Below are 72,089 nucleotides of genomic sequence, written 5' to 3' on the forward strand. Positions count from 1 at the left end.
CCCATCACTTCATGGGAAATAGATGGGGAAACAGTGGAAACAGTGTCAGACTTTATTTTTCTGGGCTCCAAAATCACTACAGATGGTGACTGCAGCCATGAAATTAAAAGACGCCTACTCCTTGGAAGGAAAGTTATGACCAACCTAGATAGCATATTCAAAAGCAGAGACATTACTTTGCCAACACAGGTCCGTCTAGTCAAGGCTATGGTTTTTCCAGTGGTCATGTATGGATGTGAGAGTTGGACTGTGAGGAAAGCTGAGTGCCGAAGAATTGATGCTTTTGAACTGTGGTGTTGGAGAAGACTCTTGAGAGTCCCTTGGACTGCAAGGAGATCCAACCAGTCCATTCTGAAGGAGATCAGCCCTGGGATTTCTTTGGAAGGAATCATGCTGAAGCTGAAACTCCAATACTTTGGCCACCTCATGCGAAGAGTTGACTCATTGGAAAAGACTCTGATGCTGGGAGGGATTGGGGGCAGGAGGAGAAGGGGACGACAGAAGATGAGATGGCTGGATGGCATCACTGACTCGACGGACGTGAGTCTGAGTGAACTCCGGCTGGATGGCATCACTGACTCGATGGACGTGAGTCTGAGTGAACTCCGGGAGTTGGTGATGGACAGGGAAGCCTGGTGTGCTGCGATTCATGGGGTTGCAAAGAGTCAGACTCGACTGAGCGACTGAACTGAACTGAACTGAACTGAATCTAGCCCCTCCATTGGAATTTCAACTAGTGTGAGTCCCCAAATTCGGCTCTTGCCTTCCTGATATCCGTCTGACAGCCTTTCTCTGACCGTGGCACCCCTCAGCTGCTGTGCTGAGCTGAGGCACTGGCAGGAAGGCTGGCTGCCCTAACTCCTGCCATCCTCCTCCCTGGTACATCCAGAGCTTCAGCGTCCCCGGGCTGCTTCCCACAGCTCTCTGCCTGCTCCAAAGCAGCAGCTCCTCCACCAGGAAGGGTAGAGGAGGAGGGAACTAGATCACCTGTTGACTGACTGTCTTGTCTCATTCTGACCAACTCCCCACCATCTACCAGGACCAGAGAGGGGGGTGCTCTCCCCCAGTTCTACTCCTGGGGCTCTGTCTCCTCACACCCTCTCCTGGACTCTGCCAGGTTCCTGTCACCTGATATCAAAGTCCTTATAAAGTGTGTGTGCATGCATGCTAATTCTCTTCAGTCATGTCCGACTCCATGAGACCCTATTTATTGTAGTCCAACAAGCTCCTCTGTTCATGGGATTCTCCAGGTAAGAGTACTGGAGTGGATTGCCATGCCTTCCTCTAGGGGGTTTTCTCAGATCAAATCTGAGTCTCTTACATCTCCTGCATTGACAGGCAGGTTCTTTACCACCAGCAGCTGGGATGCCCCGTTATAAAGTGTACTGATGCTGCAATTGCCTGAAATTCTGCCCTTTTAAAAAATGTGAAATCGTTATTCTTTTTTCCTTTCAATTACTAAGTAGGAAATCTAAAAGCCACCTTTGTATTTAAATCCAAAAATGGCTTACTTGGAGAAGGAAATGGCAACACAGTCCAGGATTCTTGCCTGGAGAATCCCATGAACAAAGGAGGAAGAGCCCTGCAGGCTGCAGTCTATGGGGACACAAGGAGTCGCACACAACTGAGTGACTAACACACACACACACACATGGCTTACTATTAGAATCACACAGGGAAGTTTTTAAATTACTGATTCCTACCCTCCCAGCAGGAATGGCCGAGTCAGAACACCTGAGGCTTGGTTGGGGTCTTGTTCCCCACCCTCTATGCTTGGCAACCACTTTTCTCACCATTAAAATGAAAAAGCCTCTACAGAGACCATAAACTACTCTACAGACAAATTCAGTTCAGTCAGTCAGTTCAGTTGCTCAGTCGTGTCCGACTCTTTGTGACCCCATGAATCGCAGCATGCCAGGCCTCCCTGTCCATCACCAACTCCCAGAGTTCACTCAGACTCAAGTCCATCGAGTCAGTGATGCCATCCAGCCATCTCATCCTCTGTCGTCCCCTTCTCCTCCTGCCCCCAATCCCTCCCAGCATCAGAGTCTTTTCCAATGAGTCAACTCTTCACATGAGGTGGCCAAAGTATTGGAGTTTCAGCTTCAGCATGATTCCTTCCAAAGAAATCCCAGGGCTGATCTCCTTCAGAATGGACTGGTTGGATCTCCTTGCAGTCCAAGGGACACTCAAGAGTCTTCTCCAACACCACAGTTCAAAAGCATCAGTTCTTCAGCACTCAGCCTAGACAATACCTAGGTATAGACAATCTACTTTATTGTTTTAAGTAAAGACAATAAGAATCCTCTGTAAGACTTTTAATCTTCATTTTGTCCATATTCCAAGCAATTTCCAGAATATGAAGATTCATGGACATTTCTAAAGTTTTGCTACTGATCAATAATCAATATAAGCCTATTAATTAAGCTTTTGTTTCTGGAAAGTCAAACATATGCTCCTACTGTAAAGCAGATCACTCAAGTAGTTCATGGCAATAATTTGAATTGATTTGCGGGGGGACTTTCTGTTGCTTTTCTGTTGCTTCATCTGTGAGAAGGTCATAGAAAGCACAAATACATTTTGATACAAAATTTTGAAAATGCTCAAGGAACAAAAGCTGAATAAGGCTTTGGGGGAAAAAAAACAGATATGATTCTCACACAATAAGAGAATTCAAAATCTTCTTTATGTCCACAGGATATACAATATTGAGTGGAACACAGCCAACATTTTAATGCCTTATCCTTACAACATAAGTCAGGAAGAAGAGAACTCTATTATCAAAAAGCTTTTGAGGATGAGAAAGTGTTTTCATTGTATCTATTCCCAAATGTACTTGCCGATTTTACACAATGACACAAAAAGACTTAGGGTAAAAATTTAACAGACTTCTAGCTTAAGAAGTTACATCTCCTGCTAGCCTCTTTTGTGCAAATAAACTTGAATAGTTTAGATACATCTCAAAAATTCTGAATCATAATCTGCAGGTAATTTTAACATCCATTGTCCATGCAAAAAGCACCAGGGAAAGGGAGGATAACGTTGGTGTTCCTATAACATACAGCTACTGCTTCTGCTATGGCTTATGGCTCAAAAATTAGAAGGCAGGAACAAAATATCTAGAGAAAAAAAATAGAGAAAATAGACTCTTATATCTATCCCTAGATTCAGTTCAGTTCAGTCGCTCAGTCATGTCCGACTCTTTGCGACCCCATGAACTGCAGCTCGCCAGGCCTCCCTGTCCATCACCAACTCCCGGAGTTCACCCAAACCCACGTTCATCGAGTCTGTGATACCATCCAGCCATCTCATCCTCTGTCGTCCCCTTCTCCTCCTGCCCCCAATCCCTCCCAGCATCAGAGTCTTTTCCAATGAGTCAACTCTTCGCATGAGGTGGCCAAAGTACTGGAGTTTCAGCTTCAGCATCATTCCTTCCAAAGAACACCCAGTACTGATCTTTAGAATAGACTGGTTGGATCTCCTTGCAGTCCAACGGACTCTCAAGAGTCTTCTCCAACACCACAGTTTAAAAGCATCAATTCTTCGGCTCTCAGCTTTCTTCACAGTCCAACTCTCACATCCATACATGACCACTGGCAAAACCATAGCCTTGACTAGACAGACCTCTGTTGGCAAAGTAATGTCTCTGCTTTTGAATATGCTATCTAGGTTGGTCATAACTTTCCTTCCAAGGAGTAAGCATCTTTTAATTTCATGGCTGCAATCACCATCTGCAGTGATTTTGGACCCCAAAAAAATAAAGTCGACACTGTTTCCACTGTTTTCCCATCTATTTCCCATGAAGTGATGGGACCAGATGCCATGATTAGGGGAAGCTATTTCTATCTTTCCTAGAGTTAAATATGTAACACCCTAAGATTTTAAGAAAGTGTTTACAAAGAAATGAATTCTATCTGTATAGCTACATAGAACAGTGATATCCAAATTTATATAAAAAATCAGTATTTTGAGCAGTCTAAAAGCAAGAAGTAATCAGCAGTTTTGCTTCAGATGTTCCCTCTCCAAAATAACATCCTTTCTCTCTTTTATGCTCATTTTTCTGGAAGCTGTCTTCTAAGATCAGTTATGTTAATGAACATTTCTGCTCTCCAACAGTCTCAGAGCACTTGTAGCTGTATCTTCATTAGAACCATCTAACTGCTCACAAGCTCAGTTCTGGGATATTTATTTCACTTGGACACATTACATCCACAAGGGATTCATTTCTCATAGATGTTACTATGTGTTAACAGGTTTACATTCTATCTCAGCAAATGCATATTTGAACTGACTTGTGCTTTGAACAGCTTAATTATTAATAGAACTTAATTGCTGGACTTATCTTCCCTAGAAAGTTGTCCTTAATGGAATTCATAGCATAGCAGAGTTAAATGAGGTGATTCTGAGCAGTCATCAGGAGTCGTAGCTAACTTAGTGAGGACCTCCTGGGATTTGACAATGACATTCATCTTTGCTCAATGTTCATTATCATAAAATAAAATCTGACTCATCTTAAAAGACAGGTTTTTAGATTATCAACACATGTTATCACAAGTAGCCATCTCCAAGATGGGAGGCCCTCACCCCCTCAGAAAGTACATAAGGCAATCCATAGAAGTTGAGAAAAAGTACTAAAATTTCTATTTATTTTTTCATAAAAAAGAAAATCTGGCTCTATCAATTGTCTAACACCTAGTATTCAGATGAACCCTCACTCTCATCCACCTATGTATCAGACTGTCATTATCACATATAGAATACAGGGTCCTTGAGGGCAGAGAGCTGTTCCCCAGTGTAGATGGGTTGTAAGTGGTGCCTCACCTTTTTGCCCGCTTGTAATGCAGTGGACGAAGTGAATCTGAAGTGTGACTGTGTAGCTCTATGGATTTTTTTTCTAGTTTTAGCTAAATGACTCTTGTAGCCTAGACAAGTAGTTTAAAAACACTCCTGCAGAGATGACAGATCAAACATAGTGCTAACGATGTAAACATGGGTGAAGAGTAAAGGGCAGAGCTAACAATTCTCCTCCTCTTTACATGAGATTTTCCCTATAAAGTGAAAACAATGATAATCTGGCTACCAAAAATAAATTGAGTGTATAAAAAAGATCATTTGAAATGTGGATATACTTTTACTAAGATTACTAAGATTTACTAACTTTAACTAAGATTAATTAACTATAATTAACTAAGATTGTCTTAACTCTCTGTAGTGTCACAAGCTATTAACAAGACACTATATTGATTGGCAAGATATTTGAAATAATTTATTTTTAGCTTTAATTGAAATTTATTTTTCTGTGTATTTTTAATGTACATGAGATATTAGTATAATGACAAATGTATTCAATATGTAAGCAAATAAATCTATATAAAGATACTTGAGAAATGCTCACTAAAATTATTTTACCAATGGATTCATTATTAAAATATTGTATAGATCTTTAACCTACAAAAATGTTAGAAAATAGAGATATATTAGAAATATCAAGTAACCACATAGAGTACACATACTGTTTGGGATGTATTTTCTTATTTTCATGCTTATCCTGAATACAAGTGTGCTTGATGTTTGTGGAACCTAAAGAAAGCAAAAAATAATAATAAAACCCACATTGAAGATAGGACTTAGAGATTAACATATGTATGTGCAGTCTAGAAAAGTGGTACAGATAAGCCTGTTTGCAGTGCAGAAATAGAGGTGCAGACATAGAGAACAGACGTTTGGACACAGTGGTGTAAGTGGAGGGTGAGGTGAAACGGGAGGTTAGATTTGACTAGTACGCTACGAAGTCTGAAACAGACAGCTAGCAGGAAGCTGCTGCATAGCACAGGGAGCTCAGTTCGGTGCTCTGTGGTGACCTAGGGGGTGGGATGGGGGTTGATGGAAGGAGGTTGAAGAGGGAGGGGATACATGTATACTTATGGCTGATTCGCTTCGTTGTAAAGCAGAAACTAACACAACATTGTGTACAGCAACTATACCCCAATTTAGGGGAAAAAGAGAGAGCTTAAAAATTCTAAATATCCCTTTTTCCTTCCCATCTCTAACACATTTCTTCACTGCCCAATTCAGATTGAGTAAAGAATTGCTCTGGAGATCGAAGAAAAACAGCAACGTGAGTTGCAGTACAATCAGTTTCTTCTGTCTGTTTCTGCTTTAAAGGAAGCCAGGGTTATTTATTACCAGATTAAAACATGCCCTTAAGAACTAAGGAAGTATTAGTGGGAAAATTCTTCTGCACTAGTTTTACTGGCCATGCTTGAAATTATGGCCCTGCCCACAGTGTAGGCAGGGTGGGTGAAGAAGTTTTCACTAATATTAGCGCCTCCAAGGAAGACTGAGGTAATGTGCACCATCACCTGCAAGCAGAAGAAAGGAGAGACTTGTTTAACAAAAAGACCAAACACTGACTCTAGAAACAGCAGAAAAAAGCTCCTTGTGACTATAATGAAGTCCAAAAGCAAGCCACCTATGAGCCGCTTACCTGTCTCCTCCTTTTATAGAGGTTTAAATATTCTCAGTGAGTTGACCTTTTCACTTTACTATGAGTTTCCCTAAGGGTAAATCTTTAGTGGAAATAATTTTATTGAGAGTTTCTACTCAAAAACCTAGGAGAAGTTCCCTTGCTATCTTTTCTTGTCTCTTCCAATTTTAAAAAGTATTTTTAAAATGTTCCTGAGATAGGACTTTATGTGCAATGTGTCACGAGAGAGTGAATATTTATGATCAAACTGCTCTTCTAAAATGTATCATAAAATCAAGTTTATAGTAATGTTCTTCAGACCATTAGCTACCATAATTCTCTAGTTCTTTTCTTGGCTGTTTTATTAATAGTGTACAATCCTCATTACTGCTAACTGTTACTTGTTAAATACAGGCTCATCCACCATAAGCCAGATTCTCCTTCTGCTGCCTGCTTTACAAGATATGTATAAATGGCCTCAAAACCCATCTGTTTGGGAGTCATGAGGTTCCTCCCTCCTAGAAATAGAGGGAAGGGGCTGAATGGCCTCTTCTGGACTTTTCCTTCATTAGAATTATTAAGCTTCAAAATTCAGCTTGGAATTATCACCCATCTGGTGATTTTTTTTTTAATTAACTAATTTCCTGATGACATGCTGTGCTTAGAAGGAAGAAAGGAAAGTGGCATTCAGAAGGAGCATAGGAAGAGAGGAAGAGGGAAATTCCAAGAGCAAGAAGTCCTTTTCTTATTCAATTATCACTCTGATGTCAGTGTCACCTCACCTTATAAAATTCACTTAGTAAAACTGGCAGCAGGGAGAATGTTTTGCCTTCAGACCATGTCAAGTGCTCCCCAGAGTGATGGAGACGCCTTCCAGAGGTCTCTGACCATCCCTGAGGAAATCTTCCCACTTCCTCACTGAAGTCCAGCAGGGAAGGTGGGTGGCAACCACTGGACCGACTGCTTCTGTGATGAGGGCCGACAGTGGGAGGGGGTGAAGCTGTTCTGCAGTGTAGATGGCAAGTCATTAAAGAGAAGACGGCAGGAGTTTCAAGGACCCAGGGGACAGCATTGGAAGCAAAGTGACATTGGTATCAAAATCTCAGAAACAGTAGAGGCAGATAAATTGCAAGAATAGAGTTATGGGTTGGCCTAGTTTAGGAAAAAGCAATTTGCTAATCACAAAGCAAAGAAAGAACCCCGTGAGCTCTCTCTCCTCACATACCACAGGTAGGGCCATTACCAGGGGAGAGCGGTGGGAGGAAAGGAGACCCCCGTGTGCAGACCGCAGAACAAGAGCTCGCCCCAAAGGGAAACCGGCAGCCAGTGCCACCTGCAGAGGAGAAATGTATCTCCTGTGGGCACAGCTCTCCACAGCTGACAGGCTGATATATTCTGCTGAATAAATGGAAAAACTTTCAAGTGGTCTAAAAAAGGTAGTCTGAAGTAGACTGCACTGCAGGGATCCAATCAGGCGAAGAATGTCAGGAGCATCCACATCAAGAGTAAAAGCTCCCAAACTCTGAGTTAAGTGCAAATGAGAAAATATCATGGTGGGTTTTGCTTCTTGCTTCATGTTGGGAATATTTTCCAGTGCTTGGATGTTATTTTTCGAAAGACACAAAACTGCAAACTGCTATTTTCATGTATGGAGAAAGGCAAGAGTAGAGCATGCCTCTTTCTGGAACACATAGCAAGTGCCTAAGTTTCTTCTTGAATTTTTCCCTTCAGGTTTTGATGCCACCTGGGGCTGACTTTCCCTCCCCCAGACCCTGGCTCCTCTGTGAATCTCTCCCAAATGAATCCAGCTCTCACCAAACCCTTCTCTTTCAACTGGTAGTTTTCTTATTGCTTGAATTCAATGTGGAGCTTAATTAAATGCCGTCTTACCTTCTAATTGCATCCTATGGGTCAATTTCAGCTCACAAGACTACAAGACCCCTGAGAGTAGGGATTATGTCCAACATATCCTCTATTCCCCTCAGCCAGGCTAAGTATAGAGTACTCATTCTTATCACCTGATTTGTTGAATGTGAGTGAGGCCTCCTTACCCCAAAAAGCCTCCCTTCCCCTGTGTTTATTCTCTTTAAAGCATTAATTCATTCATCTCAGTTAAGAAATGGACCCAGTTGCAGTACTATCTTTTCCTAGGATGATTTATACATGAAGACATTCTGCAGTGACATGCCAAGGTCATCCTCGGGACTCCAAAGACCTGGTTTGACTCTGGACTCCTGATGATGTGATCTTGGCATTTTATCTATGTCAATGAAGATAATCAATAAACAATCTATACTAGGAATAGAAAGAGCTTTATCTGAGCCAAACTGACTATAGTCTGGAATACTGCCTCTCAGATTACTCAGGAGAAACAGGGCTTTCAGAAATTTTATGTCTTGTCAGAGCAAAAAGCATCAGACAAGTCAGGGATACATTTTTCTAAGGTTTCAAAAAAACCAGATCAGCACATTCACAGCAAGTCAGCATAGCCTTGACACCTGGGAAGGGAGTCTTAACATCAGAGGAGGACCAGCAATGGGGTCCCGGGAATGGAAGGATTTAGTCTTTGTTTTTAACATGGACATTCTTTACTTCCAGTTAATGTGCACATTTCTTTAATACTTAAAAAGCAGATATACAGTGAAGGTTTGATAGGCCACAGATGGTTCTAGTTAGCAAAAATTTCAAGTTAACTCATGTATAAGCCAGAATGATATCCTCACACTTCAGCATGTGAACATTTCTTTCACCATTTCGATCTCCATGTGATTTGCTTATCTACAAAATGGGGAAATAGCGTTCTACTAATGATTGTGTGACAACTGAAAGAAAAATACATGTAATATTTAGACCATAGTAAAGTAAAGGGGCTCAGCAGTAAAGAATCTGCCCAAAATCTGCCTGCCAATGCAGGAGACATGAGTTCAATCCCTGGGTTGGGAAGATACCCGGAGAAGGAAATGGCAACCCACTCCAGTAGTCAGGCCTGGAAAATCCCATGGACAGAGAACCATAGCAGTTTGCAGTCCATGGGTTGCAAAGAGTCAGACATGACTTAGTGACTAAACAACAGCAACAACAAATTTTAGTAAGTATTAATGGCACCCCACTCCAGTACTCTTGCCTGGAAAATCCCATGGACGGAGGAGCCTGGTCGGCTGCAGTCCATGGGGTCGCTAAGAGTCAGATACGACTGAGCGTCTTCACTTTCACTTTTCACTTTCATGCATTGGATAAGGAAATGGCAACCCACTCCAGTGTTCTTGCCTGGAGAAACCCAGGGACGGGGGATCTTCATGGGCTGCCATCTATGGGGTGGCACAGAGTTGGACACTACTGAAGCGACTTAGCAGCAGCAGCTTTATTAACAATAACAGTGTCAGTAAGAACTAACAGAAAAACTGTGACAGATCTGAGATATGATCCTACTTGCAAGCTGACAGCTGATTTTGCCATGGTTTCATGCATGCTGGCAGAGACCAGGAGGCCAGAGTTGGAGATGCTGGACCTTGTTGCTCACAGGACAGCAGGCAGCCCAAGCTTTCTACTTTCATCAGTTCCAGTCACTCCCCAACTTCCATTAGACTTGGGTCACAACCAAGAAACTCTGAGCCTCAGAAACCCAAACCTCTTATAATGAGCTGCAAACAAGCCTGCCTGACTTGCAGTGAGGGGAACATTGTTCTCATCATTTGCAGCAGTGATCAGGCCTGCCCTCTGCTCCAGAATGAGCCACTCTACCTTCCAATGCTGTTTGCTGTGCAAGCATCCTTTAAAGAGACATTTCGGGATGAAGGTTGTCAGCATTGCTGCTCTCAATGTGTGCAAAAAACAGAAATCCACAAGAAATTGGAAGAAACTCCCAATAAAGATTAACCACTACCAGCAAGGACCCATGGAGAAGGCAATGGCACCCCACTCCAGTACTCTTGCCTGGAAAATCCCATGGACGGAGGAGACTGGAAGGCTGCAGTCCATGGGGTCGCTGAGGGTCGGACACAACTGAGTGACTTCACTTTCACTTTTCACTTTCATGCATTAGAGAAGGCAATGGCAACCCATTCAGTGTTCTTGCTTGGAGAATCCCAGGGACAGGGGAGCCTGTTGGGTTGCCGTCTATGGGGTTGCACAGAGTCGGACACGACTGAAGTGGCTTAGCAGCAAGTATCCAACAACTTGTAGGAAAAGATGGAGAAGTAAATTTCAATATTGAAAGACAGGGAAATAAGTAGCATTCAAGAAACCATTGAATATAACAAACGCTCACAATATGCAAAATACCACGTAGCTGTATAGAAGAGTGAAGCCAAAAAATTCGTTTGGGTTCTTGTATTTTTGCTAGGGAAAAACCTCAAATGAACCTTTGGCCAACCAATATTTACTGATATGGATGATGCTTATGATATATTGTTTTTAAAGAAAATAGGTCTAAAAAATAAGTATAATATACTTCCACTAATATCTACAGGTAAATCATTTACATGGGCTGCACGATACTGGATGCTTGGGGCTGGTACACTGGGACAACCCAGAGGGATGGTCTGGGGAGGGAGGAGGAAGGAGGGTGCAGGATGGGGAACACATGTATACCTGTGGTGGATTCATTTCGATGTTTGGCAAAACCAATACAATATTGTAAAGTTTAAAAATAAAATAAAATTTTAAAAAATTTGATTTACATAAAGTATCAAATTTATAGCATGTAATATTTAGAAATACTGTCCTGGAATGATACAGTCAGCCTTGCCCTCCACTCAAGAACTGTGCATAAAAACTTATCTAAAAAAAAAATGTAGAATCCAAGCAGGCTTCTGAGAGGGGGTGGTGATTGAGTATAATTTCAATTAGATGTAAAAAGTAAGAAGAGAGTTCAGAAAAGACATGTGTGAACACACTAAACTTAGAATAGCACGATGTTTTCATGAAATGTTATAAACTACCCATAAACTACACATTGTTTGATGTAACTGGCATAAAAGATGAATGTCAAAACATAGTAGAAGATGAGGGTAAAAAGGTAGACATGGGTCAGATAAAAACAGGAGCTGATTATGTGCAGTAAAGATCAGCTGATGAACATACCTTTCCTATTACAGTTCTGCCAGAAGCAGTTGCCAGGTTCAGTGCCACATGTGTGAGCTGTTTGCCAAAAAGCTGTTTGGACTGAGTCTGTCCAGCCCTGAACCACATTCCTCATCCTGCTGGACAGGACCTGCACCTGGACCAGCCTTGGCCCATCAGACCCCTCGCTGAGGTCTGAAATGATACCAGCGTCGCTTCTTCTGCCACATACCTACTCCTTTTTGTACGTTACTGCCTCAGGATGGTCACTGCCATGCTCCACACCCCAAACCAGAACCCAGGGGCCCCTGAAGAGTTCTTCCTCCAGTATCTTCACACCTCCCCCCAGAACAGTCAGACGTAATTTCTCACCTCTATATCCACAGCCACTGTCTTCACTCAGCCTCTGATCAAGCTCCTCTGGACCCTTGCAGTTGCCTCTGCCAGATCTCTCCAGTCTACCTGCCTCACTGCCACCACTAATCTGATCGTGTTTTTCTCTGTTAAAAAGTCCTTCATTGTTCACCCACACCTACAACGATAAGCTCACCTTCTTTCTCACGGCACGTGTGCTCTTTTATGATCTGGCTGTCCCACTCTCCAGCCTCACCCTGACTGCCGCCTCCAAGCTTCCACAGTCCTGACATTCATTCCAAACGAGGGCATCTTCTTGGAATATCCCACATTCCTTCATTCTTTCTTGCCTCCCCACAGGCTACAGCCTCTGCCCAGAAAGTCCTGTCTCTTCATTAGCCATCTGGAAACTATGCTTCACCTTCAAAGACCCAGATGAAGCCTCAGTCCCTCAGAAAGCCTACCCTGGAGAGTTACGTGCTTATTCCTACATAAGCACCTCCTTTGGGATGAAGCTCAGCCCAGATATGTTACAAATACAGCAACTGACATGCTGCTTTAATCTTCTGTTTGTATTTCTCTTTGATAGAAATCTTCACTCACTTGTGAAACCATGGAAGGCAGGGGCAATATCTCATTCTTAACGTTTTTAGGCTTAGCACATAATGGACACTTTATAAATGGGTAAATGACTTGCTGTGCTGAGTAGTTAAATGGATAGATGGATGACTGAGTTATTGGCTTGCATTTAACACAACTCAAACTGTTAAATTTTCCAACAGAAGAGACCATCTAAAAGGAAACACATTTTCTTAATCCTAGTTCATCTTGTGCTGTAATCTCTTCTTTTAAAACCAGAAACACCTACAGGAATATACACTTTACACACAACTTTGCCTTAAAGGAAAGATCATATTATAGGAAACAAACAGCATTCAAGCACTCACCAGAGCCATTTATCCTAAAAGGATGTAAAGAGCATCAAGGTAACAATAGCTCCATTTATTGGGTGTTTACTATGAGTCTATGTACCTTGTATCAGAGAAGGCAATGGCAACCCACTCCAGTACTCTTGCCTGGAAAATCCCATGGACGGAGGAGCCTGGTGGGCTGCCGTCTATGGGGTGACACACAACATAGTGTTGTGTAGTGTTCGTCCCAAATTATAGGTGAGTATGTAAAGACACACAACTAGGTCTGAAACCCTCAGTCCTGGAACCAAAAGAAATTTTTTATCCACTGAGAGAATCAAATCCAAATCATCAAAATTTACAGTGGGAAACATTGATACAGAATGTGACTTTCTCTGCAATAATTGTGGGAACAGTATCGGTATTTTCTTAGACATGTTAAAGGCAGGATTTACCCAAGAGCTCTACCATGAGTACAGCAGGAAAACTCTACCATAACTGGTCGATATGAAAATTCATTTCATACTACACAATTTACACTGCCCCATTTATCATTGTTTTTAAGACATTTGCAGCAATAAACTGTAATTATTTCTGCAACGAGTATGAATGAGACAGCCATGTTTCTGTTTCAGGCCACGTTCTCTAAATTGTTTTCAAACAATCCAAAAACCCTCCTAGCAGGTTAGAAAACAGAATTCTCAGTAAATATTGTCATAACTCTTTCTACTTTTAAGAAATTATTTCTTTCATGCTTGTTTTTTTTTTACCCTAATGAGGCTGAAGAATACAAATAAACTGGAGCTTGGCTACACTGTGGAGAATATTCTGTGCAGAATTAGTTTGCTCAGTGTTGTCTCACATGACTGCTTAGAATATTGAGGAATTTTAGAAGCTCAAAACAAGAAGGAACACACACACTTTTCCTCTAAGGCACTGTGGTCCACAGCCCCAAGGTGGCTGCAAGTGACTCCTGCCTCCTGGTGGACATGTCCTTGTGTGCACCCCTGCACCCTCAGGGTTGATCTGTGGGACCCACTGAGGAGAGAAGTTACAACTTGTAATTGACAAGGGTTGATCATAAAAGACTCTTTGATTCATCTATGTTTCTTGCTGTCATTCATTTTGGGGATGTTAACTTCCAGGACATGAGGCTAGCCAGTGACCTCCCAGGAAGCCCTAAGAAAGGTGCACATGGGAAAGAGCCGAGGCTTCCCTCAGCAAACCAAGTGCAGAAGCCATGCAGACTGGATGCTCCTCCAGTCCAAGCTGACTCCCATAGGTCGCGGTCCTTCTTGACACCTTGACTGCAACCACAAGAGGGACTCTGAGCCATCCAGCTTAGCTGCTTCTCAATTCTGACTCTTAGAATCTGTGTGAGAAAAGGAATGTTTTGTGGCTTCCATCTGTTACATTTGAAAGATTTATTTCACAACTAGAGATGTATGATAAAGACAGCATCCTGAGGCCACACACTGAAATCCCACGGCCCAAAAGTGTAGCTTCTCAATCACAAGCTGATGAGCTAAAGTAGCAACAGGAGTCTTTATTCTAGGGGGCTGTGCACCTAGACTCTTGTTACTGGGGGAAGAGGCGGAGATGGACAGGAACCAGATGATAAACAGCAGCCTATGCTGCTGCTGCTAAGTCGTTTCAGTCGTGTCCATCTCTGTGCGACCCCATAGACAGCAGCCCACCAGGCTCCCCCGTCCCTGGGATTCTCCAGGCATGAACACTGGGGTGGGTTGCCATTTCCTTCTCCAATGCATGAAAGTGAAACGTGAAAGTGAAGTCACTCAGTCGTGTCCAACTCTTTGCGACCCCATGGACTGTAGCCTATCAGGCGCCTCTGTCCATGGGATCTCCCAGGCAAGAGTACTGGAGTGGAGCGCCATTGATGATAAAAAGCAGCCTATAGGCAGGCTGAAATTGCAGCCCCCAGTGAGCTTCACTTCCCAGAAGGCCCAGCGTATAAATTGCACTTGGCCAAGTGACTCGCCATGACCCGTGGGGTATCAGCAAGCTTGCTGCAGGCAGAAGCTCCCACTCCAGGTGTCACCCTCCTCCTCTCCCTTCTAAGAGCCTGGAGGGGTCCCAGCAATGCTGCCTGGGAGATTGGGAAAGATCAGAGTGCAGCAAAACATCACTGCAGTATTCCCCAAAAGATTCAGTGTTGTTTAAATCTATCAAATGTGTGCATGTTTTGTTATACAGAAGAGATTACTGAAACACAGCCTTAGCAAGTACAGAATATCCTGGAAACTGACTGCAAACTGTACTCTATTGTCTAAAAAAAAAGGGTTTTTTGTGCATTTTAAAAAAATTAATTTTATTGGATTGTAGTTGCTTTATAATGTTGGGTTAGTTTCTATTGTACAGCAAGGTGAATCAGCTCTACATATGCCTATATCCTCCTCTTTTTAACTCCTTCCTATTTAGGTCACCACAGAGCATCAAAAAGAGTTCCCTGTGCTACACAGTAGGTTCTTTTTAGTTATCTATTTTATCAGATCAGTCACTCAGTCGTGTCCAACTCTTTGCAACCCCATGAATCGCAGCACACCAGGCCTCCCTGTCCATCACCAACTCCCGGAGTTCACTCAGACTCACGTCCATCAAGTCAGTGATGCCATCCAGCCATCTCATCCTCTGTCGTCCCCTTCTCCTCTTGCCCTCAATCCCTCCCAGAATCAGAGTCTTTTCCAATGAGTCAACTCTTCACATAAGGTGGCCAAAGTACTGGAGTTTCAGCTTTAGCATCATTCCTTCCAAAGAAATCCTAGAGCTAATCTCCTTCAGAATGGACTGGTTGGATCTCCTTGCAGTCCGAGGGACTCTCAAGAGTCTTCTTCAACACCACAGTTCAAAAGCATCAATTCTTCGGTGCTCACCCTTCTTCACAGTCCAACTCTCACATCCATATATGACCACTGGAAAAACCATAGCCTTGACTAGACGAACCTTTGTTGGCAAAGTAATGTCTCTGCTTTTGAATATGCTATCTAGGCTGGTCATAACTTTCCTTCCAAGGAGGAAGCGTCTTTTAATTTCATGGCTGCAGTCACCATCTGCAGTGATTTTGGAGCCCAGAAAAATAAAGTCTGACACTGTTTCCACTGTTTCCCATCTATTTCCCATAAAGTGATGGGACCGGATGCCATGATCTTCGTTTTCTGAATGTTGAGCTTTAAGCCAACTTTTTCACTCTCCACTTTCACTTTCATCAAGAGGCTTTTGAGTTCCTCTTCACTTTCTGCCATAAGGGTGGTGTCATCTGCATATCTCAGGTTATTGATATTTCTCCCGGCAATCTTGATTTCAGCTTGTGTTTCTTCCAGTCTAGCGTTTCTCATGATGTACTCTGCATATAAGTTAAATAAGCAGGGTGAAAATATACAGCCTTGACATACTCCTTTTCCTATTTGGAACCAGTCTGTTGTTCCATGTCCAGTTCTAACTGTTGCTTCCTGACCTGCATACAAATTTCTCAAGAGGCAGGTCAGGTGGTCTGGTATTCCCATCTCTTTCAGAATTTTCCACAGTTTATTGTGATCCACACAGTCAAAAGCTTTGGCATAGTCAATAAAGCAGAAATAGATGTTTTTATGGAACTCTCTTGCTTTTTCCATGATCCAGCAGATGTTGGCAATTTGATCTCTGGTTCCTCTGCCTTTTCTAAAACCAGCTTGAACATCAGGAAGTTCACAGTTCACGTATTGCTGAATCCTGGCTTGGAGAATTTTGAGCATTACTTTACTAGCGTGTGAGATGAGTGCAATTGTGCAGTAGTTTGAGCATTCTTTGACAGGGCCTTTCTTTGGGATTGGAATGAAAACTGACCTTTTCCAGTCCTGTGGCCACTGCTGAGTTTTCCAAATTTGCTGGCATATTGAGTGCAGCACTTTCACAGTATCATCTTTCATGATTTGTAATAGCTCAACTGGAATTCTATCACCTCCACTAGCTTTGTTTGTAGTGATGCTTTCTAAGGCTCACTTGACTTCACATTCCAGGATGTCTATTTTATACAGAGTATTAATCGTGTATATGTGTCAAACCCAATCTCCCAATTCAACCCACCCCTCTTTTCCCCCTTGCTGTTCATAATTTCTTCTCACATCTGTGCCTCTACTTCTGCTTTGCAAATAAGTTCATCTGTACCATTTTTCTAGATTTCGTATATGTGCATTAATATACAATATTTGTTTTTCTGTTTCTGACTTCACTGTGTAGGACACTCCCTAGGTCCATTCACGTCACTACAAATGACCTAAATAAATAAATAAAATAAAAATAAAGGCATTTCTCATGCTCTTATAGAGTAGAGAAACTGCTTTTCTTGATTACAGTCAGATAAGGCAGTTGACTTACCCAACCAAATAATACAGTTAAGGGTTCTTACAGTAGAAAGGGTCTATCTTACAGATCATGGAAATTAACTTTTCTTATAATAAATCAAATTTTTGGTTTTAATCTAAAACATCATTTCTTAAACTGTGGTGTGAGGTCCATGAATTGACCTCAGGGGCCACATAAAGGAGATGCCAAAACTTGGTTTTGTTTTGTTTTGTGTTTTTTTTTTTTTTTGAGGCTAATTACTTTACAATATTGTAGTGGTTTTTGCCAAACATTGACATGAGTCAGCCATGGGCACACATGTGTTCCCCATCCTGAACACCACCCCCCGCTTCCCTCCCCATCCCATCCCTCAGGGTCATCCCAGTGCACCAGCCCTGAGCACCCTGTCTCATGCATCGAACTTGGACTGGCAATCTATTTCACATATGATAATATACATGTTTCAGTGCTAAAACTTTTAAATTAATATCTTCTAGGTATTTTGAAACAATTTTGAAATGGATGTTCCCTTTATAACAAATTAAGTTATTAAAGCATTGTTGGTTTCAGATAATATAGGGTAGCCGAACACACTCTGTACTATATATGGTTGGTCAATTTACACTCAGTATTGTTTCCTTGCTAAAATATACAGAATAATTTTCCTTAGAAAAGAATTACTGAGACCGAGGTGGCCTTAGTGGTAAACAACCCACTTGTCAATGCAGGAGACACAAGAGACATGGGTTGGATCCCTGGGTCAGAGAAGATCCCCTGAAGGATGGCATGGAAACCCACTCCAGTATTCTTGCCTGGAAAATCCCATAGTCAGAGGAGCCTGGTGGGCTACAGTCCATAGAGTAAAAGTCATTTATGACTCCAGCAAAGAGTCAGACATGACTGAAGCAACTTAGCATGCACACAGCAACTATCATTATATGTATGAACACACAATTTTTATAAATTCATTTTAAAGAAGTAAGCTATAAAATGCCAAAGAAAATAAAGTATGATAAAATGTCCTTATTTTTGGATTTTACTACTATATCTGGAGGCTTTCCAGGTGGCTCAGTGGTAAAGAATCCACCTGCTAATACAAGAGTCACAGGAGACTCAGTTTCTATCCCTGGGTCAGGAAGCTCCTCTGGAGGATGAAATGGCAACCCACTCAAGCATTCTTGCCTAGAAAACTCCCATGGACAGAGGAGCCTGGCAGGCTACAGTACAAGGGTTTACAAACAGTTGGACGTGACTGAGAGACTGAGCATGCACTATAACTGAAGATAAATTAAAAATAAACATCTCTGTGCTTTAGGTGCTAAAAAGATTTTTTTCCAATAAAAATATGAAGCCAAAAAAAATTGAAAACTGTACCTTGTGTCTATCCCTGCTGTGAATCTTCATGAAAAGAAAACTAGATCTGGAAAGCTGGGGTTTTTACTAACTCTTGGATTTGCCCCAATACAAAAATATTATCTGGAAGCATTTGAAATGAAGCCACACAAGACTGAAAGGATCTTATTGACCTCATGAGCTCTGTTTTGTGACTTGGAGCAGAAAGACAATGATGAGCAGCATCCTTGTCAAACCACATCCCTGAGTCCACAGAGCAGGTCGTGAATTACAGGCGATGATGCCAGTTTCCTCCATCTGAATGAAACCACACAAGATCTTAGTGAAGCCAAAAATCTCAGCTTCTTATATTAATACACACTAAAAGGTGGGTGAACTGAAAGGTTATTGGAGTATTGAAAGTCTATGTTCAAAATAACAAAATATTTATTTATCAATAAAATATGGGACTTCCAAAAATCACAATAATCTCTCAAAGACACTGAGTCACAAATCTCAGTGTCCTTTGTTAAAGGAAGCAGATCGCAGGTCCACACATAGCTGGGATGCACCCCTCCCAAAAGCATCACACCAGGTATTCTGCCAACACCCTGGGAAAGGCCCACAGGTGTGTCTCTGGCCAGAGTCAAGGCCTTTGATACACAAAAGCTTACTGGAACTCAAGAGGATGTAGGATAAAGGAACCACAGAACTGTATTTCAAGCCCAGATAGTTCACCTATTAGTAGGATGATCTTGAACAACTTTTCTAACTTCTCTGAGTCTAGAGTTTCCCCATTTGCAAAATGATCATACCTACCTTGGAAGGAAAGTTATGACCAACCTAGATAGCATATTAAAAAGCAGAGATATTACTCTGACAACAAAGGTCCGTCTAGTCAAGGCTATGGTTTTTCCTGTGGTCATGTATGGATGTGAGAGTTGGACTGTGAAGAAGGCTGAGTGCTGAAGAATTGATAATTTGAACTGTGGTGTTGGAGAAGACTCTTGAGAGTCCCCTGGACTGCAAGGAGATCCAACCAGTCCATCCTAAAGGAGATCAGTCCTGGGTGTTCATTGGAAGGACTAATGCTGAAGCTGAAACTCCAATACTTTGGCCACCTCATGCAAAGAGTGGACTCATTGGAAAAGACCCTGATGCTGGGAGGGATTGGGGGCAGGAGGAGAAGGGGACGACAGAGGATGAGACGGCTGGATGGCATCACTGACTCAATGGACATGAGTCTGAGTGAACTCCGGGAGTTGGTGATGGACAGGGAGGCCTTGCATGCTGCAATTCATGGGGTCGCAAAGAATCAGACACGACTGAGCAACTGAACTGAACTGAATACCTACCTAAAAATGCATGCTTAAAGATCAAATGAACTTATCTACAAAACAGAAATAGAGTTACTGATATAAAAAATAAACTTATGGTTACCAGGGGGGTAGGTCAGGGAGGGATAAATTTGAAGATTGGGATTTGCACATATATACAACTATATAAAATATAGATAACTAACAAGGACTACTGTATAGCACAGGGAACTCTACTCAATATTCTGTAGTAACCTATATGCAAAAAGAATCTAAAAAGGAGTGGACATTTGTATAGCAGATTCACTTTGCTATACACCTGAAACTAACACAACATTGTAAATCAATTATACCCCAGAAAAAGTTCTTTTTTTTTAAGATCAAATATGATAAAATGTAAATGTAGCTAGCCTTGTGCTGGTACTCAGTGAAATTTTGGTTGCCTTAACCTGAATAAGCAAAACCCAAAACTTATCTTGTTCCTTCTTCTGAGTCTCCAACTCAGAAGAAGACTGAGAACTTTTCCTGGAGACTGAGAACTTTTTCCTTAGTTATCATCACCATTACCAGCAGTCTTCCAAGACTGGCCTACAGTGTCGGTAAGACCCTCTGAATACAGCACCTTTCACTCAAGGTGGCCCTGAAATAGAGCAGGACCGTAGTCTGGTCGTTTCACCCACACCTTCTGCCTGCCTTCTGTCTGTGGAATACCTTTGTGTGCTCAGGGGCTCAATAGTGTCAGACTCTCTGTGACCCTATGGCCTATAGCCACCAGACTTTTCTGTCCATGGAATTTTCCAGATAAGAATACTGGAGTGGGTTAGCCAAAGAATAATTTTAATCAAAGAAGTGAGAAAATGTGAAAATAAAGCAAAACAGCCCAGCAAGAATAAATAATAATAGTTTAGTCATTAAGCATAGTCAAGGACCTTTAGTTCCTCCTCAAGGGCTATAGATAATACTCTGAACCATATCCTATGAGCTGTCTTGTAGATATTGAAACCCCCACCAAGTGGAAGAAGTTAACTATGTTATGATCAGACTATAGTCACGATATAAGCTGCCACAATTCTGAGAACTGGCCTCCAAGAAATGGGAATGAATTGACCTTCTAACTAAAGACTAACTGTACTTAATAAAAATGATGTTTGTCAAACCACCAGTGACCAATTTCAACATAACTGTCAGAGTTGACTGTGCTCTTTCTGCATGTAGTCCCTTTCCTCAGCCTATGAAAGTTCTTGCCCTCTGATTGTAAGTGGGAAGGAGCCAGATTTTGGACAGGAGTCACTCCTGGATGCCAGAATGCAAAACAAAGCACACTTTCCTTTCCACTAACTTGCCTCTTTATTGACTTTTGATTGGCAAACAGCCAGACCTCTACTTTTGGTAGCAAATTCACAGCTGCCCTGTGGAGGCTACAAGTGCAACAACTTCTCTCCCCACTCACTTCTGGGCAGTATTTCTGCCCACCTCCACCTGTGCTCTTATCAGCTCTCGCCATGTGTATGAGAAGTCTCATAGATGGACCCAGGCAGGCATCTCTGAGTTTCATATGGCTCTCTCCCTCGGAGAGCAGGGCAGCTCCTGGTCTACCTCTACCATTTCCATCTTTATTCAGTAAGCACCTGATACCCACTAATCTAAGCCTCCTCTGTGCATATGAATATTGGATTAAGATAGCATATGACAAATAAAATACTCAGTGGAACCCTTAATTCATTTTAATGAGTGTCCTAAGACAATTCATCACTCCATCTGTAGATTTTACCATTCACCATGTGATGATTGTGTAATTCCATTATTTTTAACTAACTTCACCAAACACTTTCATATATCAACTTGATCTTCACAAAAATCCTGTGTGCTAGGGAGGCTAGATAGTTTTAGTCCCAATTTATTTTTATGATGAGGGACAGAAAACTTAAGTCAACAAGCTACAGCTATTCAGCTAATCTGTTTTCCAATAAACTAGACTCTAAGTATTATGGTTTCAAAATCTACACCTTTTTCAGTATAATCTGCTGTCTCCTGGTGTGCTGTCTCTTATCCAACTGGTAATAGAAGTAGTCAAAACACAAGGCAGCCTCTGAAATTACCATCAGATTATGTGTATCAAATCAAGTGATTAAAGAAAGCAAAGCTGTACCAAGAAGGCTTTCTTCAATTTGTATTCAAAATGTTATATTCCTTATACAAGCAAAGATAAAACCAAATTATTTTTCAGGTTATAAAAATTGCACATGATGATTATAGTAAGTGTAAATGAGAAAACATCGCCTGGATGCTATTTTGAGCACTTTGGATATTTATTGCACATTTTGAGAATGTGAAAGATGTGAGGTGATTTTGTTTCCAACATAGCCCTGTGGCTGCCCTGAGGAGAGTACTTAGGATCCCAGAGGCAGGAGAAAACCAAACCACGTGGTAGGTGCTGAGACGTGATGTCTGGAATGAGGTACATGGTAAAGGTGCAACAGATGGGGTGGTTACGGGCTGAAAGCAAAAGAGAGGTGGTAGGAAGTACTTGGCCTGAGAAATGGGTGGCTGATGGGTGTCACTTGGTGTGTGAGGAAAAAGGGGGCAAGAGCAGGTTTTGCAGGAAGACGTCAAGGATTCTGATTTGCATATGTTAAGCTTGAAGTAGCATGTGGATGATCTGGTCAGATACATGAGTCTGTGAAACAGGGGGGAGTGGGGGTACAAGACAGCAACGTGCTATATCATTATGACACAACGTTGTTTCATGCACTGATGCAGCTTGAGATAGGTCACAGCAGTGCCTCTAGGACTGGTGCAGCCGATCAGTCAGCAGTTACTCCACTCATCCAAGAAGGTCAGCTTAGATCAATGCCTTTAAACTGGAAAACCACGTGGCTGAGAGGGTGAAATTGGCAATGTTACACCTGACCAACCTGCTACAGTGCATATGAAGCCATTTGCTTCCCTATATAGATTTGTTTATTGGTTATTGTAGGAAACCTTCCCAAACAACCCTTGCTTCCACTTGCTTTGTAAGGGTTTTTTGTTTTGTTGGTTTCTGTTTTGTTTTGAGTCAATCCTTATTTCTTTGTATTTATGAGGCAGACAGTTGTTCAGACACATAAAACAATTTTCTTTTATTTTTAAATTATTCATTCTAAATAGCAGCCATTACACTAATCTTCATTTAGCTGTCTGGCTTGATATTAATTGAATAATCATTTCTGAATAACAAATTACTTTTATCCTTTCAAGCCTATAGCAATGATGGCTGAGTCAAATAGCTGTATATGTTTGAGGTGGGGGAGGAGTCATGTCTCTTAACACTAATTCCTGGATTACCAAGCAGCCTTCTATGAAAACTTGGCTTTTATCATTCATCAGTAAAAGTACAGTGTTCTGCGTGAGTTATAAGTCTCATTGAAAACAGATCTTCTAAAATACAGTATGTACATAGATACATATATACACTTCACATGAGGAGCCAAGAAGCAAAATATGTAATCAGATTTAAAAGACACATAACAAAAGGAAAAGCTTGCAAAAATAGACTCAATGAACAGCTTCACATCACCAGTGAACAATGACAACAGGGATTCAGCAACTAATGGTGGTACCTGGGATGAAGAGAACAGCAGGGTTGCACAGCAGACAATAAAGAGAAAACTACATAACTTTAAAGGCTGAAGGGGTGCTGCCCACACAGATACCTGCACGCAACTTAGGTGAATGCCTTTGAAGAAATGACACATTGCTGCTATGGATTAATAGCTATCTCCTCCAATGATGCTGGTCGTTAACAGCCTCAGGGTATCTTGAGAAGGGTGAGCTTAGTGATGTGGCAATATTGGGGTCACAGGGAGAAACTGCTGTACAGAGCACAACCTGGGAGCAAGCCAGGTTCTCATGCTGCCACGTTTGAAAGGGACCACTCCCCACTTACTCCTCAAACAGTCTTAAGATAAGTTCCACCACTCTGTCACAGCTGTAGCTGGAATTCTTAGGAGAGTTACTGTCTAACTGCGATAAACAAAAAGCAACACAATAGAGATGCTCCAGGTAGGCTTCTACTGGCCAACTGCAAAATACATGTCAATACAGTCAATAACTATAATATCTTTGCATGGTGATGGATGGTAACTAAATATATCATGGTAAAAAGTTTGAAATGTGTGCAAATATCAAATCACTATGTGAGTAAAAGGAACTAACATAGTGTTTCAGGTCAGTTATAGTTCAAACAGCAAACTCAGAAAAAAGATATCAGATCTGTGGTTACCAGAGACAGGAGTGGATGGGGAAGGCTGTCTATGGGGTCACACAGAGTCGGACACGATTGAAGCGACTTAGCAGCAGCCAAAACGTACAAACTTGGGAATTCCCTGGTGAGCCAGTGGTTAAGACTCCATACTTTCATTGCCAAGGGCATGTATGAAGCAGCCAAAAAAAAAAAAAAAAACTTCCAATAATATAAATAGATACTAGGGATGTAATGTACAACATGATAAATATAATTAACACTGCAGTACATTATAAGAGAAAGTTAAGAGAATAAATTCTAAGGGTACTCAAGAAAAAATAATTTTTTACTATTTTTGTAATTTTGTGTCTCTCTGAGTTAGTCATTCAGTCATGTCTGACTCTGTGCCCCACCAGGCTCTTCTGTCCATAGACCTCTCCAAGCAAGAGTACTGGAGTGGGTTGCCATTTCCTCCAACAGGGGATCTTCCCGACCCAGGGATCAAGCTTGGGTCTCCTTCTTTGCAGGTGGACTCTTTACCATCTGAGCCACCAGGGATGGATGTTCACTAAACTTACTGTGATCATCATTTAATGGTGTATGTAAGTCAAGTCATCATGCTGTACACCTTAAAGTTGTACAAATAGCTGAGAAAAGAGAAGCTAAAGGCAAAGGATAAAAGTAAAGATATACCCATCTGAATGCAGAGTTCCAAAGAACAGCACAGAGAGATAAGAAAGCCTTCATAAGTGATCAGTGCAAAGAAATAGAAGAAAATTATAGAATGGGAAAGACTAGAGATCTCTTCAAGAAAATTAGAGATACCAAGGAAACATTTCATGCAGAGATAGGCACAATAAAGGCCACAAAAGTCATGGACCTAACAGATGCAGAAGAGATTAAGAAGAGGTGGCAGGAAAACACAGAAGAGCTATACAAAACAGACCTTCATTTCATGACCCAGATAAGCACAATGGTGTGATCACTCACCTAGAGCCAGACATCCTGGAGTGCGAAGTCAAGTGGGCCTTAGGAAGCATCACTACAAACAAAGCTAGTGGAGCTAATGTAATTCCAGCTGAGTTATTTCAAATCCTCAAAGACAATGCTGTGAAAGTGCCGCACTCAATATGCCAGCAAATTTTGAAAACTCAGCAGGGGCCACAGGACTGGAAAAGGTCAGTTTTCATTTTAATCCCAAAGAAAGGCAATGACAAAGAACGTTCAAACTACCACACAATAGAACTCATCTTACACGCTAGCAAAGTAATATTCAAAATTCTCCAAGCCAGGCTTCAACAGTACATGAACTGTGAAATTCCAGATGTTCAAGCTGGAATGAGAAAAGGCAGAGGAACCAGAGTTCAAATTGCCAACATCAGTTGTATCATCGAGAAAGCAAGAGAGTTCCAGAAAAACATCTACTTCCGCATTATTGACTATGCCAAAGCCTTTGACTGTGTGGAACACAACAAACTGTAGAAAATTCTGAAAAAGATGGAAATACCAGACCACCTTACCTGCCTCCTGAGAAATCTGTATGCAGGTCAAGAAGCAGCAACTAGAACCCGATATGAAACAACAGACTGGTTCCAAATTGGGAATGGAGTATGTCAAGGCTGTATATTGTCACTTATTTAACTTATATTCAGAGTACATCATGCAAAATGCCAAGCTGGATGAAGCATGAGCTGAAATCAAGATTGCAGGAGAAATATCAATAGCTCCAGATATACAGATGACACCACCTTAATGGCATAAAGCAAAGAATAACTAAAGAGGCTCTTGAAGAAAGTGAAAGAGGAGAGTGAAAAAGTTGGCTTAAAACACAACATTTATAAAACTAAGATCGTAGCATCTAATCCCATCACTTTATGGCAAATAGGTGGGGAAACAATAGAAACAATGACAAACTTTATTTTCTTGGGCTCCATAATTACTGCAGATAGCAACTGCAGTCATGAAATTAAATGATGCTTGTTCTTTGGAAGAAAAGTTTTGACCAACCTAGACAGTATATTAAAAAGCAGAGACATTACTTTGCTGACAAAGGTCCATCTAGTCAAAGCTATGGTAAGTGGTCATGTATGGATGTGAGAATTGGACTATAAAGAAAGCTGAGCACCAAAGAATTGATGCTTTTGAACTGTGGTGTTGGAGAAGACTCTTGAGATTAAGTAGATACTAAGGACTCCAGTACTCTTGCCTGGAAAATCCCGTGGATGGAGGAGCCTGGTGGGCTGCAGTCCCTGGGGTCACCAGGAGTCCAACACAACTGAGTGACTTCACTTTCACTTTTCACTTTCATGCATTGGAGAAGGCAATGGCACCCCACTCCAGTGTTCTTGCCTGGAGAATCCCAGGGACGGCGGTGCCTGGTAGGCTGCCATCTATGGGGTTGCACAGAGTCGGACACAACTGAAGCGACTTGGTAGCAGCAGTAGCAGAGACTATACTTGAAGAAGGCAATGGCACCCCACTCCAGTACTCTTGCCTGCAGAATCCCATGGACGGAGGAGCCTGGTGGGCTGCAGTCCATGGGGTCGCTAAGAGTCGGAGACGACTGAGCTACTTCATTTTCTCTTTTCACTTTCATGCATTGGAGAAGGAGACGGCAACCCACTCCAGTGATCTTGCCTGGAGAATCCCAGGGACGGGGGAGCCTGGTGGGCTGCCGTCTCTGGGTTCGCACAGAGTCAGACACGACTGAAGTGACTTAGCAGCAGCAGCAGCAGCAGCAGGGACTATACTTGGTCTGCAAGGGGATCCAACCAGTCCATTCTAAAGGAAATCAGTCCTGAATATTCATTGGAAGAACTGATGCTGAAGCTGAAGCTCCAATACTTTGGTCACCTTATGCAAAGACCTGACTCATTGGAAAAGACCCTGATGCTGGGAAAGATTGAAGGCTGGAGGAGAAGGGTGTGACAGAGGACAAAATGATTGGATGGCATTACCGACTCAATGGACGTGAGTTTGACCAAGCACCAGAAGTTGGTGATGGACAGGGAGGCCTGGCATGCTGCAGTCCATGGGGTTGCAAAGGGTCGGACATGACTGAGAGACTGAACTGATTCCTGGCTGATATGTCAATTATATCTCAATAAAACTGGAAGAAAAGAAAGAAAGAAAGAAAATCCTAACCATCCATCTGTCCATCCATCAACAAATCCACCCACCTTTGCCAGACTACAAAGCCATTTTTCTGCTTTGCCCGCTGAGCAAAGCACCAATAGGGGGTGCTCCAGAGAGACCCAACATGGGAAAATCAAGAGGGGTCTTGCTTCATCCCATCAGACTTCAGATCCCCTGAGCACCTCCCAAGGATGCTTTCCACCCCAAAGAGAACAGTTTGCCTCCAAATCTGCAGTTGAATACAGTAATTCCAACCTTCTCCCAACCAGTGGCGGCACCCCTCAGAGACCCTCCACTGCCATTTCGTCTCCGCTGAGAGGGCGGGGTCCCAACACCCTGGGCTGCAGCTTCTCCACTATCTGAAATTCAGGTTCTAAGTGCTAATGATTCCAGCCCCTTTCCTTTCTGTGCCCAACTCAGGAGCAGCCACAGCCTCCTGCAATTGCTGTCTCTGTGATAACTTTGAATTTTCTTTTTGCCTTTTCATTTCCCTTGTTAATAATTTTACACTTAGTTAACAGTTCTTTGTATTAAATCCTCTCTAGTAAAATAGCTGGTATGATTTCTCTCCCCCAAGTAGGTAATACCCCAGAAATATGTATGTGTCACATTCATATATTCCATTTTGCATAAAAATCACAATGTATTCACTGATATACTAAAACTCAGCTATAGGCACTTATGAAATGTGTATACTCAAGATTAAAAATCTAGAGATCTGGGATTGCTGGATTATAAGGCAGTTCTATTTCCAGTTTTTTAAGGAATCTCCACTCTGTTCTCCATAGTGGCTGTACTAGTTTGCAGTCCCACCAACAGTGTAAGAGGGTTCCCTTTTCTCCACACCCTCTCCAGCATTTATTGCTTGTAGACTTTCAGATCGCAGCCATTCTGACTGGCGTGAAATGGTACCTCATAGTGGTTTTGATTTGCATTTCTCTGATAATGAGTGATGTTGAGTATCTTTTCATGTGTTTGTTAGCCATCTGTATGTCTTCTTTGGAGAAATGTCTATTTAATTCTTTGGCCCATTTTTTGATTGGGTCATTTATTTTTCTGGAGTTGAGCTGTAGGAGTTGCTTGTATATTTTTGAGATTAGTTGTTTGTCAGTTGCTTCATTTGCTATTATTTTCTCCCATTCTGAAGGCTGCCTTTTCACCTTGCTAATAGTTTCCTTTGTTGTGCAGAAGCTTTTAATTTTAATTAGGTCCCATTTGTTTATTTTTGCTTTTATTTCCAATATTCTGGGAGGTGGGTCATAGAGGATCCTGCTGTGATGTATGTCAGAGAGTGTTTTGCTTATGTTCTCCTCTAGGAGTTTTATAGTTTCTGGTCTTATGTTTAGATCTTTAATCCATTTTGAGTTTATTTTTGTGTATGGTGTTAGAAAGTGTTCTAGTTTCATTCTTTTACAAGTGGTTGACCAGATTTCCCAGCACCACTTGTTAAAGAGATTGTCTTTAATCCATTGTATATTCTTGCCTCCTTTGTCAAAGATAAGGTGTCCATATGTGCGTGATTTATCTCTGGGCTTTCTATTTTGTTCCATTGATCTATATTTCTGTCTTTGTGCCAGTACCATACTGTCTTGATAACTGTGGCTTTGTAGTAGAGCCTGAAGTCAGGTAGGTTTAGGAAACCAGAAGGGAAAGAGACACGAGTACCCCAATGTTCATCGCAGCACTGTTTATAATAGCCAGGACATGGAAGCAACCTAGATGTTCATCAGCAGATGAATGGATAAGAAATCTATGGTACATATACACAATGGAGTATTACTCAGCCATTAAAAAGAATACATTTGAATCAGTTCTAATGAGGTGGATGAAACTGGAGCCTATTATACAGAGTGAAGTAAGCCAGAAAGAAAAACACCAATACAGTATACTATCGCATATATATGGAATTTAGAAAGATGGTAACAATAACCCTATGTACGAGACAGCAAAAGAGACACTGATGTATAGAACAGACTTATGGACTCTGTTGGAGAGGGAGAGGGTGGGAAGATTTGGGAGAATGGCATTGAAACATGTATAATATCATGTATGAAACGAGTTGCCAGTCCAGGTTCGATGCATGATACTGGATGCTTGGGGCTGGTGCACTGGGACGACCCAGAGGGATGGTATGGGGAGGGAGGAGGGAGGAGGGTTCAGGATGGGGAACACATGTATACCTGTGGCGGATTCACGGATTCATTTTGATATTTGGCAAAACTAATACAATATTGTAAAGTTTAAAAATAAAATAAAATTTAAAAAAAAATCTAGAGATCTGATGTAAGAATCATTAGATGATGGTTTTTAGAAAACTATTTGCAAGTGCCATCAGTCCCAGGCTACTGCTCACAGAAAAGGCCAAGCAGTCTTGTGAGTAAATGCTGTGTTGCCTGTGTTGTGTGCTATTTCCTCAAAGGTAGCCCTGGCATTTCAAGTGAGGTATCACATTATAAGAAGATAAATGGTTAATAACCATGAGAATTTCATGGTCTTCTTTTTTATCACAGTCTGTTCTCTGAACTGTTTTAGAGAACTGATTTTTTTTCTCAGTCTATTCTTGTAATGTTTTTCAACGTTTATTTTGACAGGTCCCAATGAACTGAGTTCCCTTGAGTTTAAGTAGACTCAAGGTAGAAGCTGATATTAAGATTTCTAGAAAACTGTAGGGTTGGTGTCATGTGGGAAGTGTCATCTTTTTCCTCTAATAGAGAGAACTCTGAGAGGCCATGCAGTTTCCACAAGAAGTAGGCAAGATTGTCCCTGGGGAAAAGAAAGACCTTCTAGAGTGTCTATGTATATTCACCTTTTACCTCCTGCTTTTTAAATTTCTATTTCTGTGTGTTTTACAATATAGGTAAAATACCAATTTGATTTTAAAATGTAATTATTTTAGAAATAGAAATAAATACCTATAGCTTGAGTATATTCTCAAAGGTGTTTTACTGTTAGGAGTCCACGTTTAGAGAATTTTGGGAACCACTGCTCTATTTTTTTCTATGTTTTTCCATTTTAGATTATTACAAGGCATTGAATATTGTTCCCTATGCAAAATAGTAGGATCTTGTTATCCGTTTAATATATCATAGTGTGTGTATGTTAATCCCCAAGTGAAGTGAAGTGAAGTGAAGTGAAGTCACTCAGTCATGTCTGACTCTTTGCGACCCCATGGACTGTAGCCTACCAGGTTCCACCATCCATAGGATTTTCCGGGCAAGAATATTGGAGTGGGGTGTCATTTCCTTCTCCAGGAGATCTTCCCGACCCAGGGATTGAACCTGGGTCTCCCACATGGTAGGCATTGTAGGCAGATGCTTTACCGTCTGAGCCACCAGGGAAGATCATATGTTAATCCCCAACTCTTGCTTTATCCCTCATCTCCCTTTCCTCTTTGGTAACTATACATTTATTTTCTTTGAGAGACCACTGCTCTAATGATAAGGCACTGTGTGTCTGGAGCGAGGATCAGCAAGCTTGAGCTGCAGCTCACTGCCACCCTAGATGCACTCTTGCAGGACTCCCCAAGCTCAGGCTGAGAGAAGAGGAAGGTGAGAATGTGTGGCAGTGACAATGTGGCCACAAAGCCTGAAGAGTTTACCAACTGCTCTTCACAGGAAGCTTCTGCCAACCTCTACTTTGGAGGGAGTCCACTCAAACCAATTCCAAAATTCTTGGGAAAAGTGAAAGGGCTTCCCTTCTCACTTCATTAATGAGATGAGGACAAATGGGGGGCAGGGTAGGTTCAGAGGCTGGTGCTCGAGGTACAACCGTGGATGTGACTGACATCACAGCAGTCAGTGCACCGGGGGCAAGGGAGTCAAGGACAGAGGGACCAACCATGCAGGCCCTGATGACTTCCTGGAGGATGATGACAAACCTCGAAGGGGCCTGTTACACTGGCCTGAGGGTGTCACAATTAAACAAGCTTCATCCCATGAGCAGGAGGTAAGTAAGAAGAGAGTAAATTGAAAACAAAAGTTTTAGATCAACATCTATGACTATGAAATGTAATAATGACTAATGCTCAAAAGGAGACGCTGAATCATTAAAATCTGAACCAATTATTTTCAACACTCTCTTATTAAGGAGTGAGAAATACATTTTAGAAGCATTTACACCAGAGGAAATGCTGAAATAAATAATCCTGAATTAAATAGCTTAATTTGCATCCAAGAAACTAGGCTACACAGAATGAGATGATACCCAGCTGACCGACTCTTGATCATACAAAGATGGAACAGAAGCTGAAAGCCAAAATTCTGAGAGCTAATTCATTGATGAGGCCCCTCAGTACCTGTTCATGAGGAAGAGGAAATTAAAATATAAGGTAATTAGGCTGCCTATGTAAGCGGCAATAGGCTTTCCAGAGAGCCTAATTAACTGTAATGTGTTCATTCTGCTCCATTTTAGAGTTCCCCAAATATGCTATTCAGTGTCTAAAATCTGGAAGCTGGGAATAGATCTGTCCTTTGACCACTGGATTAAGTAGAATTAGCCTTTTCAAATTTAGATATAAATGTCTAATAAAGAGCATCCAGCAGCTCCTATCTGTGCCTGCCAGGGTTGGAAGTTTCTGTTGCTCATAGAAGGACCAAATTATAGCATGAATGGCTTGAACACAGGCACAGACACTGCCAGATGACACCAGCATCTGTTCCACCTTCTTAGTGTCCAAGAGAAATTCTATTTTGTCTGCAAGTACTAGTGCTTTAAATACACTATGGAATTTAATTTTCTCAATAGCTCTACCATATTCCCAATTTCTCGGGAAGGTTAGATAACTCACCCAAGATGATACAACTAGGAAGTGCCTGTGCGTATCCTTAGTTGCTCAGTCATGTCCAACTTTCTGTGACCTCATGGACTGTAGCCCGCCAGACTCCTCTGTCCATGGGATTCTCCAGGCAAGAATACTGGAGTTGTTAACTGTTTTCTGCTCCAAGAGATCTTCCCAACCCAGGGATCAAACTTGGAAGAAGGCAATGGCACCCCACTCCAGTACTCTTGCCTGGAGAATCCCATGGATGGAGGAACCTGGTAGGCTTCAGTCCATGGGGTCGCTAAGAGTCGGACACGACTGAGTGACTTCACTTTCACGTTTCACTTTCATGCATTGGAGAAGCAAATGGCAACCCACTCCAGTGTTCTTGCCTGGAGAATCCCAGGGACAGAGGAGCCTGTTGGGCTGCCGTCTATGGGGTCGCACAGAGTTGGACACGACTGACGTGACTTAGCAGCATCCTGCATTGCAGACAGATTCTTTATCATCTGAGCCACCAGGTAAGCCACTAGGAAGTAGTGACCTCAAACTCAAATCCAGATCTGATGGCCTCTGTTGCTTCTTCCTTAATGCTAGGACAGTTTTGTTCAAAGATATTTCCATAACAAACAGCCAAGAAAACTAGGTAAAGTGTCACTTTCTTGGTCAGAGAACAGATTCATTTACTCAGTCCAGGATAATAATATCTTCTTGATTTTTTCAGAGGAAATATGCTTGCATTCCAAAGTAAGAAAAATGTCTTCCCTGAAAGTAAAGATTGGGCAGGATTGCCAGCATCTCTGTGTAAGTTTAGTGTTTCCTAAACTCAGAACACCCCAGTTGTGACACACCCCCCACATGCATACAACATCCATCTAGTCTCACACCTGCACCTTCCCCATGGGACTGGAGGAAAAGGTAACTGATACAAACATTACACTCTGTTGCATGAACTGTCTACCTGCATTTGGCCATGTTCTCTCTTTAAGTAAGAAAACTGTGAGAATGAGCAAGGACACCCAGCCACTGCAGTGGTCACTGCCAGGTAGGGTCTGCCAGACCACTTGACTATAGTCAGGGTTTGTTTAGGAAACCAGATGAGACATCTCTTTCTGATCCAACAGGATGATGTTAAAAGAATCGATAACCTACCATTCAAGCATATCACAATGTTTTTAAAATATATAATCATCTCAGAGCAGTAGTTCTCAACTTTTCAGATTTGTCACCCTCTTGAATTCTAAAAGTTTGGCAGCATTCTTAAAAGAATTAAATACCAAAATCATCATCATCAAAATCACTAGTAACACAGAAATCACTGTCACAGTTTCCATTAAAACTCCACTGATTCATGTTGAGGTTTGACAGCAAAATTCTGTAAAGCAATTATCCTTCAATTAAAAAAAATAAAAATTTTAAATGTAAATAAATAATTATACAAAAAAAAATTCTGGTTATGGCTCCATTCACTCCCTTTCTATGCTGCTTTTCTAAGGGCTAAATGTCTCCTGCCCTGACCTGATCCTCTTACGTCCTCCTGGTGCAAAATATCTCACATGATCCCAAAAGCACATGTTCTTTCCAGGGGATCTTCCCAACCCAGGGATCAAAACACTGTCTCTTATGTCTCCTGCATTGGCAGGAGGATTCTTTACCACTAGCACCAACTGTGGAGAAGGCAATGGCACCCCACTCCAGTACTCTTGCCTGGAAAAATCCCATGGATGGAGGAGCCTGGTAGGCTGCAGTCCATGGGGTCGTGAAGAGTCGGACACGACTGAGTGACTTCACTTTCACTTTTCACTTTCATGCATTGGAGAAGGAAATGGCAACCCACTCCAGTGTTCTTGCCTGGAGAATCCCAGGGACGGGGGAGCCTGGTGGGCTGCCATCTATGGGGTCACAGAGAGTTGGACATGACTGAAGTGACTTAGCAGCATCACCACCACCACCTTGGAAGCCTCTGACTGACAGTGCAGAGAGAGCACACAAAGCATGATACTCTGATAAAATTGTCACGATACATAATTTGGTGAAGGAATCTGGTCTACCTCTGTGCCCCATACACCAAGGGCTCTCCTGGGCCTTGAGCAGCACATTCATATTCACTAAACACTCACTATTCCCAGAGCACAATATTCCAAGCCCAATGGAGGATGTCAATAGAGAGTTTGGAATGGTCTCTGCCATCAAAGATATAATATACTTTGAAAAACAGTATATATACATATTAATCAAAGAACACAGCTTCCCTGATGGCTCAGCAGTAAAAAATCCAGCTATAATGCAGGAGACCCAGGAGACATGCGTCCAATCTCTGAGTCGGAAAGATCCTCTAGAGTAGAAAATGACTGTCCACTCCAGTATTCTTGGCTGGAGAATTCCATGGACAGAGGAGCCTGGTGGGCTACAGTCCATGGGGTAGCAAAGAGTTGGACACGACTGAGCATGCATGCATGCAAATCAAAGAACACATCTCTAAATAATATCTTTACAAGAAACAATTATACCTGTGGCAGATTCATTTTGATGTTTGGCAAAACTAATACAATTTTGTAAAGTTTAAAAATAAAAAAATAAAAAAACAATTAATACTGTAAGTATAAAGTTCAGTCCATAATCCAGGTGCTCAGAAAATATTGAATTTTTCAATTATATTTAAATATACCCAAATTGCCAAAATCTGTTGGATCAAATAAAAAGCAAGGGAATCCAAGAAAAACATCAACTTCTGCTTCATTGATGATGCTAAAGCTTTTGACTATGTGGATCACAACAAAGGAAAAATTTTAAAGCAATGGGAATACCAGACCACCTTACCTGCCTCCTGAGAAAACTGCATGTTATTTAACTTATATACAGAGTACATTATGCAAGATGCCAGACTGGATGAAGCACAGGCTAGAATCAAGGTTGCCAGGAGAAATATCAATAATCTCAGATACGCAGATGACACTAAACTAGTGGCATAAAGTGAAGAAGAACTACAGAGCCTCTTGATGAAGGTGAAAGAGAGTGAAAAAGTTGGCTTAAAACTCAACATTCAAAAAACTAAGATCATGGCATCTGGTCCCATTACTTCATGGCAAATAGATGGAGAAAAAGTGGAATCAGTAAACAAACTTTATTTTCTGGGGCTCCAAAATTACTGCAGATGGTGACTGCAGCCATGAAATCAAAAGATGCTTGTTCCTTGGAAGAAAAGCTATGACAAACCTAGACAGCATATTAAAAGCCAGAGACATTACTTTGCAGACAAAGGTCCATATAGTCAAAGCTGTGGTTTTTCCAGTAGTCATGTACTGATGACACGATGAGTTGCACCACAAAGAAGGCTGAGAGTTGAAGAATTGATGCTTTTGAACTGTGGTGTTGGAGAAGACTCTTGAGAGTCCCTCAGACAGCAAGGAGATCAAACTAGGCAATCCTAAAGGAAATTGACCCTGAATACTCATTGTAAGGACTGATACTGAAACTAAAGCTCCAATACTTTGGCCACCTGATGCAAAGAGCCAGCTCATTAGAAAAGACCCTGATGCTAGGAAAGAATGAGGGCAGTAGGAAAAGGGAGAGATGGTTGGATGGTATCATCCACTCAGTGGGCATGAGTTTGAGCAAAGCTTTGGGAGATAGTGAAGGGCTGGGAAGCCTAGCATGCTGCAGTCCATGGGGTCACAAAGAATCAGACTGAGAAACTGAACAACAGCAAAATACATTTCCAAATACCCAGCCTACTGAATTTTTCCTCCCTCCAGAGTGCACAGAGGTTGTGTGTGTTACAGCCCCCAGAGAATAATGGGACTCCCTGGCCCCCAATCCGAGTTCATCCATCTTCATTAACCACTGCTGAGACCTCAATGACCTCACCACTAACTGCACACAGGCATCTTCAGGAAGGCTGGGGGTCCTGTGCCCAAGGTGTTCTCCCCTTGTGAACCATACACTCTTCCCCTTAACTGTCCACCACTCAGAGAGTTCGTGTTCTGGAAGATGCAGGGAACAGCCCACTGTGGCCCAGCCTGAGCTATATAGCAAATTCCCATTGGCTATTTATTTTACATATGGTAATGTAAGTTTCCATGTTACTCTTTCCACACATCTGACCCTCTCCTTCCCTCTCCCCATGTCCATAAGTCTATTCTCTGTGTCTGTTTCTCCACTGCTGTCCTATAAGTAAATTCTTCAGTACTATTATTCTATATTCCATATCTATGCATTAGAATACGATATTTATCTTTCTCTTTCTGACTTATTTCATTCTGTATAATAGGTTCTAGGTTCATCCACCTCATTAGAACTGACTCAAAGGCATTCTTTTTTATGACTGAGTAATAGTCCTCTATGTATATGTACCACAACCATTTACCTGTTGTTGGACATCCAGGTTGCCTCCATGTTCTAGCTATTGTAAACAGTGAAGCGATAAGCAATGGGATACATGTGTCTTTTTCAATTTTAGTTTCCTCAGGGTATATGCCTAAGAGTGGGACTGCTGAGTCATATGGTGGCCCCATTCCCAGCCCTTTAAGGAATCTCCACATCATTCTCCACTGTGGCTGTATCAATCTACATTCCCACCAACAGTGCAAGAGCATTACCCCCTTTCCACACACTCTCCAGCACTTCTCTTTCATAGACTTTTTGACAATGGCCATTCTGATTGGCACAAAGTGACATCCCCTTGTAGTTTTGATTTGCATTTCTCTAATAATGAGTGATAGATACAGTGCCTGATGAACGATGGACTGAGGACCATGACATTGTACAGGAGACAGGGATCAAGACCATCCCCATGGAAAAGAAATGCAAAAAAGCAAAATGGCTATCTGGGGAGGCCTTACAAATAGCTGTGAAAAGAAGAGAAGCAAAAAGCAAAGGAGAAAAGGAAAGATATAAGCATCTGCATGCAGAGTTCCAAAGAATAGCAAGAAGAGATAAGAAAGCCTTCCTCAGCAATCAATGCAAGGAAATAGAGGAAAACAACAGAATGGGAAAGACTAAAGATCTCTTCAAGAAAATTAGAGATACCAAGGGAATATTTCATGCAAAGATGGGCTTGATAAAGGACAGAAATGGTATGGACCTAACAGAAGCACAAGATATTAAGAAGAGGTGGCAAGAATACAAGAAGAACTGTACAAAAAAGATCTTCACAACCCAGATAATCACGATGGTATGATCACTGACCTAGAGCCAAACATCCTGGAATGTGAAGTCAAGTGGGCCTTAGAAAGCATCACTACAAACAAAGCTAGTGGCGGTGATGGAATTCCAGTGGAGCTATTTCAAATCCTGAAAGATGATGCTGTGAAAGGGCTGCATTCAATATGCCAGCAAATTTGGAAAACTAAGCAGTGGCCACAGGACTGGAAAAGGTCAGTTTTCATTCTAATCCCAAAGAGAGGCAATGCCAAAGAATGCTCAAACTACTGCACAATTGCACTCATCTCACATGCTAGTAAAGTAATGTTCAAAATTCTCCAAGCCAGGCTTCAGCAATACGTGAACGGTGAACTTCCCGATGTTCAAGCTGGTTTTAGAAAAGGCAGAGGAACCAGAGATCAAATTGTCAACATCCTTGGATCATGGAAAAAGCAAGAGAGTTCCAGGAAAACATCTATTTCTGCTTTATAAACTGTGCCAAAGCCTTTGACTGTGTGGATCACAATAAACTGTGGAAAATTCTGAAAGAGATGGGAATACCAGAGCACCTGACCTGCTTCTTGAGAAATTTGTATGCAGGTCAGGAAGCAACAGTTAGAACTGGACATGGAGCAACAGACTGGTTCCAAATAGGAAAAGGAGTATGTCAAGGCTGTATATTGTCACCCTGCTCATTTAACTTATATGCAGAGTACATCATGAGAAACGCTGGACTGGAAGAAACACAAGCTGAAATCAAGATTTCCAGGAGAAATATCAATAACCTCAGATATGCAGATGACACCACCCTTATGGCAGAAAGTGAACAGGAACTAAAAAGCCTCTTGATGAAAGTGAAAGAGGAGAGTGAAAAAGTTGGCTTAAAGCTCAACATTCGGAAAACGAAGATCATGGCATCCAGTCCCATCACTTCATGGGAAATAGATGGGGAAACAGTGGAAACAGTGTCAGACTTTATTTTTCTGGGCTCCAAAATCACTGCAGATGGTGACTGAAGCCATGAAATTAAAAGACACTTACTCCTTGGGAGAAAAGTTATGACCAACCTAGATAGCATATTCAAAAGCAGAGACATTACTTTGCCAACAAAAGTCCGTCTAGTCAAGGCTATGGTTTTTCCTGTGGTCATGTATGGATGTGAGAGTTGGACTGTGAAGAAGGCTGAGTGCCGAAGAATTGATGCTTTTGAACTGTGGTGTTGGAGAAGACTCTTGAGAGTCCCTTGAACTGAAAGGAGATCCAAGCAGTCCATTCTGAAGGAGATCAGCCCTGGGATTTCTTTGGAAGGAATGATGCTAAAGCTGAAACTCCAGTACTTTGGCCACCTCATGCGAAGTGTTGACTCATTGGAAAAGACTCTGATGCTGGGAGGGATTGGGGGCAGGAGGAGAAGGGGACAATAGAGGATGAGATGGCTGGATGGCATCACTGACTCGATGGACGTGAGTCTGAGTGAACTCTGGGAGTTGGTGATGGACAGGGAGGCCTGGCGTGCAGAGATTCATGGGGTCGCAAAGAGTCGGACATGACTGAGCGACTGAACTGAACTGAATAATGAGTGATGTTGAGCATCTTTGCATGTGTCGTTTAGCCATCTGCATGTCTGCTTTGGAGAAATGTCCAGGTTTTTCCCCCACTTTTTGATTCGGTTGTTTGTTTTTCTGGTAGTGAGTTGCATGAGCTGCTTGTATTTTTGGAAGTTAATCTTATGTCAGTTTTTTCATTTACTATTATTTTCTCACATTCTGAGCATTGTGTTTTCACCCTGCGTATAGTTTCCTTTGCTGTGCAAAGCTGTTAAGTTTAAACAAGTCCCACTTGTTTACTTTTGTTTTTATTTTTCTTACTCTAGGAGGTGGGTCATAGAGGATCTTGCTTTGATTTATGTCATCAAGTATTCTGCCTATGTTTTCCTCTAAGAGTTTTATAGTTTATGGTCTTACATTTAGATTTTTAATCCATTTTGAGTTTATCTTTGTGTATGGTGTTAGGAAGTGTTCTAATTTCATTCTTTTACATGTAGCTGTCCAGTTTTCCAAGCACCACTCATTGAAGAAGCTGTCTTTGCCCCATTGTATATTCTTGCCTCCTTTGGGAAATATAAGGTACCCATAGGTGCATGGGTTTATTTCTGGGCTTTCTATCTTGTTCCAATGGCCTATGATTTTGTGCCAGTACCCTACTGTCTTGATGACTGTAGCTTTGTAGTATAATCTGAAGTCAGCAGGTTGATTCCTCCAACTCCATTTTTCTTTCTCAAGATTGCTTTGGCTATTTGGGTCTTCTGTGTTTCCATATGAACTGTGAATTTTTTTGCTCTGGCTCCTTGAAAAATCCCATTGATAATTTCATGGGATCACACTGAATGTGTAAATTGTATTTGGTAGTAGAGTCATTTTCACAATATTGATTCTTTCCACCCAGGAACATGGAATATCTGTCCATCTGTTTATGTCATCTTTGATTTCTTTCTTTAGTGTCTTATAATTTTCTGAGTAAAGTTCTTTTGTCTCCTTCAGATCAGATCAGTCGTTCAGTCATGTCTGACTTTTTGCAACCCCATGAATTGCAGCACCCCAGGCCTCCCTGTCCATCACCAACTCCCAGAGTTCACTCAGACTCATGTCTATCGAGTCAGTGATGCCATCCAGCCATCTTATCCTCTGTCGTCCCCTTCTCCTCCTGCCCCCAATCCCTCCCAGCATCAGAGTCTTTTCCAATGAGTCAACACTTCGCATGAGGTGGCCAAAGTACTGGAGTTTCAGCTTTAGCATCATTCCTTCCAAAGAAATCCCAGGGCTGATCTCCTTCAGAATGGACTGGTTGGATCTCCTTGCAGTCCAAGGGACTCTCAAGAGTCTTCTCCAACACCACAGTTCAAAAGCATCAATTCTTCAGTGCTCAGCCTTCTTCACAGTCCAACTCTCACATCCATGCATGACTACTGGAAAAGCCATAGCCTTGACTAGACGGACCTTTGTTGGCAAAGTAATGTCTCTGCTTTTGAATATGCTATCTAGGTTGGTCATAACTTTCCTTCCAAGGAGTAAGCGTTTTTTAATTTCATGGCTTCACTCACCATCTGCAGTGATTTGGGAGCCCAGAAAAATAAAGTCTGCCACTGTTTCCACTGTTTCCCCATCTATTTCCCATGAAGTGGTGGGACCAGATGCCATCATCTTTGTTTTCTGAATGTTGAGCTTTAAGCCAACTTTTTCACTCTCCACTTTCACCTTCTTCAAGAGGCTTTTTAGTTCCTGTTCACTTTCTGCCATAAGGGTGGTGTCATCTGCATATCTGAGGTTATTGATATTTCTCCTGGCAATCTTGATTTCAGCTTGTGCTTCTTCCAATCCAGCATTTCTCATGATGTACTCTGCATATAAGTTTAATAAGCAGGGTTACAATATACAGCATTGACGTTCTCCTTTTCCTATTTGGAACCAGTCTGTTGTTCCATGTCCAGTTCTAACTGTTGCTTCCTGACCTGCATACAAATTTCTCAAGAGGCAGATCAGGTGGTCTGGTATTCCCATCTCTTGAAGAATTTTCCACAGTTTATTGTGATCCACACAGTCAAAGGTTTTGGCATAGTCAATAAAGCAGAAATAGATGTTTTCCTGGAACTCTCTTGCTTTTTCCGTGATCCAAGGATGTTGGCAATTTGATCTCTGGTTCCTCTGCCTTTTCTAAAACCTTAGGTAAGTTTATTCCTAGATATTTTATTATTTCTGTTGCAATGGTGAATAGGATTGATTCCTTAATTTCTCTTTCTGATTTTTCATTGTTAGTATATAGAAATGCAAGTGATTTCTGTGTATTGATTTTGCATCCTGAAACTTTGAGAAATTCACTGATTAGCTCTAGTAATATTCTGATACTATCCTTAGGGTTTTCTATGTACACGATCATGTCATCTGCAAATAGTGAGAGCTTTACTTCTTTCCCATTCTGGATTCCTCTTATTTCTGTTCCTCCTCTGATTGCTGTAGCTAGACTTCCAGAACGATGTTGAATAACAGTGGGAAATTTGGGCACCCTTGTCTTATTCCTGATCTTAGGGGGCATGCTTTCAGTTTTTCACTATTGAGATAATGCTTGCTGTAGATTTATCATATATGGCCTTTACTATGTTGAGGTAGACTCCTTCTATGCCCATTTTTTGAAGTTTTAATCATAAATAGGTGGTGGATTTTGTCAAAGTCTTTTTCTGCATGTATTGACATGACCATATGGTTTTTATCTTTCAATTTGCTAATATGGAGTATTACTTTGATTGATTTGTATATATTAATGAATCCTTGCATCCCTAGAATAAACCCAACTTGATTATGGTTTATGAGCTTTTTGATGTGTTGCTGAATTCTATGAGCTGAAATTTTTTTGAGGATTTTTGCATCAATGTTCATAAGTGATGTTGGTCTGTTGTTTTCTTTGTCTATGTTATCTTTGATTTTGGTATTAGGGTGATGGTGGCCTCATAGAATGAGTTTGGAAGTGTTACTTCCTCTACAATTTTTTGAAACAATTTTAGAAGGATAGGCATTAGCTCTTCTATAAATATTTGATAGAATTCTCCTGTGAATCCATCTGGTCCTGGGCTTTTGTTTTTGGGGAGACTTTTTATCACAGCTTCAATTTCAGTGCTTGTTTTGAGTTGTTCATAATTTCTATTTCTTCCTGGTTCAGTCTTGGAAGGTTGAACTTTTCTAAGAATCTGTCCATTTCTTCCAGGTTATCCATTTTATTGCCATTTAGTTGTTCATAATAGTGTCTTATAATCCTCTATGTTTCCGCATTGTTTGTTGTCTCCTTTTTCATTTCTAATTATGTTGATTTGATTCTCCTTTTTCTTGATGAGTCTGGCTAAAGGTTTGTAAATTTTATCTTCTCAAAGAACCAGCTTTTAGTTTTATTAATCTTTACTATTGTTTCTTTCATTTCTTTTTCACTTATTTCTGCTTGGATCTTTATGATTTCTTTACTTCTACTAATTTTGGGATTTTTTTGTTCTTCTTTTTCCTTTCTTTTTCTTCTTTTCCTTTTGTTGTTTTAGGTATAAAGTTAGGTTGTCTATTTGATGTTTTTCTTGTTTCTTGAGGTACGATTGCGTTGCTGTAAACTTCCCTCTTAGAACTGCTTTTTCTGTATCCCATAGGTATTGAGTTGTTATGTTTTCATAGTCATTTGTTTCTAGAAATTTTTTAATTTCCCTTTTGATTTCTTTAGTAACCTGTTGGTTATTTAGAAATGTATTGTTTAATCCCCCTGTGTTTATATTTCTTTCAGGTTTTTTTCTTGTAACTGATATCCAGTCTCATAACACTGTGGTTGGAGAAGATGCTTGATATGACTTCAACTTTCTTAAAGTTACTGAGGTTTGATTTGTGACCCAGGATGTTGTCTATCCCAGAGAATGTTCCATGTGCACATCAGAAGGTGTCTTCTTCTGCATTTGGATGAAATTTCCTGAAGATATCAATGAGAACCATCTCATCTAATGTATCATTTAAGACTTGTCTTTCCTTATTAATTTTCTCTTTTGATGATCTGTCCATTGGTGTGAGTGGGGTGTTAAAGGCTCCTACTATTACTGTGTTACTGTCAGTTTCCCCTTTTATGTGTTTATGTTTACCTTATGTATTGAGGTACTCCTATGTTGGGTGCATAGATATTTATAATTGTTATGTCTTCCTCTTGGATTGATCCCTTGATCATTATGTAGTGTCCTTCCTTAACTCTTGTAATTTTTATTTTAAGGTCTATTTTGTCTAATATGAGGATTGCTACTCCAGCTTTCTTTTGCTTCCTATTTGCAAAGAATATATTTTTCAGTCCTCTCACTTTCAGTCTATATGTGTCTTGAGACATGAAGTGGTTTTCTTGAGGACAGCATATATATGGGTCTTGTTTTTGTATCCATTTAGCCAGTCTGTGTCTTTTGGTTGGAGCATTTAATCTGTCTACATTTAAAGTAATTACCAGGAAGATCTTTTTTTGTACAGTTCTTCTATGTATTCTTGCTACCTCTTCTTAATATCTTCTGCTTCTCTTAGGTACCTACCATTTCTGTCCTTTATTGAGCCCATCTTTGCATGAAATGTTCCCTTGCTATCTCTAATTTTCTTGAAAAGATCTCTAGTGTTTCCCATTCTATTGTTTTCCTTTTATTTCTTTGCATTGATCACTGAGGAAGACTTCCTTATCTCTCCTTGCTATTCTTTGGAACTCTGCATTCAAATGGGTATATCTTTCCTTTTCTCATTTACTTTTCACTTCCCTTCTTTTCAAGAATACACAGAACTGTACAAAAAAGACCTTCATGACCCAGGTAATCACCATGGTGTGATCACTCACCTAGAGCCAGACATCCTGGAATGTGAAGTCAAGTGGGCCTTAAGAAGCATCAATACGGACAAAGCTAGTGGAGGTGATGGATTCCAGTCGAGCTATTTCAAATCCTGAAAGATGATGCTGTGAAAGTGCTTCACTCAATATGTCAGCAAATTTGGACAACTCAGCAGTGACCACAGGACTATAAAAGGTCAGTTTTCATTCTAATCCCAAAGAAAGGCAATGCCAAAGAATGCTCAAACTACCGCACAATTGCACTCATCTCACATACTAGTAAGTAATGTTCAAAATTCTCCAAGCCAGGCTTCAGCAATACATGAACCGTGAACTTCCAGATGTTCAAGCTGGTTTTAGAAAAGGCAGAGGAACCAGAGATCAAAATGCCAACATCTGATGGATTATTGAAAAAGCAAGAGAGTTCCAGAAAAACATCTATTTCTGCTTCATTGACTATATCAAAGTCTTTGACTGTGTGGATCACAATAACTGTGGAAAATTCTGAAAGAGATGGGAATACCAGACCACCTGATCTGCCTCTTGAGAAATCTGCTTTTTTTTTTTTTTTTTAATAATTGTATTAGTTTTGCCAAATATCAAAATGAATCCACCACAGGTATACATGTGTTCCCCATCCTGAACCCTCCTCCCTCCTCCCTCCCCATACCATCCCTCTGGGTCATCCCAGTGCACCAGCCCCAAGCATCCAGTATCGTGCATTGAACCTGGACTGGCATCTCATTTCATACATGATATTTTACATGTTTCAGATTTCTTGAGAAATCTGTATGCAATGCAGGTCAGGAAGCAACAGTTAGAACTGGACATGGAACAACAGACTGCTTCCAAATAGGAAAAGGAGTATTTCAAGGCTCTATATTGTCACCCTGCTTATTTAACTTATATGCAGAGTACATCATGAGAAACACTGGACTGGAAGAAACACAAGCTGAAATCAAGATTGCCAGGAGAAATATCAATAACCTCAGATGTGCAGATGACACCACCCTTATGGCAGAAAGTGGAGAAGAACTAAACAGCCTCCTGATGAAAGTGAAAGAGGGGGTGAAAAAGTTGGCTTAAAGCTCAGCATTCAGAAAGCTAAGATTATGGCAGCCAGTCTCATCACTTCATAGGAAATAGATGGGGAAACAATGGAAACAGTGGCTGACTTTATTTTTCTGGGCTCCAAAATCACTGTAGATCGTGATTGCAGCCATAAAATTAAAAAACGCTTACTCCTTGGAAGGAAAGTTATGACAAACCTAGACAGTGTATTGAAAAGCAGAGACATTACTTTGCCAAGGCTATGGTTTTTCCAGTGGTCATGTATGGATGTGAGAGTTGGACTATAAAGAAAGCTGAGTGCTGAAGAATTGATGCCTTTGAACTGTTGTGTTGGAGAGCAATCTTGAGAGTCCCTTGGACTGCAAGGGCATATAAGCAGTCCATCCTAAAAGAGATCAGTCCTGGGTGTTCATTGGAAGGACTGGTGTTGAAGCTGAAACTCCAATACTTTGGTCACCTGAAGCGAAGAAGTGACTCATTTGAAAAGACCCTGATGCTGGGAGGGATTGGGGGCAGGAGAAGAAGGGGACAACAGAGGATGAGATGGTTGGATGGCATCACTGACTCAATGGACGTGGTTTTGGGTGAACTCTGGGAGTTGGTGATGGACAGGGAGGCCTGGTGTGCTGTGGTTCGGGTTGCCAAGAGTCAGACACAACTGGGCGACTGAACTGAACTGAACTGAAGATTTCTGGGACATCTAAAATTTGTTCCCATCTCAATGAGCACTGAAAAGTCAAAACATTTTCCTCCTGATAATTTACCCAAAATGATCAAATGTGAAATGAGATCAATTTCTTGTGTAACATTTTTCTTATTCTCAATAGTAACTATTATGGAGCAGCCTTCATTTTTAAAAGAGAAGTACAAAGTCTGATAGGCTTTTAAAGAAGAAAACAACAAAAATGATTCAGTCTATCAAAGCCTGTCATGTAACAGCTGAGTCCTGGCACCACCACCAACAAAAAATAAATGTGCCAAAGACAGCAAGATGCATGAGAGAGATAAAACCCAATGCTTCAAGTCAAAGCACCCAACTGGACAGATAAAGAATGACCTGAATCGTGTGTGAAGAAGGGGATGTTGGGAAGGGAGCATGACCAGGCAGCACTGGGCAGTAACTAGACTCACTCCAGACCTCCAGACAGGGCAGCCACCACGTGTCCTTTGACTTCGCCACTTGGAGCCAAGATATGTTCTTCACTGGGCTCTTTAAGTGCCACCTGGCCATGCTGAGAAATTTTCTGTAACAAAAAAGAATTTCAGTGATTGCCAAAGAAGGCTGTAGTGTACAGCTAAACAAAGACAACTACATTAACACAAGGCAAAACTCTAACCTGTCACTGACACACCATATTTCAGTATTGTCACAAATTATGCAAATTCAATCTAAAAACCTAATGCAAGTTACAGATTAGCACGGCAGTTTCCCCTTCTGCCATTGCTGTGTGAGGTTCATGGCTGAAGAGAACTACCCCACAACTAAACTCTGAATATCTCCTTTTAAATGTAAATCAAGATTTGGTGGCCAGATTCTCAGTTCTGAGATCTAGGACAGCCAGAATATGTTTGAATCTATCTCCAATCTATCACCACGAAGTATCCAGAAAACTTCCCCAAAAAGCTGCTCAGAGTTTTGTGAATTTCCTAGGTCATGGAAGGTTAATTATCACAAAGCTTCCATCTCTTTCTCCACCACTGCCTTATATCTCATGGTTCTAGATAAGGAAGCATAGAATGGAAAAAAAAAAAAAAAAAAAGAAAGCTAAAATAAGGAAGTGATATATGTATAATAATGGCCAATTAGGATTGTTGTACAGCAGAAAACAACACATTTTACACCAATTAAAAATAAATTTGAAGAAATACAATAAGGATGAAGTGATTACTGTTAGCACATCCTCCAACACTGAAACGCAAAAAACTACTAGGTATTTAGCAATCAACAATGCTGTCCCCTTAATTAAAAGTGTAGCACATTTAGGAGAAACTTGACAAATTAATTTCCAACTTGGTTGAAATGTTTACCAACCCTAGAAGTAAGAACTGCTGGGGCAAACCTAATACAGTCAGCCCTTTGTATCCTTGAGATCCACATCTATGGATTCAACCAACCATGGAGAGAAAATAGTCAGAAAAAAGTTCTAGAAATTTCCAAAAGGAAAAACTTGAATTTGCCATGCCCAGGCAACTATTTGCATAGCATTTACATTGTGTTTACAACTGCTTACATAGCATTTACATTGAATTTACAGCTATTTATGTAGTATGTATACAGTAATAAGTAGTATAGTCTAGGGATGATTTAAAGTATTTGGAGAATGTGGGTAGGCTACATGCAAATACTACACCATTGTCTATAAGGGATTGAACATCCTCAGATTCTGTTATGGGTGGGGCAGATCCCAGAACTAATCCCTTTCATACCAAGGGACAACTGAACTAGGGAGATATGTAAACACTCTCTGCTGCTGCTGCTGCTAAGTCGCTTCAGTCGTGTCCGACTCTGTGCGACCCCATAGACGGCAGCCCACCAGGCTCCTCCATGCCTGGAATTCTCCAGGCAAAAATACTGGAGTGGGTTGCCATTTCCTTCTCCAAAACACTCTCTAGGCTTATTATTAGAGCTTCTGTAACTTTATATCACTTAGGACAGCAGTTCTCAAAAGCATGGTCCACAGACCTTCTAGGAGTCCTTAAGGTCCTATCAGAGGGAACATCAGGTCCCTATTTTCATAATAATATGAAGCTGCTCTTTGCCTTTCTCATTGAGCTGACATCATGACCTCAGGGTGGCCATAACTGCAGCAGTCTGAAGCAGGATTTCAGTTCTCCAACAGGGATTGAACGCAGGGTGTGGAGGTGAAAACATCAAATCTTAACATTTAGACCACAAGGGCTGGTGACTATATGGCCCTGGCTCTTGTCTGCTTCGAAGAAAGAAATTCAGCAAAGAGATAGAAAGTAGTGAAACACGTATATTGTTTATTAAAAAATACAGGTGGATAAACACCTGGGTGGGTTCAGAGAAAATGTCACAAGCTTTTGAGGTGAATTAGACCACTTATATGGGGACAGTTGTTCTGGGTTTCTTCCAGCTGATCATTTTGCTTTGTCTGGATTTGAGTCCATATTTCTTCTGGCTCAGGGCCCTCTCCTGTGTGCTCATGTATCTTTTAGCCAAGGTGGATTTCAGTGTGAGGGTCTCTGGGAAGTAGCAAAACTTGTTATGGTCTGGCACCCCCTCCCTTTCTGCAGGTACCTTTCTGCACATGTGCAGTTTGCACGGGGTGGTGGGGGGGGTGGTTCTCCTCGACCTTAAGAAAGAGAAATATGTGGCCTCCTTATCTTTTATGCAAGCAGGACTCAGCCCCTCTCTGCTACTAGCATTATTATTATCTTGTAGTGCCCACAGGAGATGAAATCCTTATCCTGTTCCTGTTACTTACTTTTATTTTGAAAGAGTAAATAAGAGGCTAGTTGTACATGTCTAACCTGGCAATCGTCTATCTCCTGCTTCAATTGCACTTACAGTGCAAAGCAGTATGAGTTAGTGAGTACAACTTCTGGTGCTGCAGCCTGAATCAGTCATTTATTCCTCTGAACCTCATAGTTGGGGTACAGACATTGTTTCACTTAGGGATGTCCTTGATGAATTAGTGAAAAGTATTCATATTGTTAACTGTAAATCCTTAAGTTCACTCCTTTTTTTAGTATTTCATATGACAAAATATACAAGTCCTTCTTTTCTGTATCAAAGTACAGTGTCTGTCTCAAGCAAAACCACTTTTGTGATTCTTTGAGCTATGAGGTGAACTAGCTGGCCAGACATTTCAATCATTGGAGAATGATAAATCATTCACTCATTCAGGTGATATTTCATGAGCTCCATGTTCTTCCAGGTCTAGACTCGGGAGAGGGGGCACTGGGCACCATCCCACAGCTCCTCCAGGGATGGCAGTCCCCAGCCATCCTACAGAGACTCAGACCACTGAATGTGGAGGGAAACCAATTTAGTGGTTTTAAGCTGCTCTTCCACAGACTCTTGAATAGAAAATGGAAAGAGGCTGACAGAAAATGACATTTCTAAAAGTAAAACAAAAGAATTAAAAAAGTAAAATTTCAGGAGACAGCCTCTTATAGAGCAAGAAAAACAGAATAAAAATGGTTTCCTGGCCATTTTCCAGCTCTCATCACACATCCCACTCTGTGCCATACACAAGCTTAAACAACACACTGGTTTATCAAATCAGGAGTCAGAAAACGCAAAATGCATGTTGTGGTGCTGGCTTTAAATATTTTAGGGTGGTGGGGAAAACTCTAGTTTACAGTTTATTAGCTTAGAAAATTCTGATAACTTTTCCTGATGTAAACTAGAAAGCAACATGCTGCTAATCATCATGAGGGAATTAGCTTATGGACTGACCAATAATACATAGAAACCGAGATCTCTACTACCAAGAAAACAGGTGTCTGCTTGATAGAAAGGCAAAGTTAGACAGTATAACACTTGTAATTTCACAGTCTGTGATTCTTCATAAAACTTTTAAAGACCAATTATGTCCTATCAATGTTAGATCCAAACCAACTAAGTGATTTATGTACAAATATCCTCACACATGAGGTAATTGTTGACTCAGTAACTTATCTTTATTAAATATGAACTCGAGATTATATTGGGAAGCAATTTACACTTGTGACTTTATGCTTTTCAATTCAGCTTCACTTTCTGTTTTAAAAATATACCCTTTAAATAACTAGAGGACAAGAGATATTGCTTTTATTTTAGAAGGAAATTAAACACAGTAGTTTAGTGCAGTGATTCAGATATGTCATAAAATTCAGTTGATATTCTCTTTAATGCAATCTTTCAAAGTAATAGCTTTCAGTGGTGCTGTACTGAAATGAAAATTTCAACCCCTAAGAGTTGGCTTTATTTGTTTATTATACTAACATCCCCACATTATCCCTTACTGCACTGAAGACGCAGAACTGGGCACAAATGATAAAGAGCAACCTCTGGTCTCAAGGAGCACAGAGTCTAAGGGCAGAAACTGACACATGAGCAAATTAGCAGATCATTATTTAAATGATATTTAAAAATACAGTGGCAGAAATATCCAATAGACAGACACTAACTCAGCCCAAGGATAATAGGGAAGTATCTTGGAGTCAGGAACACTTGCTATGAGCCTTAACGACTGAGCAGGAATTATATAGACTCCAGCAGATGGGACTAGGTCAGTAAAGACAAAGAGGGAATAAAACCACCTCATGTGTGCAGCAAGCTGCTAGGTGATGGAGCATTTCCCTGACAGCTACAGATCTAGATTTGAGTCAAGTAATAGCTGAAGTGTCAGAAAATAGAAAAAGATATTTAAAACTCATTTGTTTTAATAGTGCCTTTTTTTTTTTTTTTTTTTAGAAAAACCCCTCTGTATCACCCAATCCACTAAAAACGGTGTTTGGAGTCAGTTTAACACTTTCCTCAATTTTTTTTTTTTTTTTTTGCTGGTGTTTTTTTGTTTTGTTTTGTTTTGTTTCACTGTATCCTGGGTGGTTCTATATTTAAATGTTTAGTTTAAGAGAATCCTAAGTATTCTCTTGCTACGCTTCTTAATAATCTTAGACTAAACACTGCAAAAGAAAAATCCCTTGGAAATAATATTAAATCTCTAGAAGAATTGTAAAAATAGCCACATGCAGCCTAACCCAGCAATAACATCACTAAATCCTTATTGTTCCCCAGCTCACATGTCATCCTGAGCTGTAAATGAGTTGAAGTATATCTGCAAAACCCACCCTGTAGAGAGAATCAGATTACCAGGAATGATCTCCTGGAGCAGACTGTAGCAATATAAACTCATCTGCCACCACCCTAAATTACCTAGAACTAAAGGGAAACCCAAAGCTTCACATAATAACTGGACTCAATAATCCTACCATGAAAAATAGTGATAATGGGTTATACAACCAGCTTATGAATAAATATATAAATAGAATAAGTGACATTAACTGTATGTCTTCCTATCATTTATATTCCCAATAACCAGTGAAAGAAGTAAACCCTACACTATTCAGTATTTACTTCATTAGAGTGTAAAACACAATATTAAGAAAAAATGTAGACATAGAATATAAGGCAAATATGCTTTGCAAAACCTCAGAATGCCTTCATTTTCTTCAGCCCCTTTGCTGAAAATACATGAGGCAAACTAGATTATCAATTTCTCAGGTGCACCTCATTTATCAGAATATATTATAAATAAAAGCCTAAAGATTTTTTTAATTAATTATCTGTTTGTACTAAAATGTAATTCCCAGCTAAATGTGAATCCACAAGTTAATGCTTACATTTCACATTTCACGTTGCATTTTCATCAATTAAATGTATCAACTATTCAATGATCCAGTCTAAATTGCTAAAGTGAAAATAGGTTGGTAAGGGTCACAGAGACATAAAAATGGGCCTTAGACATAAAAATGCAAAAAAATTCACTTTGCTTATTCAGCATTCACCAGGAAAAAAAATCATCCTCTCCTCTACCAGACATTGAACAAGTTTCTGGGAATAGAAAATACTACATAAAACATGTTGTAAGAGAAATATGGACAAATAACTGAGAGGAGTGGAGACATCTTCACAGATGAAGGCTCTTCAACAGAGGCACCCAGACATGGCAGACACAGGAGTGGTGGGGGTGGGGGGGAGCAGGGGGTCCTGTCTAGTCTGAGGCCACCAGGACATGATTGCATGAGTGAAGATGACAGGAGATGGGGGAGCAGTCAGGAGGACACAGTGGGAATGATTGTGGGCTGCACTTGAAAGTAAGCAGGAAATGAAGGTCAGGAAGGGAACTCTGGAGCCTTGTGATAACCTGGCACATGGACATGGTGAAGACACAGGTCCATCTGTGCAAGTCAGATCTGCAGCAGAAAGAGAGATGAGGGGCACATCAAAGGCAGAGTAATCAAGGACTGACAAATGAGTGGATGCAGAGAAGATAACAGACTTACTAACATAGAAGCTGGAATAACTCTGTTTAATAGAGAAGGGAACCCAGAAAAGTAGGTTTACAGAGAAAGATAATGAGCTTGGTAACAACTTTCCACAGTGAGTATGCAATGCCCACAGGACCTCCACACAGAGGTGCTCAGTGTATTGTTACTGAACTCTGGTTCAGCTGCTCGCCACTCAAAAGCCAATGCTTGAGAGGCAAATGTTGGTAGAAAGGAAAGTTGCTTTAATCAGAAACCTGACCGTCTTGGGAGAAGGTGGACTCCTGTCCCTAAAACCAACTCAGAAGATTCTGCTAGGCCATGACACTTTTTAAAGGGGAAGGCGGGGAGGGGAAGATTCTCAATGAATCACTGAGGCAGGAGGCCAAGCCCTGCATCATTTTACATGGTGCAAGACTGACTGACTCCTCATGATCTTTCTTCAGATGTTGTCTTGTCCCCATGGTCTGCCCACAAGATTCCTAAGGGGGCTGCTCTGGGTAGATACCTAGTCATTCTTTAACTACTTAATTCCTCTTTTAATCTAAGTAAAGAATCAACAGGTTAGGCAAGGTACTATGTACATTTAGCAAAGCGTAAATCAGGAGTTAGGTCAAACATCACCTACTGATCTCATTTTTATGATAAAAGTTTACCGGGGGAACAGAAATAAACCAATAGGCAAAGGACAAAAGAGCTGCTTACAAATCCTCGCTTGTCAAGACATCATTCCCTTTCTATGGGACTAGGAGCAAAGGTCCATCTTTGGTAGCTTCTTCATACTAACATAGTGTTATATTCTGAAGTAGAAGATATTGACATGGGTCTGTAGCATCTCTTTGCTGACACTTTCAGTTGCCTGCTTACATACAAGCAAGCTACAATTATTTTGATGCTCACAAAGATGCAGATTATTATGAGCAATAATGTTGATCCCACTCTCTTGAGGCCAGTTCTTAGAATCATGCTAGCCATAGACAGAGTAGCTCATGTCATAGCTGCAGTCTGGTTGTCATATAGTTAGCTTTTTTCCTTGTTTGGCTGTTACACTGTCTGTAAAACAATTAAGTAATATATACCAGTTACTCAAACTCTGACTCTATTGTCCTAATCCTTAACCACTTGAATCCAGTCTTTTGTGACTCAGGGAAGCCTAAAAGACCAGCTTTTCTACAAACAAGAAGAACATAGAAGGGCCTTTGTACTTGTGGGGGGCATTTAGGGTTCTGCTCAGTTTCACTATGATTTAGGGCTGGGACAGCAGAGGAAAGGAACTGAATCTAAGTGATGGTCAGATGTGTGAAAAGCCGGAATCTTTGCTTCTCTCTCCTCAACCCCAGTGCCCTGCAAACTGTCTGGCATGTAGTAGGCACTCAGTGAACTTGTATTATTCTATTGTAGTTCTGAAAGAATGAGCCTAAAAGGAAAAGTAGGCATTAAAAATAGAACCTTATAAATAAAGTTGGGACACAACTAATATTTAAGTTCAGTTCAGTTCAGTTCAGTCGCTCAGTCATGTCTGACTCTTTGAAACCCCATGAATTGCAGCATGCCAGGCCTCCCTGTCCATCACCAACTCCTGGAGTTCACTCAAACTCAGGTCCATCGAGTCAGTGATGCCATCTAGCCACCTCATCCTGTGTTGTCCCCTTCTCCTCCTGCCCTCAATCCCTCCCAGCATCAGAGTCTTTTCCAATGAGTCAACTCTTCCCATGAGGTGGCCAAAGTATTGGAGTTTCAGCTTTAGCATCAGTCCTTCCAACAAACACCCAGGACTGATCTACAGAATGAACTGGTTGGATCTCCTTGCAGTCCAAGGGACTCTCAAGAGTCTTCTCCAACACCACAGTTCAAAAGCATCAGTTCTTCGGCGCTCAGCTTTCTTCACCATCCAACTCTCACATCCACACATGACCACTGGAAAAACCATAGCCTTGACTAGATGGACCTTTGTTGGCAAAGTAATGTCTCTGATTTTCAACATGCTATCTAGGTTGGTCATAACTTTCCTTCCAAGGAGGAAGCATCTTTTAATTTCATGGCTGCAGTCACCATCTGCAGTGATTTTGGAGCCCCAAAAAATAAAGTCTGACACTGTTTCCACTGTTTCACCATCTATTTGCCATGAAGTGATGGGACCAGAAGCCATGATCTTTGTTTTCTGAATGTTGAGCTTTAAGCCAACTTTTTCACTCTCCACTTTCACTTTCATCAAGAGGCTTTTGAGCTCCTCTTCAGTTTCTGCCATAAGGGTGGTGTCATCTGCATATCTGAGGTTATTGATATTTCTCCTGGCAATCTTGATTCCAGCTTGTGCTTCTTCCAGCCCAGCATTTCTCATGATGTACTCTGCATAGAAGTTAAATAAGCAGGGTGATGATATACAGTCTTGATGTACTCCTTTTCCTATTTGGAACCAGTCTGTTGTTCCATGTCCAGTTCTAACTGTTTCTTCCTGACCTGCATATAGGTTTCTCAAGAGGCAGGTCAGGTGGTCTGGTATTCCCATCTCTTTCAGAATTTTCCACAAGGGTAGGCAAAAGTACAGGTTCCAGACACAAAAATAAGAAAAATATTAGAGAAAAGAGAGAAACACAGGAAAGATGCCTTAGAAGCCACAAGACAACACAATAAGGTGCTGGTAGCAAATTACAAAGAAGGAAGCCAACACCAAAATGAAAATTAATTAATTTCTATAGCATTTTTAACTTTTGTGGGCAGATCACCTGCTTTAAACTCACTTTAGGGAAGCAAAATCTTAATCTAATAATTAGCACTTATATTTCAAAATTTCTCAAAAACAATCTATGTATTTAATACTACAATCATCCAAAGATAGTTTCATTTAATCTCACTTAGCTAATAAGGTAAGTGAGACCAAGAGACATGTAATAGTCTGGAGTTGCAATAAAATTCTAAATTATTCTTTTCAACAGTTTGTCATACATCTCTTCATTACATCACATTTCAATTGCAACAGTCTTTTGTCCTGTGTTCTTTGTAGAAACAGATCAGAGAGCCAATCCCACCCTACTCTCTCTCAACTTTAAGTACCCCAGTGGTTTCCTGTCACCTCCTCTTCCGGAGACAGAGTTGAGGTACTGTATTCTCATATCTATTTCTCATCCTCATTTTTTATCTGGAAATACTTCTCCAAAGTGAAATATCTTTAGCCAGAAACTAAACTTAATCAAATAAGTGTACAGAGAAAGAAAAAGACACTTAGCAAGCATGTCCAAGGAATTTTAACTCCAAGAATCATAGAAATCATCATTTGAAATCCTTGACAATCATCTCATCTCAAAGATTCCAAGCCTTACAGCTTATCAGAATCACCTGGGAATTATTTACAAATCAGTGCTTCTCGACTTTTCTTACAACACTTGCATCAGAAAAGGGATCTGCTCATGATGATACCATCTGGCATGGGGGCACTGGTCTCTGGAGTACTGAAGGGATCAGTTGGATATTTCAAGTCACACCAGTATCCCTGTGCAGCGAAAGGTCATCTCCACAACCTGGGTTGCTCAAACACTGAGCTTTTCAAAGAAAGAACTAGCCCTTGACTTGTTCTTTGGTGGCATTTTAGCAAGGACATTACAGTAGGAGCCAAGTTAAGAAGTTCCTGGGGTGACCTCCAACTGCCAGAACATCAAGAAGCCCCTTTATTAAAGCCCATGAAGGTGGGGTGGGGGCCAGTGTTAGAACTGACCAGAGGAAAGTTCAATCTGAAGTCTGTTTAGTGATAGCAAGCTTCACAGGAGTGAATGCTTATATTGAGGAGAATGTGAGTTCTAATTCCTAATGTGTCCTAAAGGTGTTTTTACTATATGTATGCTTCACTATATGGCCAGACATTATGTTATTAAAGTTTAGGCTCAAGGACAAAAAAAAATGTCTCTGAGCCCTTGGCTTTGGGCCATAGTGTATCAGTTTGCTGTCTGTGAGGCAGAGACTAAATGCTAAGGTCAGTGACTCAGGTGCTGAATGCCTGACTGACACCCAATCAAAACCCTGGATACCAAGGCTTGGGGGACCTGACCTGACTGGCAGTACTTTGCAAATATTGTCACTCATCACTGTTGAGAGTGCATCCCCATCTAACTCCACAGAGAGAATGCTGACACTTGGCTTCTCCTGGACTTTTTTTTTTTTTTATGGTAATATATCTATGGGTAAAGTAAAACTACAAGTGAGCAAGAGCATAAAAGATTTGAAGATTATACTCAACAGCTCAATTGGTTTTGTCAATTATCTGTAAGCTTTCATTGAATTCTACTTTACTATTTTCTGCTTTTAATCTTATTTCCCTTTTTCTTTTTTAATTAATTTATTTATTTTAATTGGAGGTTAATTATTTTACAATATTGTAGTGGTTTTCGCCATACATTGACATGAATCAGCCATGGGTGTACATGTGTTCTCCATCTTGAAACCCCCTCCCATCTACCTCCCCATCCCATCCATGGGATGCACCAGCCCTGAGCACCCTGTCTCATGCATTGAACCTGGACTGGACTTTTCCCTGCATGACTTTTTCATTTGCTGATGTCAACCTGTGTCCTAACACAATAAGCTGTAATCATAGTGTCACAGCTTTCCTGAAGCCTGTGAGTCCTAGTGATCATAAGCCTGAAGGTGTCCCAGGGACCCCTTACATTACTGAACCCAAGTTTGACTGCTTGACACTTGAAAGCCAGTACTCAAGAGATAAGTGCTGAAAGAAAGAAAAGACTGCAGGCAGCCTATGTGGGCAAGATAACATCTAAAGAAAGATCACAAGGATCAGCAAGTCTGCATGCTGATTCTTCATCATTTTCCACTGCAAGCAGACTTGCTGATCCTTGTCATCTTTCATTAAATGATTTCTTGCCCACATACGCTGCCTGCAGAATGGCTTAAAAAGAAGCTGAGAGAGAAAAAGATCTGATCATTCATTAACCGTTTTTTTCTTGTTTCCTACTTCTCGAAGAAAAAATCAACATGCTAGGCAAGGTAAAACCAAGGTCTTGGAAAATAAATAGAAGCTAGTGTTAAAGGTTGAGATTTACAGCAGAATGAAGCTCTTGGGCCAAGGGGCTGTTTGCACTAACACAGGCCCATTCATGGCATACCTTATGACAAACACTGGAAGTTCTGAACGCAATTATGGGGATCTCCCAAAGCTCATTGGATGAGAATTTCTATCCAGAAATCTTTATATTTTACACACTCTCTGGATTAATCTGAAACAGCCACTGAGCTACTAGTTTTAGCACAGGCTTTTAAGAACTTCTGATCTAGCCAAATGGACATGTAACAACAGACTAGTTTCAAATTGGGAAAGGAGTACATCAAAGCTGTAAATTGATACCCTGCTTATTTAACTTATATGCAGAGTACATCATGCAAAATGCCAAGCTGGATGAAGCACAAGCTGGAATCAAGATTGCCAGGAGAAATATCAATAACCTCAGATACACAGATGACACCATCCCTATGGCAGAAAATGAAGAAGAGCCTCTTGAAGAAAGAAAAAGAGGGGAGGGGAAAAGTTGGCTTAAAACTCAACATTCGAAAAACTAAGATCATGGCATCCAGTTCCATCACTTCGTGGCAAATAGATGGGGAAACAATGGAAACAGTGACAGACTTTATTTTCTTGGGCTCCAGTATCACTGCAGATGGTGACTGTAGCCATGAAAATAAAAGTCTTGGTCCTTGTAAGAAAAGCTATGATCAACCTCGACAGCATATTAAAAGCAGAGACATTACTTTGCCAACAAAGTTCCATCTAGTCAAAGATATGGTTTTTTCCAATAGTCATGCATGGATGAGAGTTGGACCATAAATAAAGCTGAGCACTGAAGAATTGAGGCTTTTGACTTGTGGTATTGGAGAAGACGCTATAGAGAGCCTTGGACTCCAAGGAGATCCAACCAGTCCATCCTAAAGGAAATCAGTCCTGACTGTTCATTGGAAGGACTGATGCTGAAGCTGAAACTCCAGTACTTTGGCCAGCTGAGGCAAAGAATCGACTCATTGGAAAAGACCCTGATGCTGGGAAAGATTGAAGGTGGCAGGAGAAGGGGATGACAGAGGATGAGATGGTTGGATGGCAACACAGACTCTATGGACATGAATTTGAGTAAGCTCCTGGAGTTGGTGATAGACAGGGAAATCTGGCATGCTGCAGTCCATGGGGTCACAAAGAGGTAGACATGACTGAGTGACTGAACTGACTGATCTAGGCAACCAGCCATATGCTGCTTAAAATAACTTTTTAAAAATTCCTGTCATTTGATTTGTACATTTCCATGTTCAAGCTGGTTTTAGAAAAGGCCGAGGAACCAGAGATCAAATTGCCAACATCTGCTGGATCATGGAAAAAGCAAGAGAGTTTCAGAAAAACATCTATTTCTGCTTTGACTATGCCAAAGCCTTTGACTGTGTGGATCACAATAAACTGTGGAAAATTCTGAAAGAGATGGGAATACCAGACCACCTGATCTGCCTCTTGAGAAATTTGTATGCAGGTCAGGAAGCAACAGTTAGAACTGGACATGGAACAACAGACTGCTTCCAAATAGGAAAAGGAGTACGTCAAGGCTGTATATTGTCACCCTGCTTATTTAACTTATATGCAGAGTACATCATGAGAAATGCTGGGCTGGAGGAAGCACAAGCTGGAATCAAGATTGCCAGGAGAAATATCAATAACCTCAGATCTGCAGATGACACCACCTTTATGGCAGAAAGTGAAGAGGAACTCAAAAGCCTCTTGATGAAGGTGAAAGAGGAGAGTGAAAAAGTTGGCATAAGACTCAACATTCAGAAAATGAAGATCATGGCATCTGGTCCCATCACTTCATGGCAAATAGATGGGGAAACAGTGTCAGACTTTATTTTTTTGAGCTCCAAAATCATTGCAAATGGTGAGTGAAGCCATGAAATTAAAAGACGCTTACTCTTTGGAAGGAAAGTTATGACCAACCTAGATAGCATGTTGAAAAGCAGAGACATTACTTTGCCAACAAAGGTTCGTCTAGTCAAGGCTATGGTTTTTCCAGTAGTCATGTATGGATGTGAGAGTTGGACTGTGAAGAAGGCTGAGTGCCGAAGAATTGATGCTTCTGAACTGTGGTGTTGGAGAAGACTCTTGAGAGTCCCTTGGACTGCAAGGAGATCCAAGCAGTCCATTGTGAAGGAGATCAGCCCTGGGATTTCTTTGGAAGGAATGATGCTAAAGCTGAAACTCCAGGACTTTGTCCACCTCATGTGAAGAATTGACTCATTGGAAAAGACTCTGATGCTGGGAGGGATTGGGGGCAGGAGGAGAAGGGGACGACAGAGGATGAGATGGCTAGATGGCATCACTGACTCGATGGACGTGAGTCTGAGTGAACTCTGGGAGTTGGTGATGGACAGGGAGGCCTGGCATGCTGCGATTCATGGGGTCGCAAAGAGTCGGACACGACCGAGCAACTGAACTGAACTGAACTGAGAGATAAGTTCACAGTCTCCTGAGAAAACTGGCCTCAATATTTAAGTGGTTCACATTGTTGGAAAATTTTCCCTTATGTGTGTTAAATATTTCCACATGACTTTTAAAAATGTTTACTCTTAGATGCAATCGATTTTTACTCTTAGATGCAAGCCACTGAGATCATTCAGAGTAAATCTCCATGTGCTTTCCACATGATAGCCCAAACACTTGCAGATTTGTTTGTTTGCTTGCTTGTTTGTTTGTTTCTCCTAAGTCTTTTCTCATCTCATCATCCAGAGTCTCTTTGGTAGCTCTCAGTCAGGTGGATGAAAAGGAGCTACCAGCAACCAACTGCATCAAGACCCTCAGACAATAAGCACAACACATGTGAAGATGGAATATATGTGTTGGTCATGGAAAGAGGGTTCATTTTCAAGTAATACAATATTTTCTTAATCCTTTATTAATATCATATCAAACAGAAAAAACTTAACAGAAAAAAACACTATTAAGTACATTCAATATATATATACACTGGACACCACAAAAATTTACAGATTTAAAGAAAGATAAATGTTGTTGTTGTTCATTTGGTTGTATGGAAATCCACTTACAAAGTCCATTAAAAAATAAAATAAACTCTGGGAAATGATATCAAGCAAGTGGATGGGAGACAGGGTATATTTCCAAGAGAGTAGAAATGTTTTTCTGACTTGAGAACCCTGGAGAAAGTGCTAAGCCAAGATGTATGGCACCTCTGAGTTTTCCTTCCTGGTTGCCTGGCTGCAGAGAAGATGCATCTCGCCTGCTCTCTCCTATGTGACAGGTATGAGATGTGGCCTGTGGTTGTCCAGCTCTTCCAGCAAATGGCAGCTAATTCTGCCTACATCTGCAGCAGAGCATTAGAGTGCATACAGCTCACACCACCCAGGTCCTCCAATGGAGCCTCCATCAGTAGTTAAGTTGATGGTTTCCTAAAGGTTCTGACTCCTGTATTTCTCTTCATATGTTTGAGTTTTGGATGACAAAAATAGTTATTTAATGGCCCTCAACAATTAATCTTCTTTTTTAAGGTTGTGAGTACAACACACAACAAATATTAATTGATCTTCTGAAGTCCAACCCAGCTCCATCCCCATCCTCTCAAAGTTGTCTGGACCCCTCTAGACTAGACAAAAGAAACATTTCCTCTGTTACTTATTTGGAACCTCCAACTTACTCCCTGATAAAATTTATTTCCATCTAATATATACATATATATATATATATATATATATATATATATATGCATTTTTAACATGTGGTGCTGAGTTCATTAGGGGAAGAATCTGAGTCTCATATTTCTCCTTTCTGTACCTTGGTGGCTTCCTTAGCTGTTCAGTCACTGAGTCATGTCCAACTCTTTGCAACCCTATGGACTGCAGCATGCCAGACTCTTCTGTCCTTCACTATATATCCCAGAGCTTGCTCAAATCCACGTTCATTGAGTTGGTGATGCTATCAGACGATCTCATTTTCTGCCGTCCCTTTTCCTCCTGCCCTCAGTATTTCCCAGCATCAAAGTCTTTTCCAGTAAGTCAGCTCTTTGCATCAGGTGCTAAAGTATTGAAGTTTTGACTTCAGCATCAGTTTTTGAAGTGAATATTCAGGGTTGATTTCCTTTAGGATTGACTGGTTTGATCCCCTTGCTGTCCAAGGAACTCTAAAGCGTTTTCTCCAGGACTACAATTTAAGAGCATAAATTCTTTGTTGCTCAGCCTTCTTTACGGTTCAACTCTCACATTCATACATGACTTCTGGAAAAACCATAGCTTTGAATATAGCTTTTTTAGCAAAGTGATGTCTCTGCTTTTTAATACTCTGTCTAGATTGGTCATAGCTTTTCTCCCAAGGAGCAAGTATTTTTTGGTTTCATGGCTGCAGTCACCGTCCACAGTGATTTTGAGGTCCAAGAAAACAAATCAGTCACTGCTTCTACCTTTTCCCCTTGTATTTGCCATGAAGTGAGGGGACAAGATGCCATGATCTTAGTTTTTTTAATATTGAGTTTTAAGTCAGTTTTTCACTCTCCTCTTTAACCCTCATCAAGAGGCTCTTTAGTTCCTCTTCACTTTCTGTAATTAGAGCAGAAAGTATCACCTGCATACCTGGGGTTCTTAATGTATTTCTCTTGGAAATCTTGATTCTAGCTTGTGATTATCCAGCCTGGGATTTCACATGATGTACTCTCCATATAAGTTAAATAAGCAGGGTGACAATATACAACTTTAATGTACTCCTTTCCCAATTTTGAACCAATCCATTCTTCCATGTCTAGTTCTAACTGTTGCTTCTAGACCCACACACAGGTTTCTCAGGAGATAGACAAGGTGGTCTGGTACTACAATCTCTTTAAGAATTTTCATGGTTTGTTGTGATCCACAAAGTCAAAGGCTTTATAGTCAATGAAGCAGAAATAGATGTTTTACTGGAACTCCCTTGCTTTCTCCATGATCCTAGAAATGTTGGCAATTTGATCTCTGGCTCCTCTGCCTCTTTGAAGCCTAGTTTGTGCATCTAGGAGTTCTTGGTTTGAGGCCTACCTTGAAAGATTTTGAGCATAAGCATGCTAGCATATGAAAAGAGCACATTTGTGTGGTGGTTTGAACATTCTTTGGCATTGCCCTTCTTTGGGATTGGAATGAAAACTATGAAAACTGACCTTTTCCAGTCCTGTGGCCACTGCTGGGTTTTCCAAATTAGCTGACATATTGAGTGCAGCACTTTAACCACATCATGTTTTAGGACTTTAAATAGCTCAACTGGAATTCTGTCACCTCCACTAACTTTGTTCATAGTAATACTTCCTGAGGCCCATTTGACTTCACACTTAAGGATGCCTGGTTCTAGGTGAGCGATTACACCACTATGGTTATTAAGTTATTATGGTTATGATTATGGTTATTAAGATCTTTTTTGTATACCTCTTCTGTGTATTCTTGCCACCTCTCCTTAATCTCTGCTGCTTCTGTTAGGTCCTTACCATTTTTGTCATTGATGGTGCCCATCCTTGCATGAAATATTCCCTTGATATCTCCAATTTTCTTGAAGAAATATCTAGTCTTCTGCATTCAATTTTTCCCACTATTTCTTTGCACTGTTCATTGAAGAAGACCTTCTTATCTCTCCTTGCTATTCTCTGGGACTCTGCATTCAGTTGGATATGTCTTTCCCTTTCTCTCTTGCCTGTTTCTTTCCTTCTTTCCTCAGCTATTTGTAAAGTCTCCTCAGATAACCACCTTTCATTCTTGCTTTTCTTTTTCTTGGGGATGGTTTTGGTCAACACCTCCTATACAGTGCTATGAACCTCCATCCATAGTCCTTCAGGCACTATGTCTATCAGATTTAATCCCTTGAATCTGTTCATTACCTCCACTGCATAATCATAAGGGATTCCGTTTAAATCATACCTGAATGGCCTAGTGGTTTTTGCTACTTTCTTCAATTTAAGCCTGAATTTTGCAATAAGCAGCTCATGATCTGAGACACAGCCAGATCCAGGTCTTGTTTGCACTGACTCTATAGAGCTTCTCTATCAGATCAGATCAGTTGCTCAGTCGTGTCCAACTCTTTGCGACCCCATAAACCACAGCACGCCAGGCCTCCCTGTCCATCACCAACTCCCAGAGTTCACTCAGACTCACGTCCATTGAGTCAGTGATGCCAGAGCTTCTCTATAGTTGAATGCAAAGAACATAACCAATCTGATTTCAGTATTGATCATCTGGAGATGTCCCTGTGTAGAGTGGTTTCTTGGGTTGTTGGGAAACGATGTTAGCTATGACCAGCATGTTCTCTCAACAAAACTCTGTTAGCCTTTGCCCTGCTTCATTTTGTACTCCAAGGCCAAACTTGTCTTTTACTCCAGGTATATCTTGACTTCCTGCTTTTGGATTCCAATCTCCTATGCTGAAAAGAACATCTTATCTTAGTCTTCATTCTAGAAGGTGTTATAAGTCTTCATAGAACCAGGCATCTTCAGCTTCTTTGCCATCTGTGATTGAGGCATAGACTTGGATTACTGTGATATTGAATGGTTTGCCTTGGAAATGAACCAAGATTATACTGTAGTTTTTGAGGTGCACCCAAGTACTACACTTCAGATTCTTTTGTTGACTATGACCATTTCTTCTAGGGGATTCTTGCCCACAGTAGTAGATATAATGGTCATCTGAATTAAATTCTCCCATTCTCATCCAGACTTAAATTTAGACTTAAATTGAAGAAAGTAGGGAAAACCACTAGACCATTCAGGTATGACCTATATCAAATCCCTTACAATTATACAGTGGAAGTGACAAATAGATTCAAGGGATTAGATCTGATAGACAGAGTACCTTAAGAACTATGGATGGAGGTTCATGACATTGTATAGGAGGCAGTGATTAAGAACATCCCAAGAAAAAGAAATGCAAAAGGGCAAAAAGTTTGTCTGAGGAGGCCTTACAAATAACTGAGGAAAGAAGAGAAGTGAAAGGCAAGGAGAAAAGGAAAGATATACCCATTTGAATTGAGAGTTCCAAAGAATAGCAAGGAGAGATAAGAAAGCCTCCCTCAGTGATAGATACAAAGAAATAGAGGAAAACTATAGAATGGGAAAAACTAGAGATCTCTTCAAGAAAATTAGAGATACCAAGGGAACATTTCATGAAAGATGAGCACAATAAAAGGCAGAAATGGTATGGACCTAACAGAAAAGAAGACATTTAGAAGAGGTGGCAAGAATACACAGAAGACCTATACAAAAAAGATCTTCATGACCCAGATAACCATGAATGTGTGATCACCCTCCTAGAGCCAGACATCCTGGAATGTGAAATCAAGTGTGTCTTAGGAAGCATCACTACCCACAAAGCTAATGGAGATGATGGAATCCCAGTTGAGCTTTTTCAAATCCTAAAAGGTGATGCTGTGAAAGTGCTGCACTCAATATGCCACTACATTTGGAAAACTCAGCAGTGGCCACAGGACTGGAAAAGGTCAGTTTTCATTCCAATCTCAAAGAAAGGCAATGCCAAAGAATGCTCAAACTACTGCACAACAGCACTCATCTCGCGTGCTAGCAAAGTAATGCTCAAAATTCTCCAAGCCAGGCTTCAAAAGTACATGAACCATGAACTTCCAGTTGTTCAAGCTGGATTTAGAAAAGGCAGAGGAACCAGAGATCAAATTGCCAACATCTGCTGGATCATCAAAAAAGCACAAGAGTACCAGAAAACTGTCTACTTCTGCTTTATTGACTACACCAAAGCCTTTGACTGTGTGGATCACAACAAACTATGGAAAGTTCTTCAAGAGATGGGGATACCAGACCACATTACCCACCTCTTGAGAAATATATATGCAGGTCAGAAAGCAACAATTAGAACTGGACATGGAACAACAGACTGGTTCCAAATTGGGAAAGGAGTACATCAAGGCTGTATATTGTCACCCTGCTTATTTAACTTATATGCAAAGTACATCATGAGAAATGCTGGGCTGGATGAAGCACAAGCTGCAATCAAGATTGCTGGGAGAAATATCGATAACCTCAGATATGCAGATGACACCACCTTTATGGTAGAAAGTGAAGAAGAACTAAAGAGCCTCTTGATAAAAGTGAAAGAGAGAGTGAAAAAGTTGGCTTAAACCTTAACATTCAGAAAACTAAGATCATGGCATTCGATCCGATCACTTCATGGCAAATAGATGGTAGGCAATGGAAACAGTGTCAGACTTTATTTTTGGGGGCTCCAGAGTCACTGCAGATGGTGACTGCAGCCATGAAAATAAAAAACCCTTGCTCCTTGTAACAAAAGTTATGACTAACCTAGACAGCATACTAGAAAGCAGAGACATTGCTTTGCCAACAAAGTCCATATAGTCAAAGATATGGTTTTTTCCAGTAGTTATGTATGGATGTGAGAGTTGGACCATGAAGAAAGCTGAGCACTGAAGAATTGAGGCTTTTGAACTTTTGGAGAAGACTCTTGAGAGAGCCTTGGATTGCAAGGAGATCAAACCAGTCCATCCTAAAGGAAATCAGTCCTGAATATTTGTTGGAAGGACTGATGCTGAAGCTGAAACTCCAATACTTTGACCATCTGATGCGAAGAGCTGACTCATTTGAAAAGACCCTGATGCTGGGAAAGATTGAAGGCGGGACGAGAAGGGGCCGACAGAGGATGAGATGGTTAGATGGCATCACTGACTCAATGGACATGAGTTTTACTACACTACATGAGTTGGCGATGGACAGGGAGGCCTGGCATGCTGCGGCCCATGGGGTCACAAAGAATCAGACACGACTGAACAACTGAACTGAGCTAAACTGATTCACATCCGGTTTAGTTCACTTACTCCTACCATGTCAGTCTTCGCTCTTGCCATCTCCTGCTTGACCACATCCATTTACCTTCATTCATGAACCTAACATTCAGGTTCCTATGCAATATTGTTCTTTACAGCATCAGACTTTACTTTCACCACCAGTCACTTCCATAGCTGAGTGTCATTCCTGTCTTGGCTGAGCCACTTCCTTCTTATTGGACCTATTAGTAGTTGTCTTCTGCTTTTATGCAGTATCATATTGGACATCTTCCAACCTAGGGGGCTCGTTTTCTGGCATTATGTCTTTTTGCCTTTTCACAGTGTCCATGGAGTTCTCCAGGCAAGAATACTGGAGTGGGTTGCCATTTCCTTCTCCAATGGACCACGTTTTGCTAGAGCTCTTCACTATGACCTATCTGTTTTGGGTGGCCCTGCAGAGCATGTCTCATAGCCTCACCAAGTTACAGAAGCCCCTCTGCCACAACAAGGTTGTGATCCATGAAGGAGCTTCCTTAGTGCCATTTATAACGTGACTCACAAACCATTTCAGTTGTGGAAGGATTGCTTGGCCACCCACAACTATAGGTGGCACTAAGAATGCCATTTATCACACAGTCTACAAATAACTAGCCTCTCCTCTTTTCCAGTTTGATCCATAGCAGCATATGAAACTTATTACTGTGAATTCCTGCCACTTGCCAGGGTTGTTCTGCCACTGTGAGTCAGGAGCCAGTGTGCCCCTGAAATTTCTATCCATTTCACTTACAATTATATTCCCTTCAGTTCATCACACCAGGGCTCTGGCATCCTTGTATCATCCTTTCTCATTGTGCTATTGGCCAAGCATCATGGAACTGTGATAAGCTTGGCATGAATACCAATGGAAGGTCTCTGCATCCATCTCTCTTTACTAAATACCATTTAATATGAAATAAAGCAAGCAGGTATGGTAATGAACCCTTTCCTAAAGCGAAAAGAATATTGGCTGCTAGGAGGTCCAAATGTCACACCAATACCATAAATAGAATGAATTTTGCTTTGTTGATCTTTGCATTCCTTAAAGGCTGAGCTCTCTTCTCTGCTATAAAATCTGGTAGAAAATTGCTTCTTGGAGCTGACTATAAATGTTTCTGTGTGATGTGGAACCTAGGAGGGAAGTGTTAAATAATACCAAGTTTCTTATTCCTTCTATCATGTTCCTTATACTTTTGTTTTGATCAGAAAGGCGCATGGGTTAGAACCTTCCAGCTGAGCTAGAAAGTCCTCAGCTTGTGGTATCTAATTAATACCTCCAGTATAGCTGACCAACAGAGGCACTCACAGGGACTTGGGGTTAAATAAGTTGGTGGAGTCAGAAACTTCAGCATATGGATGTAAGGGAAACATTCAAGGTTGACCTGGAGGCTGAGGATGATATAGGCAGAGGCTCCCAGAATGCAGTCCACTGGTCACCAAGCAGCCAGGACAATCAGGGAGAAGAACAAAGACTTCCTGGAGCTCAGAACCTGGCCTGGACAGGCGAATCAGCGGGGTTGCCCCTCTTACCCTGATCTCTTCAACTAGTTAGTGCCAGCTAGAAATACCAACACCATTTACACAGCAATGCTTCTCAAACCTTTAATGTCCATCAGAATTTTGTTGAAATGCAATTCTGATGTTGGAGATCAGAGATAGGGCCTAAGAACCTACATTTTTAATGAGCTGCTGATGCTGCAGCCACACTCTGAACAGCACTGTGAGCCAGACATTGCTTTACACTCTCCACATACATTCACTCATTAAACCCTCACTGTAGGCAAAGTCGTTACCCCCTATCTCAACTCAGAGCACACACAGAGGTTACAAATGTGCTCACACTCTCATCACTGCTAACTGCTGAGTCACTTCAGTCATGTCCAACTCTGTGTGACCCCATAGACGGCAGCCCACCAGGCTCCCCTGTCCCTGGGATTCTCCTGGCAAGAACACTGGAGTGGGTTGCCATTTCCTTCTCCAATGCATGAAAGTGAAAAGTGAAAGTGAAGTCAATCAGTCATGTCTGACTCTTAGCGACCCTGTGGACTGCAGCCTACCAGGCTCCTCCGTCCACGGGATTTTCCAGGCAAGAGTACTGGAGTGGGGTGCCATTGCCTTCTCCACTCTCATCATTAGTTAATGACAAAGCAAGATTTGAACCCAGGCACATGGTCCCAGCATTTGTGCCGTTGTAACCACTAGGCTCTGTACTGCTTGTCCAGGGCTCTGTGTGAACTTACATCTCAGCATCTCTGCTAGACACCCAGTGCTGAGCTAATTAGTGCTGGGCAATCATCCCCCCGAGGTCCCACGGAAACCACATGAAGCGAAAGTGACTCTGGCCAGTCACGCTGTTGAATCAGGGTCACTTGACCCACAGTGTGTTGGCTGCAGCTTCCCTGCTGTGTTTGTCTGCACTCTTCTCCCATGTTTATTTATCTGCTGTGTCATTTCCACCTGCATCCAGCCTTGAGAACTGAAACACAGCGGACTAACACAACCAAGGGTACACACGCATTAGCTCTAATGTTTTCCCCCACAAGAGAATCAGGCTCCACTTTCTCCTCAAGACTTCGTATCTCACCAGCCTTTGTGTTTGTACAGCTTTGTTTGTGTTTGTGAGGCAGAAAAATGCTGGCATCTCCCATGGATGAAAATAAGTGCAAAAACCCTGACTTAAAAAGGCCTCTGGGCCTGCAGCCTGGCCCCTCCAGGCAGTGAAAGATTTGGATTCTATCGAATCATGATCTACAGGGTAGGAAGCACGCCAGTGGGCCAGGGGATGCCAGGCTGCCCTGCTCCCCAAGGCCACGTCACAGCAGCAGCCATGCCTGGTCCCTGGGCAGGCCCGCACCTGGTGGGGTGCCTCAGCCAGAGGCGTGCAAGCGCAGAGGGAACAGTGATGCGACCCATGGTACCCAACTGGGAGAGCGGGGAATGAATAGCGTGTTTCCTTAGAAACAAGGGAAAGCAAACATTGCTCGCCTGGCACCCACCTCACTTGAGAATGCTTTCCCTCTTTAACATTTATCGAATTTTTTTTTCTGATAAATTTCTATCTCAGGCACAAAGTAATAATATGTAGAATACGCAGGAAGCTTCAGGGTGAAAAGTGGCATGTGGCTTCATTCCCATGTTAACCACAGGGAAATATGCAGTGACTTGCCTTTTTCTGTGATGCTATCAATTGCATAAAAAAGACAAGCAAATTTCCTATAAGGATACATATTTTAAAGGCACATTTGGATTTTGGAGGTGAACCATTATGTGTATATGAAGCCAGTGTACTATTATAAAACTCAGAGAACATCCAATTTATATCTCTGCTTAATGTTGAAAAAAGTGCCTTTCATTTTTTATATTTGATTCTTTCAAGATAGGTAGATGTAAACATACATGCATTTTGGATAATACAAATATTTTCCAATTAGCTGAGAGTCTGAAATGCAATAAAAAAATTACATGGTTTCTTTGTAGATTTTTGCTTAATTTTGATTCATTGGAGTACAAGGATAGCAAATATTTAACTCACAAGTCAATTCAGGTGTGCAGAGAAAATGTAATTTCTCAACTTGTCTATAATTAATCAGCTTTGCTCTCAAGCTGATTAGCTAGAAAAAATAACCTATATGTCCAATAGAACTGTTAGTATTATTCAATTTCTCTTAGACAAAAGTGCTTCTCAGAGCTTGTCTTCTGCCTCTTTTTCTGAGTTTGCCTCTAAGTGTCTGGGGGTGAAAGGAGACCTCTTAGCTTCAGGGCCAGTTGTGGTCCTTGGACCCACAGAGTCTTTGCACCATATCATATTCTGGTCCCTCTGGTGTCAAGGACCATATCCTTTGTCTGGCAGGGGATGATGGCCCTTCTGCCATTGAAATTTGACTCTACTGGAAGATACTAGTTGTAGATATTTTTTCTTCTTGTGAGTGCCTCAGAGTGTTCCTGAGCAATTCAGTTTCACTGCAGTTGGCACTGGTTAGGGAGACTCCTTTGAGGTCTGGACTTCCTGGGCACCATGCTAAATGAAATACAAATACTGCATGTTCCATTTCTATGAGGTTTCTAAAATAGTCAGATTCAGAGAAGCAGAGAATTCAAGAGTGATCCTCAGAGGCCAGGGAGAATAGGAAGAGGGTGTGGTTGTTATCCAATAGAAACAGTGTTTTAGTTCTGCAAGATGTGTCTGTTCCAGAGACCTGCTGTAGAAAAGTATTATTTTTCTCTACTGTGCACTTACAATTTGTTAAGAGTGTAGATCTCAACCTAGATGTCTATCACCAGATGAATGGATAAAGAAGTTGAGGTACATATACACAATAGAATATTACTCAGCTTTAAAAAGGAATGCATTCAAGTCACTTCTAATGAGGTGGATGATCCTAGAGCCTATTATACAAACTGAAGTCAGAAAAAGAAAAACAAGTATTGTATATTAATACATATATATGGAATCTAGAAGGACAGTACTGATGAATCTATTTGCAGGGCAGCCATGGAGACACAGACATAGCGAACAGACTTGTGGACACGATGGGCAGCGCGGGAGGGGAGGAAAAGGTGGGACGAATGGAGAGAGTAGCACGGAAACACATGTATTAGCATATATTAGCATATGTAAAATAGATCGCCAGTGGGAATTTGCTGTATGACTCAGGGAGCTCAAACTGGTGCTCTGTGACAACCTAGAGGGGTGGGATGGGGTGGGAGGTGGGAAGGAGCTTCAGGAGGGAAGGGACATATATGTATCTATGGCCGATTTCTGTTGATGTATGGCAGAAACCGACACAATATTGTAAAGCAAGTATTCTTCAATTGAAAATAAATAAAATTTTTTATAAAAGAAAGAAAATGGAAATCCTCTAAGACACATAAAAAATAAAGAGGGTAGATTTCATGTTAAATGTTCTTTAAAAGAATAAAAAAGAAAAGAAAAAAACAAAGAGACACATGGAAACTTTTGGAGGTGATGGTTATATTTGTAACCTTGATTGTGGTGATGGTGCATGCATATGCCAAACTCATCAAATTTTATAAATTAAATACATGCAAGTTCTATTTATTTATTTTTGCTTTTGTTTCTTTTGCCTTAGGAGACAGATCCAAAAAAATATTGTTACAATTTATGTTGAAGAATGTTCTGCCTATGTTCCTTTCTAGGAATATTTGGTTTCTGGTCTTACGCTTAGGTCTTTCATACATTTTTAGTTTATTTTGTATAAGGTGTGAGAAAATGTTCTAATTTTATTATTTTACATGCAGCTGTCCAGTATTCCCAGCTGTCTTTGAACTGTCTTTTTGAAGAAACTGTCTTTATTGAAGAGACTGTCTTTTCTCCTTTGTATGTTCTTGCCTCCTTTGTCATAGATTAATTGATCATAAGTATGTGGGTTTATTTTTGGGCTCTTTATTCTGTTCCAGTGATTTATGTGTCTGTTTTTGTGCCAGTATCAATCTGTTTTGATTATGATAGCTTTGCAGTATAGTCTGAAATCAAGGTGCATGATTTCTCCACCTCTTTTCTTCTTCCCAAGGTTGCTTTGGCAATTTGGGGTCTTTTGGGGTTTTGAATAAATTTTAGGATTATTCATTCTAGTTATGTGGAAAATGTCATGGGTATAATGATAGGGATTGCATTAAATCTGTAGATTGCTTTGAGTAGTTTGGACAATTTAACATTAATTCTCCCAATCTATGAACATAGTATATCTTTCCATTTATTTATTTCTTCTTCTATCTCCTTTATCAGTGTTTTATAGTTTACAGAGGGCAGATCTTTTACCTCTTTGGTTAAGTTTATCCTAGATACTTTATTCTTTTTGATGAGATTTTAAATGGAATTTTTTCTTGCTTTGTCTTTCTGATAGTTCACTATTAGTTTATAGAAAAGCAACAGACTTCCTTTATTATTTCACATATTAATTTTGTGTCCTGAAATGTTACTGAATACCTTTATTAGTTCTAAAGTTTTTTGGCAAAGACTTTAGGGTTTTCAATACATAGTATCCTGTCGTCTACAAACAGTGAAGGTTTTACTTCCTTCCCAATTTGGATGATGTGTTTCTTTTTCTTGTCTGATTGCTCTTATAACAGAGATTCTGAAGATCTTACTCTCCACTTCTGCCCTATGAGGGCACAGTGAAGAGACAGTCATCTATAAACCAGGAAATGGGTCTTGATCAGACACTAAATCTGCCAGTGCCTTAATCTTTGACTTCTCAGCCCCCAGGACTGAAAAATAAACTTCCTTTGTTTATATGCCAGCCAGTCTATGGCATTGTGTTAACATGTAGCACAATATTCCATTGTGTATATGTACCAAAACTTTTTTTCCCATTCATCTGTTGATGGACATGTAGGTTGAGATCTACATTCTTAACAAATTGTAAGTTCACAGTAGAGTACCATGATCTATGGGCACCATTTTCTACATCAGACCTCTGGAATGTTGTAACAATGAAGCATTGTATCATTGGATAACAAATCCCCTCCCCCCACCCAATTCCCCTACCTCTGCCAATCACTCTTGAATTCTCTGTTTATCTAAATTTGATTGCTTTAGATACCTTATATAAATGGAATCAAGCAACTCCTAAGGACGAGCCAGACTCCTCAAGTTGAGTCTCTAATCAAAGCTGTGATTTCGGAAACTCCTCTGCTCCACATCCAACCAGAGTGGATTGGATGAATTCATCAAATAGGCAGCATTCATCTGCTTTGTTTTAATTGCAGGCAACTTTCCTCCAATTCTATGAAACATCAGAACCAAGATCACAAGAGCAATAA

The sequence above is a fragment of the Bos indicus x Bos taurus genome, chromosome 23 (genome assembly GCF_003369695.1).
Source record: "Bos indicus x Bos taurus breed Angus x Brahman F1 hybrid chromosome 23, Bos_hybrid_MaternalHap_v2.0, whole genome shotgun sequence".
Lineage (NCBI taxonomy): Eukaryota > Metazoa > Chordata > Mammalia > Artiodactyla > Bovidae > Bos > Bos indicus x Bos taurus.